Source organism: Aristolochia californica, unplaced genomic scaffold (assembly GCF_029961685.1).
Source record: "Aristolochia californica isolate CCGP_79_NKW_82.1479 unplaced genomic scaffold, dmAriCali1.0.hap1 SCAF_3, whole genome shotgun sequence".
NCBI lineage: Eukaryota > Viridiplantae > Streptophyta > Magnoliopsida > Piperales > Aristolochiaceae > Aristolochia > Aristolochia californica.
Window position 1 is genome coordinate 10,680,019 of NW_027181992.1, and position 57,127 is coordinate 10,737,145.

Below are 57,127 nucleotides of genomic sequence, written 5' to 3' on the forward strand. Positions count from 1 at the left end.
GTTGCATAATTTTGGGATTTAGGGTTAGGATTTATGGTATTTAGGGTTCAATTTCGTCTTTATATGGTATAATTTCAGGTTTAGAGTTAGGGTTTAGTGTGTTCACGGCATGGTTCATGGTATTTAATGGTTTAGGTTTAAGGGTTTGTGGTATTTTTAGGGTTTAGGGTTTTTTAAAAAAAAAACGGGTTAGGGTTTAGAGTTTGGGGTGATAGAGTTTAGGGTTTAGGGGGTTTAGTCTAGTTCAAACAAGGCTAAGTCACCTAATTGTTAGTCAACCACAATCTTATAGTGTCACAACAGAGATGTTTAATAGATCGAACTGGACCATAAGTAAGTATTTCAATAAGGTGTTGGATGTTATTCTCAAACTACACTCTTATTATATCAAACGGCCTTTGGAACGCACTCACTTGAAGATTTTAAACAGTCCAATGATTTATCCGTACTTTAAAGTACTTTAAGGTACTTGAAGGTAAACAATTTTAGATTAATATGCAAAGTTAGTCAACTTTAATTTAAATGGTATAATTAGGATTGTATTCGGGCTATTGATGAAACTCATATCAAAGAGAACATCCCACTTGAATAACAACAATGGTTATGGAATATAAAGGGCTATCTCTCACAAAATGTGATGGCAACATGTACATTTGACATGCAATTCACTTGTGTACTTGCTGGATGGGAGGGATCAACTGTTATTTCGGTGTACTGTAGGACGCATTGACTCGTCGAGAAAGACCCTTTGTACCTGAAGGTAAATAATATATTTTAATACAGTAACTTTTTATCTAATATATCTTCAATTATTTTATGTAGAATATAATTTTTTTTGTAGGTAAATATTATCTAGTCGATGCTAATAATGCAAATCTTCCAGAATTTTTGGCTCCATGTCGAGGAACTCGTTATCATATGCAAGAATTTAGAGATAATATTCCTAGAAATGATAAAAAATTATTCATCATAAGGCACTCATCTTTGGAGAATACTATTGAGCGAACTTTTAGTGCTTTAAAAGCTCGATTTCAAATGTTAAAAGGTGCACCTCCGTCTTCTTATAAGATTCAGACAAAAATTGTAATTGTATAATTATATATGTGGAGAGAATTACAATGAAACATTTGAAGCGAAAGACAATGATTCGGGTGACAAGCTCGGAGGAGGAGGTGATGAGATCCAATTAGTAAGTGCAAATGATGATGCAGACAACGATGATAGCGATGGTCATGTGGATGAGGATAGCCAATCAACAAACATCTGAAGGCAGCATGCATTAGAATCCACAAGAGCCACACAATTTCGAGATGCCATAGCGACTTGCATATGGAATGATAAATTATGGTTGTATCTTATTGCTTTTGAACTTGTGTTAGTCATATGTACTAAACTTGTAACTTGATGATTTTAATATTAAAGGCACGAACTCTTTGTTGAATAATCTTTCTTATGTTATTAATAAAGTAGTATATTTATTTATTTATTGTTTTAATTTTACTATATTAAACTAGATATTTAAGTCTAGTTATTAAAATATAGTTAAAGTATGCATTTCATCAATTAATCATTTTAATTTTGTGGAAATATATTTTTAATTAATACTACATAAAAAAACCCATCTAGTGCTATTAATAAAATAATTATTTATTTATTAATTACACTTTTTTAATTATTGTATTATATTAGTGATTTAATAGTGGTAATTAAAATATTGTTAAATCAAGCATTTGATCAATTATTTTGGTTTAATTAACCTATTTGTATAAGTAATAAAATCAATGGTTTTAAATTTAATAAAAATATATTATTAACTAATAATACGTAAAAATATATAGTGTGTTAAAGTTAGTATTTGATAAACTATTTTTGTTTAATCATTCCTTTTTTATGTTAAAGTATATCAGATGTTATTAATAAATTAATAACTTAATTTATTATATTTGTTTCAGTTATTTTTAACGTTATTTATTTATTTTTCATAATTAATCATGTGCACAGTTAATTGGTTCACGTAGTTATTGTATTAATGTACAATAAACTGCAATCATTAAATAATATAATATTTAATTTTAATTAATTAGTATATTAATATATTTTAATTATACATTAAATTTCCTATTCGTGTAGTAATCATGTTTTTACCTAATTTGGGGCTTAGGTATTATGTTTTAATTAAGTGTATTATTACACGTTGCTCATTATCTTGTTTCGATATTTTTCTCATTTTGGGGCACTAACACTGCAAACTATTTTCTGGTGCACATGAACTCGTCCACACTAACACCAAATTTGAAGTTGAAGTTCATGTTAATTATTCAAATGAATTTAAATTTGAAGTTGATGTTCAAATTTGAAGTTGGTTGACTACCCCCCCCCCCCCCTTAAGAGACTACCGGAGGCGAGAGGGAACCTTGAGACGGGAGAGAGGGCCAAGAGACATAGAGAATAACAGAGGCCGAGAGACGCAGAAAGGAAGAGAGGGAAGTGAGGAAAGCACAGGAGGGCGTAGCTTCACTCGAGCACGCACGAGTGTAATGAGATGAACCAGGATTTCAATGGGAATCCTGATTCACCCATTTCACTCAAAAGCGGGATCAAATGAATGAATTGGTTCATCCCCTTGAACTCAACTCCGGGTGCGACACCAACGGGGTTCAATTTAATGAACATTGTAATCAATTACACTTTCACTAGAACCCAAACTGCACTAAAACCCCCTTAGGGCTTGTTAATGAGCCTTTGGGGCAAGTGAAAGTGAATTAGATTACATTGTCACTTCACCCGGATGCATTAGTGAACGCACCGGGCCCCGGTTCAAGTGGAAGAACGGGTCTACTTGAACTCGCCCATGAGTAAAGTGGGTGAATCAGGATTCCCACTGAAATCCTGTTTCATCCTCTTGAAGTTGCGAAAGTGGATCTCGCTCTCCTCTCGGCATTCTCCCTCTCGCTCATTATTATTTATGTTCATTATAAAACATCAATTGCCCCAATACAATCCTAATAATACCGTTTCAATTAATATAAACACACATTTGTATATGAACCTAAAATTATTCATCATAAGGTAAGTGATATTACCTAAAGTATGGATAAAACATTAGATTGTTTAAAATCTTCGTGTGCAATAGAACCAGCGCCCAGTGTGTGCACTAATGCATCTACGTCAAGTGATAGTGTAATCTAATTCACTTTCACTTGACTGAGAGGCGCACTACCAGACCCTTAGTCCTTACAGAAAAAAAAAAAAAAAAAAAAAAGAGCACCCTCTCGCTTTTTTTAGGGGATTGTGGACTCATTTCATATTCATTTTCCTTTCTCTCTTCCATTGGCCAATGCTTTAGCCTAGGATAAATATTGTAAAAAGAAGATCAGTAAATAACTTTTTAGGTACTTTTAAACATGGGTTTCCTATCAAAATGGGATATTAATATATATGGCTAAATTTTAAGAAATCATCACAAATTCAATAAAAACTATTTGTTGAAGAGGCAAATACAGAGAAGTCTTACGTGACTCTTATGGCAGGTAGTCTTAGAATAGAAGAATTAATATGGTGAAATCTTATATGTAGTATTTTACATAAAATAGTATCAAATAAGGAGTTTTCAATTCTATCAATTTTCTGTAATAGTTTGTTTACTTTGTTTCGTATTATAAGTTTTATTTTGGGTATACCAGGGATATGAGTTGTTAGATTTGCTTTCATTTTAATATTTTTTATTATAAATATCTCATGAGCCTACTCAAATTACAATTAATCAATAAATTTGACTTCTATCCTAAAATTTCAGCATGCTATTAAAATTTCAACATGGTATTAGAGTCGTTTATGTGAATTAACTTAATCAATCCACATAAACAATGTTTTCTTCTATTCTTTAATTTATTGTCTCACTTTCTTTTTCCTTTTTTTAAATGTTAAGTCCTTTTTGTATTTGTTGAAACGTGTCTCAACTATATTTTTTTAGCTTTATCATTCATCCCTCAGACATGTTTGTCTCCCAATGTTCCTTAAAAAAATTGTATTCTCCTTAGTATCACAACAACAAGGCTCTCAACAAATTTGCTCCTTCAAAAAAGATTATCTCCAACGGAGAGAAAATTTGTTTTCAGCCAAAGTCCCCAAAATAGAGCTCAAATAGAACCTTACTCAACTCCTCTACGGAGATCTTCCCGTCATTGTCCAATCAATCAATTTAAAAACTCCTTCCTCATCGACTCAATAGAAGATCCTACAAAATTCTACAGCCTATTAGACTTTCTGCAATCTCAGACCGTACTTCTCCTATCTTCAAACCTTGCTTAGATTTATTGTTGCCTTGTTTGATTTCTAGCCATTCTGAACGCAAGAGGCATACACCACCACCAATATATCTCTTTCACCAACAAGCAATAGAGAAATCTTTTTTCAGCTCGAGATGACAAATGGCATAGAAAATCTTTTCCCTATCTGCTTCCATATCAACTTCCATTGCTTGCATCAAACTTTAGAGGATTTTTGGCATAGCTCAATGAGCAAAACCAACCTAGTTTTCACCCTCTCCTCATCAACAATGCCACTCAACCATCAAATTTAGACAGATTAACCAGTATACCCACCAGCTCATGCAACCACGGTGGGTCCCACATTGTAACAATATGTATATTCCTATGAGTAAATTCAGTCATAACTTGAAGTGCAAGATTTTCTTGAGGTGGACCCAGAAGAATCATATTATTGTCGAGTCTTGCTAGTAGCTACTCAAGTTTTCTTAGGCAATCATGTTGACAACTCTTTGAGCTCGTCGATTGGGGTTGCTCTTGCCAATGTAGATCATCTCCAGGGGGATTTTGGCTTCCTGGGCCACTTGCTTATTGACAATCGAGATACTCCACCATGGACAAAATTGAAGTCCAACTTCCTGTGGCTGGGAACTCCCATATCAAACAAGAAGTTTATGTGAATCAAATCCTAGTTTGTAGTGAGGTGAAGTCACACAAGGTATGGAAGATGGAAACATGGAGTGACTCTCCTGTCTCTAGACTCTAGACATGATGGAGCATCATCGGTAGTTGTATGCAGGCTACCTGATGTGTCAAATAGCCTATTGTGCACCAAACTCAAAATTTAGAACTCAACTTCTTTCAGAAAAAAAACAAAGTCAGATGATAAAAAAAATATGGTGACTGAGGTGCAAAGTAGCAAAAACACTTAATCTATCTTAGAAGATTTGACAATAAGAATGAAATAAGTCTTGACCCAAAATCAGACTCCCACACCAAACATCGATTCCTTTGCTACAAAGATGGGCATCAAGTTGAACAAAACAAATTATGTCTTATAGTCCCAAATCCACCCTTGTTCAACAATTAAATTCGCTTTCTAACTGCAAAAATGATATGCCCCAATGGAGATTTTCCACAACCTGAACTAAAAGACCCAAATTTTTGGAAATGGAGAACTTGAAAAGCAATTTTAAAGGGGTGACTGATTAGCTCTATGGATCCACCCTTGATCAGCAATTTCATTCGCTTTCCAACTACAAAAATGGCATGGGATTCTATCACTACGATCTATTATAATGGGACTGACACCTCCAAGTGTATGATCTAAAAAGTTGGGTGACTAGAACGAGACAAGCCAATGGAAGGAAATTTATTTTTCCATCCTAACCGGATGGAGTATGTTGTTGATACCAAAATATAATTTCATTATATAAGAAGATAGAGCCTATACTTTTCTTGGTGAATTGGATGATTGGCTAGATAAGATTCAAAGTGATGTGCTACAACATACTTACGTTCGAAGAGAAGACCTTAGGCCGGCGGAGATGATAACATGAATAGAAAATACAATTGGTGTTGGTCTAGCTTCTAAAGAGTCAAGATGGGGCAACATCGGTCATCTTCACTCCAGGTGTTCCCTTCTATAGAAATTGAAAAATCGAATACAACCTCCAAGGCTAAAGTACAATTGAAAGGAGGATGTACTCATCGTGGAAAAATGAAACATACTCATAAAACACTTTTTAAGTTACATGGGTATTCAAAATGGTGGAATAAATTCAAGATGCGAAAACAACATGAAGTTGTTGCAAATGGATGCTCAGGTAAGACTGCTCTAGTGAATGTAGAACCTCAACTATCTTTCATCTTACAAGTGGAACCTTCAAATGGTTTAAATTCTCTAATTGATCAAGGTAATTGTCGTTACGCGTTAATGAGTTCTAAAAATAGTGATTTCAATGGTTGGATAATTGACTCAAGGGCAATGATTACAAGACATTCAATTCAATTGAATTTATCAAGATCACTCAACCAATGCAAACTAGCATTGCTAATGCTAAGGAGTTATATATCCAGTTACAGGAGTTGGAGCTATTGCTTTATCACCCTCACTCTCTTTGCCAAATACTTTACTACTTCCATCTTGCACAAATAAATTGATGTAAAACAGTCATGCTACTGGGGAACCAAATTGTTTTGGATTAATTTATCCTACCTTTTGTTTTCTTCAAGATATTCTCACCAAGGAGATCATTGGGCGTGGTACTAAGGGGGGGAGAGGTGGTATTACATGATTGATTTTAGTTATGGTAGAGCTAATTATATGCAACTCGTGACTAATGTCAATGAGAGACATATCTGGCTATGGCATCGCCATTTGGGAGCATCCGTCATTGGGGATATTTGAAGTACTTATTTCCATATTTATTTTCACAATTACATGATCCAGACTTTATATGTCATACTTGCCTTTTAACCAAAAGTCATCGTTTACCTTATCCTGTAAGCTTGAATAAAAGTAAGATTCCTTTCGCCTTAGTTCACTCTAATGATTGAGGGTCTTCTTCAATTACCACTTCTTTTAGCATTCGTTGGTTTGTTACATTTGTAGATGATTGCACTCGAATGACTTAGTTGTACTTGTTGAGACATAAAGATGATGTGCTTGGTGTTTTTATCCTTCCATGCAATGATTCAGACACAATTTTGGATAAAAATCTGATTTGTTGTTCTAACAATGGTGGAGAGTATGTCAATCAGAAATTCTAAGCTCATTTCCAAATTAATGGCCTTCTCTATAACACTTCTTGTACTCAAACACCATAACAAAATGGGATTGCCAAACAGAAGAATAAGCATATCTTAGAAACAACCCATTCTCTCTTAATTGGAGCACAATTGTCGAGTAGGTACTAAGATGATGTTGCCATCATTGTAATATATTTGTTGAATATGGTGCCTAAGAAAGTATTGAATTTTAAGACTTCATTATAGGTACTCTCTAACCATGTTTCTTTACCTAGTATTTTAGTGATTCCTCCACGAATCTTTGGATGTCTAGTCTTCATTCATCTTCAAAAAAACTAGTGCACTAAGCTTGATCCATGCACAGTGCATCATACTTTTTTGGGATATGGCACACACAAAAAATGATATCAATGTTATAATCCTACCACTAAGTGCACCTATGTCGCTATGTATGTTACTTTCTTGGAATTTGAGTCATTTCCCCTTCATTGGTATCCACTTCTTCTCTTTAGGGGGGTGAGGGGGATACAAGATGAATAGCAGATTGGCATAAGTGGCTAGGATTTGAAGATAATCTAATGAGTCAAGAAAATTTGACAGTGATTGATGAGGAAGAAAGAATTGACATCGAGCAAGGAGAAGGACATGATATTGGTATTATTCAGGGATCTGAATATGAAAATGAGCCCCCCTTACTCATTAGTGCCTAAAGACCTATCTCTTCAGAAATTCCCTCAGGTAAGCTCTCCCACTACATCTCCTACTAATGGGTTGGATACTTCTGCTAGTTATAACTTACCTTTCAGACACAATCATGGCACGCCACCAAGCCAATACTCCCTAGATTTTAAGAAAAGAAGGTCAAGATACCCAATTGTGAATTATGTGTCAACTCAAAGATTGTCAAAACTTCTTAAAACATGTGTGCATACATACAAGAAGCCTTAACACATCCAAAGTAGGTCCTCATGCCATGTTCCCAACATAATACAAGAAGCCTTAACATATCCATAGTGGGTTCAAGCTATAAACAAGAAAAAGAGGTTTTGAAGAAGAATAAAATATGGACTGGTGTTTTCTTACCAAAAGGAAAAAAAATAGTTGGATGCAAATGGGTTTTTCCGTTAAAAACAAGGAAGACATATCCATTGAAAGATACAAGGTGAGGTTTTGTAGCAAAAGGATATGCACAAATGCATTACATAAATTAGCAAGAGATTTTCTCACCAGTGGTAAAACTAAATGCTATCAGAGTCTTGTTGTCTCTTGCAACATCTTAGATTGGGCGTTGCATTATTTTGACGTGAAAAATACCTTTATTCATTGTAATCTCAAGGAGGATGTCTACAAGGATATTCTACTAGGGTACACTACATCCTCAAAGATCAAGGTAGTGTGTAAATTGCAACTCACATTATAAGAGCTAAAACAATCACCCCATGTGTGGTTTGGTTGATTAGTTTGACTCTGAGAAAATATGGCTTCCAACAAAACAACTCTAATCATACTCTATTTTTTAAACATTGACTGAGAAAGGAAACAACTCTAATAATCTCTTAAACGACATAATTATCATATGGGATAACATGGAAGAGATCTCTAGAATCTAGGAACATTTGGCAACCAAATGCCAAAATGGTTGACAAACTAATCTATTTATCTCATACTCGCCCGGATATTGCTTATGTTGTAAGTATTGTGACTCAAGTTATGTATTGCCCTCGATGAGAGCAATAAATCAAATTCTTGCTATTTAAAGTCCTCTCCTAGAAAAGGACTTATGTTGTACAAGAATTATCATTTAAATTTTGACGGTTACACAAATAAAAATTGGGTGGGGGGGGGGGTGTTTCTTTCTAGAAGTCCACGTCAGGTGATTTCACCTTCATACGAAGCAATCTAGTCACATGGAGAAGAAAGAAGCAAAAGGTAATGTCATTATCCAGTGTTGAAGCAAGTTTAGATGAATGGCCAAAGGTCATTGTGAACTTCTTTTGCTTAAAAGATTGCTATCCAAGATTGGACTTGCTGCTAGTGCCAAAATGAACTTGTTTTGTGACAATTAAGCAACCATTGATATTTCTCATAATCAAGTCCAACATGATCGAACTAAACATGTTGAGGTGGATTGATATTTCATTAAACATAATATTGAAGCCATGATCATTTAATTCCATTTGTTAAGTCTAAAGACCAACTGCCACATATACTAACAAAAGCTATTCCCAACAAAATTTTCTACAACTCACTTGATAAGGTATGAAAGATATCTATGCACCAACTTGAGGTAGAGTGTTGGCGTGAACTGTCAATAAAAATTGATTGGAGTAATTAAGGATCAATTTTTTTCATCATCCTTTCTTTCATTGATCATCCATAATATTAGCCTTAAAAGGAGAACAACCTAGCATCATTGAAATATTACTTTGTTTTGCTATATATAGTTTTGTATCCTGCTCTCTCGTAAATTGAGACGAGAAAATGAATGAAAAGGATTCTATTTTTTATCAATATTTTGATGTCAACCAAGTTCAATGTTGTTCTATCTAGGGGCGGCATCAAGCCGAGCCGAGCCCTAACCTACCTATGTTCGAGTTGAGTATGATTTAAATATTTCGAACTCGAGCTCGAGCCTAAAATTGTAATCTAACTCGAGCCCAATAATTTTAACCGAGTTTGAGTTCGAGCTCTAACATACATTTAAATTTTTTCAAAAAATACATTTCAAATAAATTGTATATAAAATTATGTATATATTTTACATACAATATGGCATGACCTCTACTTAAACTTGGGAATAACCTATATACATAATACCTTCATAAAATTGGGCACAACCTCTACTTAAAATTGGGCATATCTTGTAGACATAATACTTGCATAAAATTGTCTATAGAAAAGGAATACTAGCAGACCTAATCCACTCTTAGGTAATACTTCAATGCAGGCCATTAAGGCAATGCTAAAATACATGCTACTTTTATAAAATTGTAGGCCAAGTGATTTTTCACCTTTTCTTTGACAACTTTTGATTTCTCAATGTGACAATCTATCAAACTGCATGGCAAGTATTACTTTAAAATAAAAGTGTGAGAAATGATGAGGAAATTTGTGACTTATAATTTTGTAAAAGAGCTCTCCACTAATGAGAAATTCCAGAACAATAAATATCTTTGTTTTACTCTCCATAATGAAGTCTTGCAGGTAACTAACATTGCTAATTATATTATCCTTTTTTTTTCTATCTGCCACTAACAACTGTTGGAACAAGTTCTAGCATTGGCAAGAGAGTTATCTTCAAATTGGTAGAGGAAATATATAAACATGGAATGGAAGCAAATAAAAGATATATTTAATCTTACCATGAGAAGACTCAACATCCAGAAAATAAAAGGGAGTGTTTTTTAGTGAAGTAAGGAATAAAACAAACACAAGGAATAAAAATAAAATTCGGACAGAAGGGAGAGTTTCTTATTGAAATATTGATGGATCTTAGCTTCAAACAATACGATTCAAAAATGAGCTCTCCGAACATTTTAATTTGTTGGAAAAGATTGAATAAAATACGCACAGTGCCGACTCTAAGGAGAGAGAGAGAGGTGGTAAAACATTAATACAAAACACTTAAAATGGAAAACACAACAAAACGGTAGCTAAAAACATAAAAATCAATAATAGGGGAGAGGCTGAGAGGCGAGAGCCATTACCTTTGAGAAATGAGTAGGAAGAAGCTCCTAAAACAACATCATCAGGAGGTGTTCATCTGATCGAAGATAAATAATGGAATACAGAAGATAAAAATTAAAATAAATCAAATGTTAGGTCGACGACGAAAAAAAACAAAAGATTAAGATAAAACAACTTACCTCTTCCTGTCACTTTCGTCGACGAGGAAGAACTTCATATGAAGAAATCGAAGAGGAAGACGATCAGAGAGGAAGAAATCACAGATGAAGATATTGAAGAGAAAAAAAACCACAACTGAGAAAGAGAGTGAGGAATCATAGAGGGAGAATTGTTAAGTTGTGGAGCCTAATTAATACTCTACGCTGAGTTGACCGCGGTCCACGATATGTTAATTCTTATGTCAATAAGGTCAGTTTGGAAATTATACTCTTGTATCGTGGTTGCCTAATTAATGCCCTATGCTGAGTTATTCGCGGTCCACGATAATTTAGGGGCACCACTATTAGGGTTTTATCATCATATTCTGAGGAGCATCTGGAGTTGCAGCCCAAGAGGTTAGAGAGAAACACCTGTAAATGTGCATTTTTTCTTGTAAAGTATTTAATCTTCATATTGGATTACTTCAACGGGAGAAGACAAGACCTAGTCTCACATTGACGCGAACCTATATAAATCTTTTTTTGCTTTTTCGTGCTTGTTTTTTCCTTCTTTCGCACTTATTATTATTGTTCTCGTTAGTTTGGAATTAGGCGTTTAATTCCTAACAAGAATGAGAAATAAGAAGACCAAACCCCCCCTCCCGTTTTTGCTTAATCGTTGCCTGACGAATGCCGTTTTCTGATTTTCTCATTCCCACTGAGAGAATGAAAGCGTGTCGGTGCTATAGACAAAATGGAAAAGAGAATGAAGTCAACCTCCTGCTCCCGAGTCCCAATTCCTTTGAATCCCGGGCCACTCGTTAAGTTAACAAGCCAGCTCGCGAGCTTTAGTTCTGAACCATGGTTCGGCCGAGATTCGACTCGTTAACTTAAACAAGCTTTATCCGGATCTCGAACTCGGTTTGAGAGTTCGAGATCCAGGTGAATCAAATCGAACTGTACGCAAACCGGCTCAGTTCGATGCCACCCTTAGTTCTAGCACCATGATGAACCAAATTTCTTGCTCAATAAATACATTTTACTTATTTTCATTATAATCCAACTCCAAATAGGAACTTTTGAATGACCTCGACTCCAGCTCCAACACTGCCAAGGTCTAAAATATCCAAGCTATATAAGGATTATGTCTGGGTCCCATGAATCCATATAAACTCCTTGTCAGGAAAAATTTCAAAATACTCCACCAGCGCCGAGGTGGTTTCAGGAGAGACATAGCCTTCCTATCCTTGTCTTCTCCTCGAAATTCCAATCAATGAAAAATGGCTCATTTTTAAGTAGTCTAAACAACATCTATTGCCAATTGTGAAAGAATAACATGGGAATATGGAGAAACATCAAATGCTTTGGCATTGTTATTCCACCAACAAAAAAAAAAAAGTAGTGATGCAAGAGGTGAAGTTTGAGTGAGATCTAATTGTGTTCTTAGTATAAAGACGTTTTTCCCATGTTTCGTTAACTATGGTGTCTCCCACCTCATTTCTATTATAAAGACCCTATGTTGATTCCTCTCTAGTGGATCAAATTCGTTTCTAATCTCTTGCATTTTGATTGAAAAATAGATCTACTATCAAAGTGCAATGCAACTATGACAAACACGGGAAGTGTTATGAACCTTTTTCCTTAGTTGCTAGTTTGTTGTTTACTTTGAATAGTTCCCTTCTTAATTTATGAACTTCATGTTAATAACCATTTTTTTTGTTTTAATAAGGTGTAAGAGGGTTAAGGGGCATCTTTGTAGATATCACTCAAACACAGTAAAGGGCGCATGTCCAACTTAGGAGGGGCAATTTTGCCATTATATAAAAATATAAATTAATTGTAATAAGAAGAGAAAGAATTGGAGGAGGACATGCGATACCATATCGACGCTAGAAAAGTCCTCCTCCTCGTGCCTATCTTTCCAAACATGTAGTTCAATTCCAAAAATTTAGGTCAACTCTCTCCCTTCCTCCACTTGAGCACAACATTATATAGACCAACACTCTACGGGACTCTAATAGGATGCTAAAATATAACCCATCTTTTTGCCCCAAAAAATTGAAGTGGTACCAAAGTTGAGAAGACATATTTGCATGTGCTAATTCTTTTCCATTATATAGTTGTCCATGTAAGTAATAATAAAGTTTTGAAGGGACCCTGCCATTGAAACCTCTTTTATTCCCAAGCTATGTATCAACTATCTCTGATCGTTGATAGACAATCTAACAAAGCCATAAGATTTGCACCAAATACCTTCCACACAATCAGGATAAAGTTGAATTGGTAGGGGTTAAGGGTTGTGTAATTCTATAAACCAAACTAGATCGAAGCATTGGCTCTGGTCTAGGTTGAATTCATTTGGCTTATGTTAACCGATAGTTGACTCCCATATTGATTTTGAAGATAAGAATACTTAATTGATATGACATTGGTATGTCTAGAATTTTAGTTGTAAATCCTTGAAGAGACACAAAAGTCAAGGTGTATGGACGAATTTGAGCCAAAAGGAAGAGACATTAATGCTCTAACCCAAGCCTTGAGGTTGTATTTATAATTTTAGGAAGGTGTTTGTAGTGATTACAATTAGAGGTGGCGTTGAACTGATCCGGTTGGCAAGTAACTCGACCATCATGGTTGGAAGAGGAGAGGCAACCCCCTCTAGTGTCCATGACAGGGAAGGAACCAGATGATGGTGATCAAGGCAAGGCCTCCTCTCCCATAAATGTTGATCAATGCTCCTCCCACTCCGACCCTCTCCCTCTTCTCCTCGTCTCCTCCAACGTTGTTGTACACGAAAAAATTTCCTATGCACAATTACAACCCGCTTGCCCAACAAGGTTACTCAACTTGTCGGTTTAACCAGCCGACTTGGTTTAGTTTCTTCTTTCCTTAGGTCTTACAAACCTGTAACATAGATAAAGGACTAACTTTGGTGAACTCGGTTCAACCGCCCAATTCAATCTAGGTTTTTATAACAAAGGAATAACCAAACAAGTAAATAATATACAAAACAAGGTACATACATAAAATAATTTATTCTGCTCATATATCTTTGTACCCTTTGTTAGGAATTAAATGCCCTAACTCCAAACTAACGAGAACAATAATAATAATCGCGAAAGAAAGGAAAAACAAGCACGAAAATTAGGCGTGACATCGAGCCAAGCCAAGCCCGAACCTACCTTTGTTCGAGTTGAGCTCGATTTAAATATTTCAAACTCGAGTTTGGCTCGAGCTTAATAATTTTAACCGAGTTCAAGCCGAGCTCGAGCTTCAACATTCATTTAAAACTTTTCAAAAAATACATTACTCAAGTTCGTTCTCCAACATACATTTAACACTTTTAAAAAAATACATGTCAAATAAATTGTATATAAAATTAAGCATACATTTTACATAAAATTGGGAATGACCTCTACTTAAAATTGGGCATAAGGGTGGGATCGAATCCTGCTAAGTCCGAACCTTGTTAAAACTGAGCTTGATTTAAATATTTGGAACTTGAGCTCGAGCCGACCCTATCCTCGAACCTAAAATTGTAATCGAACTTGTGCCTAATAATTTTAAACGAGTTCGAACTCGAGCTCTACCTGAGTTTGAGCTAACCTACATTTAATACTATATATAAAATATATGTCTAATAAATTATATATAAAATTATGCATACATTTTAAAGAAAGAATGATAGGGGAGGTTCAAGATTGAATTTCAATAATGGATTAAAAAACACCAATATTAATATTTTTTACTCCAAATGTTGTCTAGCTTCTTTTGTAAATTTTGAATCTGGCCATAAATTTATTATGGCCTCCTTAGTGCCCCTGGTTAAAAATTTATATTCTAGGAAAGACTAGAGTTGTTTTTCCTATGATACATATTTCTAAAAAAACCTTTAAATAAAATCATATTACTATTAGTGATTTATTAGAAAATTACAAGAAATAATTAAAATTTTCTTATGAAAGTTAAATGGACCTCTTATTGCCTCTTCTAGGGAAATAAATAATAATTAATAATCAATCTAATATATTACTATTCTTATCGATAAAATTTTAATCATATAAAGTGTTAAACTCAAAATTTCAATGAAAATTGCCTTGTGCTAAAAGTATTACAACATCAACTGACAAATACTTATTAAAAAATATTCTATACGATTATCTAGCCCATCTTAGAAGCCACCCCTAACAAAAACAAACAACAAGATTTATATAGGTTTGCCTCAAGGTGACACTACGTCCTATCTTCTGCCATTGCAGTAATCCACTATAAAGATGAAAATGTTTACAAGAGAATTCCCACACTTACAAGTGTTTTTTCTATAACCTCTTGGGCTGTAACTCGAGATGCCCCTCAGATTAAGATGATAAAACCTTAATAGCAGCGTTCCTCAATTATAAAGAGAAAATTAGGACAACCGCGATACAAGAGTAAAATTCCCAAACTACCCTTAATGAAACAACAGTCAATATATTGTGGATCGGATGGGGGCTCTACCCCCGCGCTCCCGAGAGAGAGGCTGCCCCCCCCCCCCCCCCCATGGCAACCTTACTGTGAAGGCCGATCCACGACCAACTCAGCGTAAGACATTGATTAGGCTCCACAACTTAACAATATCCCACTTGGAGACTAATCTATCAGCAATATCCCCTCTATAGCGGCAACAACTTCTCAATCCTCAAAGAGAAGTCAAACTGAAGTTGTGCAACTTTAGTTTCTAGATCGTAACAATCTTTGTCAACATATTAGTCGGATTCTGACTCCCTTGAATCTTCTCAAGTGCTAAGACTTTATCCTCCATAGTCGATCTAATAAAGTAATAACGCACCTATATGTGCTTTGTTCTGGCATGATAAACATGATTCTGTACTAAATGAATAACACTATGACTGTCACAATACAACACATTCTTCCCATGTTTTTCTTCCCATAAATACTGCAACCATACCATCTCTTTGTTGGCTTCGGCCACGATAACATATTTTGCCTCAACAGTGGAAAGGGCAACTATCTTGTGTAACTTAGAAACCCAACTAACTGTTATACCACCCAATGTGTATACATATCCAGTAGTACTCTTCCTGCCACCAATGTCTCTAACCATGTCAGCATCTATATAACCCTATAATCCCAAGTCTGACTTTCTGTAACATAAGGTTGAGTTTGCAATGCCTATCAAATACCTGAGAATCCACGTCACTGCTTCACAATGTTGTTTACCCATATTACTCATAAATATGCTCACAACTCCCACTACATTAGCTATGTCTAGTCTAGTACATACCATGGCATACATGAGACTGCCAATAGCAGAAACATAAGGCACATTGGCCATGTTGCTTCGCTCCTACTCTGTAGAAGGTGACTGCTCCTTAGATAGCCTAAAGTGACTAGCTATAGGAGTACTCACTGGTTTTGCATCATTCATGTTGAACTTGCTCAATAACTTTTTCACATATTCTTCTTGTTACAATTTCAAGACATCAATGTCCCTAGTAATCCTCATCCCAAGGATTTGGGTGGGATTTGTTTTGCAACACCCAGATCCTTCATTGTAAACTTCTTGAACAACTCCGTTTTTAACTTATCTATTTTTTGTTTGCTAGCACCTACTATCAACATGTCATCAATATATAGTAGTAGAATAATGTAGGAGTCATCAAACTTCTTCACATAACAACAATGATCCACCTAACACCTCAAGAAACCATCACTACTCATAACAGTGTCAAACTTCTTATACTATTGTCGTGGAGTTTTTTTAAGACCATACAAGCTCTTTTGAACTTTGCACACCATTTTCTCTTTTCCTTGTGCTTTGAAACCCTGTGGTTGTATCATGTAAATTTCTTCGTTCAAATCATCATGAAGAAAGACAATATTTACATCCAATTGCTCCAAGTGCAAGTCTTCATTTGCTACTAGTTCAAGCATTGTTTAAGTAGTAGTAAATTTCACTATTAGAGAGAAAATCTCAGTGTTGTCAATACCTTGTTTTGTTGAAAGCCTTTTACCGCTTATTGCCATCATGTTCATCTTTTATTTGGTAAACCCATTTATTTTGCAAGACCTTCTTCCATTTTGGTAAATTAGTCAACTGTCATGTCTGATTAGATAACAATGAATCCAGGTCATCCTTTATGGCCAACTCCCACTTGGTTGATTCATCAACTTGCACAACTTCCTCATAACTCTCTGGTTCACCTTTATCAGTCTATAAAATATAATTAAATGCAGAGGAATACCTTTGTGGTGGTCTGCTAGTTCTGGCATATCTCCTGAGTTCAATCATAGGAATGTTCTGATTTACTTCTGGGGCTATGTTCTCTTGGTCTTCCTAAGCAATTTTCTCCACCTCAATAACTGGAAGATCACTCAATTGAATCACTTTAGACTTCTTGACTTCATCACTTGTGCTCTTAGATTATGTTCTCAACTTGTTTTTATACAAGGCACCTTCATTGAAGATCATGTCCTTGTTCTTAATAACCTTACGACTTTGGTAATCCCTAAAGCGGTAACCAAAGTCGGTACCACCATTGCCAATAAAGAAACATATCTTAGATTTAGCATCAAGTTTATTTCTAGTAACATAATCAATATGAATATAAGAAACACAACAAAAAATTTCAAGAAAGAAAAGTTTTAACTCTTTGCCGCTCCAGACTACTTTTGGTATTTTGCAATCCAATGGTGTTGAAGGACCTTTGTTGATCAAATAGGCTAATAGCCTCAGACCAGAACATCTTTGGCAATCCCGCATGTAATCTCATGCTCCTAGCACATTCGTTCAAAATTTTGTTTATCCTCTCAGCCACACCTTCCTGTTGAGGTTTTTCAGGAATGGTCTTCTTTATCTTGATTCTATTATCAACACAGTATCGCTTAAAATCATCATCTATATATTCTCCCCCATTATATGACTATATGCACTTACCTTCAAATCTGTCTCATTCTCAACTATTGCTCTCTATCTCTTGAAGGTATAAAATACATAAAATTTCTTTTCAGGAAAAAAACCCATATCTTTATGCTTGCATCATCAATAAATGTCACATAATAGTTAGAACGAGCAAATGAAGTAACAACTAAAGGTCCCTACACATTAGTGTGAGCCAAATCTAATTTTATTGTTTTTTGTTATTTTTGGGCCTTAGAAAAGCTAACCCTTTTCTGCTTGTAAAAAATACAACCTTCACGCAAACTGTTGTTTACAATTTTCAATCGTGGTAACTTCCCTTTGGATATAACTACTTTTATTCCCTTCTCACTCATGTGACCGAGCCTATAATGCTACAAGTCATAATCAGTAACAACATCAACAACTGAAATTGTGTCTCTGCAATTGGAAGTGATGTAAAAAGTTATAATTTTAACTCCCCATGCGACAACCATGGATCCTTTTGTGAATTTCCAGGTAGCACTATTAAAAGTCACATTATGACCTTCATCATCACGCTGCGCTACTGAGATCAAATTATGCATTAGTTTTGGTACATGTCTCACCTTGTGAATTTTTTACACTAACCCGTTTGACATCCTCAAATTGATATTACCAATACCGTCAATATCCAAAGGTTCTCCATCAGCATGATACACTTTCCCGTGATTTCCAACATCATAATTCTCCATAATCTCACGATGTACGGTAGTGTGAAAAAAACTCCTGAATCTAACACCCAAGAGTCAATAGTCAACTGACAAGAGTAAAACATCTTGTACCTCTTCAGTCACCGCATTTGTAACATCATTTTTTTTATCTTTCTTCGGTGCTCTGCGGTTCTTCTTTACGTGACCAGACTTGCCACAATTTCAACATTCTACATTCACTCTGAATTTGGACTTACTTACCATTCATTGACTTTCCTTTATCATTGCCTTTTTTGGAATGCCTCTCGAAGTTCATACCTCTAGTATCCACACTTATGGCAAAATTAGATGTTGATGATTCTCCAGAGTCTTTTCTATGAACTTCCTCTGCGAGAATGATATCCCGAACATCATTAAGATCAACTTCCCATTGCCTACAGAGTTGTTGACTGTAGCCCTTATAGACTCCCAACAATTTGCCAGAGACGCCAAAAGAATTAAAGTATGAACCTCATCATCAAATTTATTTTGAACGGATGTCAATTGATTGACAATCGTGCTAAACTCATGCAAATGAGATGTAATTGATGTATTTTTTGTCATATTTAAATTGAAGAGTTTTTTTCATGAGATGTACCTTATGAGTTGTGTAAGATTTCTTATACATGTGGGACAAAACCTTCATCATCCCCGCTGTGATTTTCTTTGATACCACGTTGTGAGCAACGTTCTTTAACATTGTTAACTGGACTACTCCCAACACTTGTCTATCAAGGAGATTTCACTCATCATATTTATACATGTGGGACAAAATCTTCATCATCCCTACTGTGGTTTTCTTCGATACCATGTTGTGAGCAACGTTATTTGACATTGTTAACTGGACTACTCCCAACACTTGTCTATCGAGGAGATTTCACTCATCATCTTTCATACTTTCTGGTTTTATATCCAGAAGTGGTGCGTGCAATTTTTTACTATACAGATAATCTTTGATTTATATCCTCTAGAATGCAAAATCTATACCATCAAACTTGTTGATCCTTAGTGCCGATCCTTCTTTGCTAGCTATTGTTCTCAATCACGAACCAAAGCTCTGATACCACTTGTTAGGAATTAAACACCCTAATTCTAAACTAGAGAGAACAATAATAATAATCGCAGAAGAAAGAAAAACAAGTATGAAAACAAACAACAAAATTTATATAGGTTCGCCTCAAGGTGAGACCACGTCCTGTCTTCTACCGCTGCAATAATCCACTATAAATATGAAATAGTTTACAAGAGAAATCGCACATTTACTGGTATTTCTCTCTAACCTTTTGGGTTACAACTCCAGATACTCATCAGATTAAAATAATAAAACCCTAATTGTGGCACCCTTCAATTATAAAGAAAAAATTAGGGAAACCACGATACAATTAGTAAAATTTTTAAACTGCCCTTAATGAAGCAACAATCAATATATCATATCATGGATCCACGACTAACTCAGTGTAAGATATTAATTAGACTCCACAACTTAACCTACTTTCCTAAAATTGCTCACCACTTTGATCGTTTATATGTACGCTTAGTTACTCTAAAACTACTAATTCCGACCAAAAAAGCACGGCCAAGCGTGCAGCACGCAGCGTCACATGCTGCGTGTGATTTATACTTGCCTAGCCATGACGATTCCGCCCGCTGGCACCGCCGTTTTCCCGACAAAGTTATGCAGCAACCACAAAACTGTATGGGAACTACAATGGAACGTGCGAAAAGGAAAGACGGACCCGCATCCAGAAACGACTAAGCGAATGATATTAACCAAGGTAACCTGAGGCCCTGCTGCTGCGTGGCGTCAAAGAACAGTAAAAATAGTCCAAAGTGGACCTACACTCCAAAACACAACTCAGCTAATTACGATGCTGCCACTATATTCCGCTTTGCTTCGGACTACCTAATCCTTTCAGAAGAAGCTACATCTGCTTCTGTTCCTGTAAAGGGCACATTTCTCAGATCGAGGACTTTCTATTTTCCTTTCCCTCAATTTCGCCCCTATTTCTTCATTTTGAGACCCTTGTTCTTGCAGCACGCTGTTATTACTTCGTTCTGCCTCAGATCCGTCTCACCTCTCCTTAAGAATTCAGTTTTTTGCCTTCGTTTCTATGTAATCAGACGAGAAAATACTATTTCTTCAGTACGTTGATAATCGGCTCTCGTTTGTAGGTTATGGAAGCCATTGCATTGTCTTATTTGAAATGTTCGGCATTACTGAAAATTTTGATTCCATAATTTTGGCGGCATTTTGTGGAAATGTCAGCTTCGTTGGCGCAGTTCGAGCGGCCGAGGGCTGGAGTGATGAACACGGTATCTGTCTTTCTTTTTTCGTTTTATTTTTCTGGTTTTCTGGTTTTTCATTGTCGGAATTGAGAAGCAAAGTATCACTGTGACTGAGAATAGGGGTTATGTGAGGAGCAAGTAGGGTGTGGGTGTGATCTTTATTCCCAAGCAGTTGCTCGAATTTTTTCTTTTTTTTTTTCTTTCTTTTTCTTCATAAACATTGGTACTGTACCTTTTAATCTGATCCCATTATGGAAATAATCTTCCGTTCTGAAATGCGTGTTTCCTTTTAATGTTGTCTAAAATGATTGTTTGACGACATTGTCTCTACTTGTCTTTCACTTTAATGTATTATCGTTGCCGTTCAAGGGAATGTACCTTGGTGGGGTATGAAATGCTCTGGTTTATTCTGATTTTTCTACGGGATATCTTAATGTTGGTTCTTAGTGAATATCGTGCACTTATTTTGGACCATTTCTTCCTTTAACGAGATGCAGTTTTGGACCAAAACGCAATTTGTTCCTGAATTTGCATCTGTTTTCTAATATGGTTCTTGGACGATGTGTGTAGCTAACATTGGCCTTGCAACACAGGTTTTCAAGAGTGGCCCTCTTTTCATTTCCTCTAAAGGTTAGTCTACATTTTTTTTCTTTCCAGAATTTCTGCTCATTTGCACCGTCAACTAAGCTATTCATTCTATGGAAACGTGACTCTGCATTGTGATACACAAATGCTTATGCTTGTGGACGTATTTTTTTGCCTTATCCAATTCTGATGTGCCTCGGCTATAACTCCACTTTAATAGATGATACAAGTGAGTTGCTGTTTGTTCACCATTTAATATATTCTCCATTGTACTTGTTGAAGATGAGAACATAACATATGTTGGCTTAGACCACTCATCGCCGGGTAACTTTAAGTGCTAGATGCTCTCTTTTCTAATCTAAGAACTCTTAGTACTAACTCTTCTGTCAGTGTTAAGCAGTTTTCCTACACCATTCAAAAGAAGAAGAGGTATTTTTCGTTTTTCTGAACTGGAGTCGACATGGTGCTGCTCAAAATTTCATAGTTGTGCTTTTCTGTTGCACCAACAATTTTGATCAACTCTTGCCATTCACTGGATACGTTTATTTTATGAAAGATTTTTGTTTCTCTCTGAGATAGCGTAACCCTTGTTTTTGATGTGCAAGTCAAATAGAAGAACTTGTTTACAATGTTGCCTAGATCCATGACCTCATATGAGCTAATGGCAGAAAGGTCTGTTCATCAGTGGCTCAACCATTAATGACACATTGGATGTGTCAACTAATCTGCTATCATTATCAGCCTTTGTTCATCAGTGGAAGTAGAATCATTGATGCGATCCTAACTTAAATTAGCAATATTGTTTTGGGATTGTTTACTTTACTAGAACTTCTGGGGAAGTCTTTGCATTGCTTAGGGTAGTATAAGTTTCCCTTTGCATCAATGTAGTGGTATATGAGCTATGCGGTGACACTGTTTATTTATTCTTTTTTCTTTTCTAAGTGATAACTCATGAAAATCTTTTTTTCCTTTCCTTTGCGCCAATGTAGTGGTATATGAGCTATGCAGGGACACTGTTTATTTATTCTTTTTTCTTTACTAAGTGATAAGTCGTGAAAATCCTTTTTTTCCTTTCTGAACTAAATTTGCAGGAATTGGGTGGAAATCATGGAAGAAGCGTTGGTTCATCCTCACTCGTACATCCTTGGTTTTCTTCAAAAATGATCCTGTTAGTATTGACTTGCTTTCAAAATTTTTTTTGTCACTGTGTTTTGGCTTATCACCTTGTACATCATCCATTTATTCCAAAATAATTTTACTTTTCCATTTCTAAGTGGCAAAACATTCTGGTATGAGAAAAAGAAAAAATGACTTTTTTCTTTTGAAAGGTTAACTTTATTCCAAAGCCCAAGGCAAAACAGAAATTTAGAAGATATGACATATGGAACCTGAACTTGCATATTACATATGAGTAGAAAAACTTTCTCTGGAGATTGAGACTATCTAAAGGGAATCTGAGCTTGCACCTTTTTAGGGTAACTCGTGCTCATGTATCCTAGGCATGTCAGATGCATGTTTGTGTTTGGGCATATATCTGACTCTTCTTTTTATTTGTTTTGGTGGAAATATATTTCGCTCAGTTGATGCATGACCAGCTTTTTTGAATTTTTTTCTTTTGCTTTTGTCTTGTTGTTTAATTATTATTTATATGTCTAACTATTATTTCTCTTTTGTTTTATTTTTTGAGATAGATTGGAAGTTGAGTTGTATGTATTTTCTGTATCGATGTCTTCATAGTACTTTTGCTTCTTTGAGAGTTCTCTCTAAATATGTTTTCGCGTCTCGTTGTTATTAAAAAGTTATTTATATATGTGACTTAGCCATGCCATAGGCTTTGCTAAATTTGATCTTATGGTCTGTGTTTCATTCAGAAAAAAAATGTGTTTATGTTGGCATCTGTTCATGGAAATCTTGATCTGCTGTCATGGAAATTTAACAGTAAATGGAAGTAGTTCATTTTGGGTCATTTGAGCAATTTCTGATTGCTGGTTGAGTTGATTTTCAGAGCGCACTTCCCCAGAGAGGGGGTGAAGTTAATCTGACTCTAGGTGGAATTGATTTGAATAATTCGGGCAGGTATTTCCAAATTAATTTTTATTTTTTTTTGCTGCATTTGTTCTCTTGACTGTATTAAAGTGTGATTTTTATAGTGTGGTAGTAAGAGAAGATAAAAAACTGCTGACAGTGTTGTTTCCTGATGGGCGTGATGGGCGAACTTTTACTCTTAAGGTACTTCATTTATTCCCTGTCCATGAAGAAATAAGTTTCAAGTTCTTTGCTGTTCTATTAATTTTGTTGACATTTGATGTACTTGTTGTTTTTGCTTCTCAAATTCTCCAGGCTGAGTCGTCAGAGGATCTGTATGAGTGGAAAACAGCCTTGGAACAGGCTCTGGCACAGGCTCCAAGTGCTGCACTTGTGATGGGGCATAATGGAATTTTTCGTAATGACACAGCGGAAACAATTGATGGATCTTTCCAAAAATGTTGGTACCTCTCTCTACTAATAATATGTTATCCAAAATGCATTGGCATCCTTATTTTTGGCAACAACTGGGTAATGTAGTCATTTCTGAGTGTGTGAATGTTTCACAAGCAGCAGAATGTCTTGTGCTAACAAGTCCTGCTTTTGAGAATGTTGTGTATCTATTGTTTTTAACTCCAAAGATAAACATCAACAGCACCACTCGTGCAATTTTGTTGGTTGGGTATGGTTGTGAAAGAAGTTTACCTATTTGTTAACTGCTCTACTGTCTGTACTCTGCTGGAGTGTCTTAAGTATGTTGTGGTTACTTTCTATCTATGTTCCGGTTCCTTGCTTCAATTAGACACAAAATCGAACTCATCAAAAGAAGATTTCTGTGGGGAGGGCCAAATGGTGAAAAGAGGTATCACTTGGTGAAATGGGAAGAGGTATGCAAACCTAAACACGTTGGTGGACTTGGTATCCACAATACAACCACTACAAATGCTGCTCTCCTCCTAAAATAGATTTGGAAATTCAATCTCTTCCCAGATCTGATTTGGAGAGCTTTAGTTGCTGCCAAAGCCAACAAAGATTTGGGTTGGTGGACTGAGGGTGGAAGACACTATCGTCTATCCCCTGTTTGGAAAAAAATAACCATGCTACTTCCTGATTTCAAGAAGGCAGTTAAATTCTATGTTGGTAATGGGACATTCACAAAATTTTGGTCCGATTGGTGGATTGGACGATGCAGCCTCAAAAACAGTTATGAGTCTATTTCAGTCCTGGCAAGAAATGTTGATGCCTCTATCTCAGATTTGTAGTCTGAAATTGGGGACTGAATTTGAACCTCCGAAGAACTCTCTTGGATTCTGAAGCCATTCTGGCTTCTAATCTCCTCTCTAGCCTCTGTACAGCTAAACCCCGCACTTTGCCTGATTCTCTGATCTGGACCCCCTGTCCAAAAGGTACCTTCTCAACTGCCTCAACTTACAACTTCCTTAGTAACCCCAATTCAAACCATCCCAATCACCTTGCGGCCATTGCTTGGACCCTACTTTCCCCACCGTGCAAATTTTTTTATCTGGAGTGCTTGTAGAAATAAAATCCTCACCTTGGATTCTTTAATTCGGCGTGGAACCCCTGTCTAGAATCTCTCTTATCCTTTCTGTTAAGGAATAGTCCCACATGGTATTAGAGCGGGTACTCATATGTGGGCCTGCACCTAAACTATCTACTTGTAGAGCCACAAAAGAGGGCCTACGCCTAAATTATCCACTTGTAGAGCCACAAAAGAGGGCCTACACCTAAACTACCTACTCCTAAATTATCTACTTGTAGAGTCACAAAAGATGGTTTACACGTGAGGGGGAGTGTTAAGGAATAGTCCCACATGGATTAGTGAGTACAAAGATCTTGAGTTTATTAGTTGGGAAAGAAGTTTCCTAAGTTGACTAGTCATTTTTGGGATAGGCCTTGGACCCAACTTTACACTTTCTACCAAAAGGCTCCAGAAACTGCTAATCATATACTCTTATCTTGCCACTATGCCCATACTATCTGGACTATCCTCTTAAATAAAATTTTGTTTTAGTACTACGCCTCACAAAATCTGTCATCCACTATTCTCTCAATGACCAATGCTAGATTCCCAAAGCTTGGAAATATGCTTCTCTCGTGCTGCGTTGGGTATATCCAATGGGCTATATGGCAGGAAAGCAATAACAAAAAAATCAACTTTAAATCTATCCCTACTGGAATTTTGATTGATAACATTGCGGGCCACGTAACAACTTGGTTATTGACCCGAAAGGAGTTCATAAGTTTTAGCGCCTCTAATCTCAGAGGAAAATGGTAGCTGGTTGCTGGGTTGACTCGACCTTCTCCTCACCCCCCCGATTATGGCTATCTGGGCCCCTCCACCAGTATGCCACTACAAACTAAACTTTGATGGGTGCGCCTCTTGGCTGTCCGGGTCCTGCGGGATATTGAGTTATCCAAGACACAAATGGCTGTCTCCTCTTCTACTTCGTTGGGCCACTTGGAGTTTCCGACTCCACCACTGCAGAACTCTCTGGACTGCTTAAAGAGATTCAAATCTTCACAAGCCGGCTCACGGACCCCTTTTGCATCGAAGGGGACTCAAAAATTGTCATTGATTGGCATGCAAAGTCAATCCGACCTCCCTGGCGACATTGGGATATGTATTTTGATATTTGTAATTTAATTTCTTCTTTAAATTGTAATTGGAAGCACATTCCTCATTCTACCAATTATTTGACAGATATTCAGGTTAAGTTGAGTATTTTGCTTCAACACCTTGTTGTGGAGGAAGACCCTTGTAGCTAGGTTTTTTGTACTTCTTCTTTCTCTTTTTAATAGTTTATACTTCCTCTTTAAAAAAAAAAGTATGTTGTGGTTACTATGTGTGTCTGTCCTCTATTCTCAAAATCTGGGGTAGGTTTCAGAATGTTTCTCACTTTATGACTGGTATATAACTGTTCTATTGTTTTTAACTAATTTTTGGTTTTTAGTTTATACAGATTTTTCTTGATTTTTGATAAAATTTCTGAACATTAAAAAGAAAAAAGGAGGACCAGTTGTGGTTTGAGATTTGCCTTTGATGGTAATTTTTCTGCTGATGTATTTGTTATATTTTCCACAGGGAGAGATAAACGCCCTGTCAAGTCAATGGTTGTTGGGAGGCCAATTCTACTTGCCTTAGAAGACATTGATGGTGGTCCTTCATTCCTAGAAAAAGCTCTTCGTTTTCTCGAAAAATTTGGTAGGTCAAGATTTTCAGGAATGGGACTGTCGTCATGATCACTTATATGTTGCTTGTTTTACCCATTACATATTTCAATTGGTGCTGTAGAAAAACAATCAGCCAAGTAGGTATTATGAAGCTTTTTAGGCATATTTTTTACATAAGCATGGGTGTTAATATTTGGAGAATTTGAGAAAGAAGATAGTGAGAGACTATATATGTTATTTTTAGTTCAAAATTGATGCTTAGAAGGTGTGATGCATCATTTCTTGTGAGACTTAGTTACTTTGCACTTATGAACTCTAGTAAGATTTACTTAGTTACTTTGCACTTATGAAATTTAGTAAGACATTAGTTAGGTTTCTGGGTTCCATTAAACTGTTCTTTGGGCAGACAAAGTAGAGTGGAAGAGGGAAAGTGAAGAGAGTTGAGAGAGAAGAGGAATTGCATGAACCAAAGAAGGGGAAGAAGAAACTTAGTTGGACAAGCTCATTCCCTAATGTCTATTAGATACGAGTGTTTGTGTGTGAAATACAAAAGTACCTTCAGTACAATGGCTCAACATGAGGGTAAGAATAACGCCCTGTCAAGTTAATGGTTGTTGGGAGACCAATTCTACTTGCCTTGGAAGACATTGATGATGGTCCTTCATTCCTTGAAGAAGCTCTTCGTTTTCTCGGAAAATTTGGTTGGTCAATATTTTGAGAAAAGGGGATTGTCATCATAATTGCTTAAGTGTTGCTTGGTTTACCCAATACATTTCGAAATTGATGCTGTTGAAAAAATCAGCGAACAAGTCGGTATTATGAAGCTTTTTGGGCATATTTGTTACATAAGCTTGGGTGTTAGTATTTGGAGGATTTGAGAAAGAAGATTGTGAGAGACCATATATGTTATTTTTAGTTCAAAATTGATGCTTAGAAGGTGAGATGTGTTGAATTTAGGATCCCATGACAAAGTCCTCGACCATGGTAGTAAAAAAGGAGAGGAAGAAAAGGAGAGAAGAAAGGAGAAGAGAGAAAGAAGAGACAACTTGGCTAGAGAGATGGAGAGAGAGCTTGGGAGAGGAGACAATTCTAAGGACAAATTTTAGAGAGGAGAGAGGAGACTTAATAATTTACCCCATGCCTTGAGCCTTTATTTATAGTTGTAGAAGGAAGTTTACAATGACTATAATGCCCTTAGGGCTACAAGCTTTAGAAAGGAAAAGACATAAGTAGACATACATTTTCTTAGATAATTACACCCTTGTGCCATCCTTATGAGAAGACCTTTAAATTACCTTCTTTGCTACTTCCTTGATGTGGAGAAGGTAATTACATTGATGCCACTTTGAGATGTCTTCCGACACTCCCCCTCAAGGATATAGTGGTTAAAATCTTGAATGTGACTGGTTTCGTAAGAATGTCTGCCCTTGCTTTTGTAATGAAACATGTTTGAGAGATAAGATACCAACTTGAAATTTCTCCCGTATAAAGTGGCAATCTACCTCAATGTGTTTTGTCCTCTTGTGGAAGATAAGATTTGAGGTGATTTGAATAGCCACCCAGTTGTCGCAATATAATTCCATAGAAGCTTCTTTATAGAATCCCAATTCAGTAAGAAGGGATCTGATCCATAGAAGCTCACTGACTGTGTGGGCTATAGCTTTGTACTCTGCTTCTACCCTAGACTTTCTAACAATACTTTGCTTTTTGCTTCTCCATGTAACCGGGTTACCTCCAACTAAGGTACAATACCTTGAAGTGAACTTCTTGTCATCAGGTGATCCAGCCTAATATGCATATGACAGACCTTTTATGTTGAAGTGGCGATGATTCTTATAGAGAAATTTTTTCCTCATCCAAGGCTTGCCAATGGGTAAGTTGTGGTTTGTGCATATACTGACCTACCACCCTTACTGCATATAATATATCTGGTCTGGTCTGTGTGAGGTAAATGAGTTTTTTCATAAGCCTTTGATATTTACTTATATCAACATCTTCTTCAGAGCTTGCACATAGCTTTGTGTTGCCATCATCGCTGTGTCCTCTAGTAGATCTAAAATATACTTTCTTTGAGATAATACAATCCCATGCTTTGACTGGAATACCTTAATACCTAGAAAATATTTTAGAAGTCCAAAGATCCTTTGTTTTTAATTCTTTGCATATTTTCTCTTTGACTTCTTTTATGCTGTTTGCATCATTGCTAGTAATACTTTTCCCTTTAAGGTATTCTTGACAAAGACAAAATGATCTATAGAGCACCGACTGAATCCAAACTCAGTTGCATGAGCTCTTTCCCTAATGTCCGATGTATACGAATGTTTGTTTTACTGAGTACAAAAATATCCTCAATAAAATGACTTACCACGAGGGCAAGAAAGTAAATCAGCAACTGCAGCACTAAACATAGAACATAAGCTATATAGTTGAACAATATTCATTCCCTATTTAGACATTTCAAGTTTAATAAGGTATGTGAAAAAATTATAATGATGCCATCTAGAGTGAACTCTTTTTGTTTTGTCATTTGAATTGTGTAGCTCTGTGATATTTTCTGTTTTTCTGTAATTAAACAGTTGTATGTTTATTATCAATTAAATGTTTTCCTAAACAGGCGTTAAAGTGGAAGGTATTCTGCGACAATCTGCAGATGTTGAAGAGGTTGAACAGAGGGTGCAAGAATATGAGCAAGGTTTATCTCTAACATTAAGGACTAGATTTGGCCATAGGATTTCTGCACCTTTACATTTTATACAACTGATTGGTGCTATTCTCCTGTCCGCAGTCTTGATACTGACTTCTCTTCATATGGCTTGTATTAATGTCAATAACTGGTTAAATGTCCCACTGTAGGCAAGGGTGTGCATCTTGGGTGGTCAATCGATGATCCTGTGTTCTGAAAAAAATGGTCTTGATATGTTTAATTGCAAAACCTGCAAACTATGACATTGATGTTGTCCATTCCATGGTTTCATTATCTTGGGTACTCTATTCAGTTCCCTTATTACCTTTCCTATGCTAGTAAGTTTTTATAGATTCCTCCAAATTCCTACTGCTGTTATCCAGAAGAATTGGAAGCTGGTAGTTCATTCAATTAGACATGCAATTGTTTGTCCAGCTGTTTGGTAACATTGATGATAGTGCAGTAGTGGTATCCGGGATTTTCTGGTGGTGTCCGTCTGGACTACTCAGCTCCTTTTGGTCAATTTGATCTCATAAAGTGGGGCTAAGGCCCAGTCTCCTTGGCCGCTGGCAAGTTCACCTCATCTCTTGTTATTGAGTGGGACTTGGCAGTCATTATTAGTTGGATCTTTGGGGGAAAGACTACCTTAGATGCATCTTGTATGCTGATTGTTACACTCACTGCCTTATGAGTGCTAATGGGATTGCCGATTGTTAGCTAGATCTAGCACATGGCTTAATGGTGGAAGAAGAAACTCTTGCAAAACAGTTGAAAACATGTAAAAGAAGGAAGAAGAAAAGGAAAGAAGAAGACTGACATATAACTGTTTACATTTTTGGAAAGTTACTGTGTAAGGAATTTTTTTTGTTTTAGAACCTTCTATCAAGGGAAAGTAAAAAAATTTCTGCTTTTACTAGTTTCCTAGTTTATCACGCAGTCCTAATTAGGAGAATTTTCTTTAAGAAAGTGTTTGGTTAGTAAGTTTCTTTATTATTGGTCAACTTAAGAAAGTCTTAAAGTTAGTTTGTTGTTGGTAGTTTGTATCTAAGTTAGTTTTTGGAATTCTTTCCTAGCAAGTGGTTTCAATTTATTATGTCACAACTGAATTGTAATTGAGAAGTTTCGTCCTAGGAAAATTTTGTTTTAGTGATGTAGTGTATTTTGGGAGATTTTTTGTAACCATGAATTGCTTTGAACGTTAATTTGAATTTTCTTTTTGGTTACTTGAACACAATTGTCTCTTTTCTTTTGCTGAAAATAGTTTCTTAGTGACCTTTTCTCTTGTTCTAACTACTATAAGTTACAAAACAAGACCTGCAAATTCAAGTTCTTAACTTGAAATTCGAAAACCAGGAACTTTTTAGAGTTGACAAGCTGGTGTAGTGGTTACTCATTGTTAGAAGTGAGATTGAGGCAAGAATCTTGTATCGAGCATATGGTTTATAATAGTTCTTTACTGAGAGTCTTATGGGTATTATTGTAATTATGTAACCCATCTTATTTAAGTATAAGAAACAGCTTGAGAGAGGTAGAACCCTAAAGAGATTCTGGGTTTGTTTTCTTTGGAATTCGTTGGCTTCTCTTCTTCTCTTTTTCTGTTCTTTATTCTTTGTTCTTCTTTTTTTCTTTTCTTCTTTCTCTTCAGATTTCTTCCTTTTTCACTCTTCTTCTTTTCTTAGTTTCTTCTTAAGTTGATTTAATAATTATTACTCATATTTCAACCTTATTCTTCAACTTAGTTTTTGTGGCATTACTAGAGCTGGGGGCTGACCAGCAAAACCTTATTATTTGATATGACTATATCCTTTGTGCTCTGTCTACTCCAGGGAGCTTCCATTAATTGAAATATCTTTTCTCATTGACATCCAAAAAATGACCCAATTCTTGTTTGATCATTCTCATTGACGTTTTCCTTAATGGTTGCTTTTCATTCTTCTTAATGCTTTGCGCAAGCATTATATTTACCTTTGTTTAACTTGCTTTCAGGTAAGACAGAGTTTGCATCTGATGAAGATCCCCATGTTGTTGGCGACTGTGTTAAGGTAATGATTCATCAATTATTTCATTTATGTAGTTGGTAATTTTCTCCGTTTTTACTTTTTTATGTTGCACTTTCTAAACCTTTATATTATACTATCTGAATATGCAGCATGTTCTTAGGGAGCTGCCTTCATCTCCTGTTCCTGCATCCTGCTGTACTGCATTACTTGAAGCATATAGTAAGTGAAAGTGCTCTGAATATAGACATGTAAATTATAAAAAAGTGCAACACCTTGCTGAAGCTCACCAAATATTTAATGGACTATATGTTAATGTATGTGGCTAGGAATAGAGCTAAAGGATGCTCGGATTAGTGCCATCCGCTCCGCAATATCTGATACATTTCCAGAACCAAATCGAAGATTATTACAAAGGTAATTTTTTTGTTTCTTTGTCACTTGCCCCCAAGAACTAAATTTCATAATGATAGTGATACTGTTGCTTGTTACTTTTTGGGTTTTCTTGTATGAAAATTGGTTCCAGTCTCATCAGGGAAAAGTTCTGTAGCTTGCATGTGTAATTAGCATTAAAGAAAGAACTCTTTTCAATGATGTTTGTCCTAGGGTATTCGTTTTCTGTACTCGATATTATGAGAGTAATTAGATTTGTGTATGAAAAGTGCGTAGCATTTGACTAGTAAGTCACTTATTCAAATATGCTCAGCATTTTTCCGTGCGAGTTACTCTTATTGCTAACATCTTGTTGCTAGTAATGGTTGTTTCTTTTTGGGGCATCTTTATGCTTAATGAGTTTCCAAGTTTTGATACTTACAAGACTGTTACTCACCTGTGTTTCTGTTCCCTCTTTTAATGGGGTCTTTTGGCACAGGATTCTGAAGATGATGCACACTGTTGCTGCTTATTCTTCTGAGAATCGGATGACATCCTCGGCAGTTGCTGCTTGCATGGCCCCCTTGTTACTGCGTCCACTTTTAGCTGGGGAATGTGAGTTGGAGGATGATTTTGATACGAATGTGGATAATTCTGCCCAGCTTCTAGCTGCTGCAAATGCTGCAAATAATGCTCATGCCATTATAACAACACTTGTGGAGGAATATGAGAGCATCTTTGATGTATGATTTTTATCTAACTCTTTCTATCTGCAACTTCTTTCTATACCCATGTAGGAAATAATAGTTTATATTCATTTATTACTAAGTGGGTTATTTGTGCATTTAATATATTTAATTTAAGTGTTATGGCTGAAGGGTCTTACATTTGTGAATGGTTATAAGCTTAGGTGCTTAACTTATTTAGCTGGTATGATTTGTGTTTGCATTTGGTTTTGTTTCAGTTGAGTTGCTCTTTTTTGGTTGACCATGATTTACTTTTATTTGCTTGTGTTAAGAATAGTTCCACATTGTTCCCCATGTCTCCCTTTATTCCCTCGTTGTATCTGGACCCCCTCTTGTTTACTTTGTTGTTTTTATTTGGCTTTGCTTTGAATAAAATTCGCCTTTTTTTTGTAAAGGATTTAGTATAAAAAAGTTCTAGTGCTTATTACTTGGGATGAAACTTTCGAACTTCAGTTAGTCCTTTTAGGTTAGACTTGGATCCACTTTTACCATGGCATCGGTTCAAATGTTCATAAGTGGGCCTCCACCCAAAGTTTTCTGTGTGTAGAAGTTATAAAGGGGGACTCACATGTGAGTGGGAGTATTAAGAATAGTCCCTCAGGGATCCAAAATAAGAAAAGCATGGTGTTTATTACTAGGGAAGAGATCTCCTTTTGGCTGGTCATTTTGGGATGGACTAGGACCTGATTTTAACAATTTACAAATAGGCTTCAAATTCTTAATTGTTTATTTAGTATGTTTATAAACTTTACTGATTTTGCATTTAAAAAGAAAGGAGATTTTTTTTTTTTTTTTGACTCAAGGACCTTTTACTTAGTTGACTTTCATCTGGTGAGTCCAAATAAAGAAACTAGTAAATGATGAGTTTGGTGGTACTGATGATCAAATAGCTTCAATTATAACATCATTTCAAGAAAAAAAAACTTCAATTAATAATGAAAAGTTTAACCTCATTCTATGAGGTACACACGAAGAAAGCCATTTATCCAACCAAACAGGAGATTGTCGACACAAATAAAAGTTCAGGTAGCTGATATTTATGCAGGGTTTTTTATTTGTTTATTGGATGATCAGCTAGCCTTTTTCCTTTTTTATGGATCTGGACCGTTAATCAGTTGTTTAAGTTAGCAAAAATGCTAATACAGTGTTCACTCTTTTATGTCAAGAAACTCTTGCTTTACTGTGCTAAAGCTGGATTGCGTTTTGATTTCTTATTTCAGGACAAGAATTTGCATAGATGCTCCACATCACCTGATTCTCAGATGGGAAACAGTGGAAGTGTGGAATCTTCTGATGATGATAATTTGGATTTAAAAAATAACGGATACCATGATGCTGAAAATGATGATGATGCTGAGGTGGATGAAGATCCTGAACGTGTTCTTAGTGGAAAATCGAGTGAAATCAGTGGATATGCTGGAAGCGACCTTTATGACTTCAAGGTCATTGCGTCTTTTAAAAGAAAATATTGCTTCTTGTGATCTTTGTCTCTCCTATTCCTACCATGCATGCAGCTTATGGTTATCTTAGTTGAGGGCTTGCTGTTGTGATATGTTTGCTTTTAGTGGTCCTGATTGAAGGATATGTGCTTGAGTATTGTTTTAAATTAATTCTTTTTCTCTATGAAAATTGTGATTTATTTATCTAATTGGAGTCATTACTTGGTGGTGCCATTCTTTGGATATTTGTCGAAGGAGATAATTTGCAGATATCCTAAAATTATGTCTCACACTGCTGGGACGTCTCATATGCAATAAATTTATTGAGAAATTTGAGCAATCAGAGCTTTGAATACTTTCACATGTTAATGAAAAACAAAGATACTTAAACAAAAAAAAAAGAAAAGAAAAACAAGGATTTCTAACTGTCAAAGGTTCACATTTGGTACTTTCATTGTTAAGATGACTCTGATTTTTGACTTTTCTTTGCAAACATGTTCTAGATATGTTTGCAAACATTGCCTCTTATTTTTTTGTTCTTATATTATGGTTTTAAGGAAATATAAAGAGGTGTTTAGAGTCTTGCTAATTGTTAAAACAATATATATATTTTTTTGAGAAAGTGATGATTTCATTAAAACAAAAACAAAACAAGTTCGGACAGGCCTTCTCCTTACAAGAGGAGCAAGGAGGGAGACCCCTTGCTTAGCATAACCGTTTGCAACAGAATTTGTAGAATAGGGAACATGGGGTCAAATATAGGTAATAAAGGGGAGAATGTCTAAAATGAAATGGTAAACATCCCTGTGATGCCATGGTGGGGGAGAGGGAGAGGAGAACCATCCGATGATCATCACGAAGTCTCCCTCAATGTGAAGCGGCCTAGAGAAATGCTCACGAAAGATGAAGAGGCCTCTGAGGAGGACCTGAAGCTCAGCAGCAGTGGAGTCCGCTATGCCCATAGGACCGGAATAGGACAAAAGTTGGGTACCGACTGAGTCATGGAAAGCCCCACCATAGCTAGCCAAACCAGAGTTGTCGAGGGATCTGCCATCAAAATTCATCTTGATGTAGCCCGGATTAGGTGGACGCCATTCCTACAATTTTGGAGGCTTCGATGAACTTCTAACTGGGCAATGGCGCTCCAATTTTCCCTGAGCGAGAGCCCAGAGAGTGCCAAGAACTCCTTGGAGTGGAGCCAAGCAGAGATGTGGTCTGTAATCGAGAAGATAACCTGGCCATGAGGGAGATGCTTGGTGTTAAAACGCCTATTGTTGCGTTCAATCCAGATGCCCCAAGGGATGGAAACAAGCATGTAGAGATGATCAATCTCCCAAATTTAGGGAAGGGGATCCCAAGGAGCAGCCGCCCAATCGCAAGAATGTCCTCTAGCAGGCAAAGCTGGAAATAGAACCGACTGAGGATGCTCATCCAAATAGACCAAGAATATGGGCAGGTAGCAAACAGGTGCTGAGAGGTCTCCTACTCCAAGCCACAAAGGGGGCAAGAGGTGCAAATAGTGAGATTGCCATAGTGATGAAGGTTGACAGTAGTGAAAATTCTGTAGAGCCCAGCACTCCAAAGGAAGAATTTGATCTTCGGCGGAGTGGAGAGACGCCAAATAAATTCAACCTCATGCTTAGGGGTAACTGAAGTCCAACCCTTGATGAGGGTGTAGGCAGAAGAGACCGAGTAAGTACCACTTGCCTCCGACCACCAAATCATCGAATCTTCCAAAGAGTCAAGGGGCCTAGATTCAGAGATCACCTTAAGGAGCCAAGAAGCAAGCATGACATCCATGTCATCCAATCCTCTACGTAATCGGAGATCCCAACTATCCAACCTCCAGTAACCAAGAGTTCTCAAAGCGGAAGGGGCAGGACCCCAACTACCAAAAGATGTAGAAAGGAGAATTGGCTAGTGATCAGATCCCACCCGGTTGAGAACCCTGCCCGAAGCATCTTCATAGATCTGGAACCAATTGCTACTCACTAGAAATCTGTCTAGCTTGGAGAGAAAATCTGCCAATTGTTACTCACTAGAAATCTGTCAAGTTTGTGTTCGCTTTTTTGAATACTAGTCAATCTTCGCCATGTAAACAAGTTACACTTGCAAATGGCTCATCTTCGGTGGTTAGTGGAGTAGGATCTATTTAACCTACTTCTTTGTGTCTCGATTCTGTTTTATTAGTTCCTAAATCTTCTGTCAATCTTATCTAGTAAGCCAAATTACAAAATCTTTGCATTGCTCAATAACTCTTTATCCTACTCATTGTGTGTTTTAGAACCTCAGGATGAGGAAGATGATTGGTTCAGGCCATGATTGAGATGGATTGTATCACTTGGAGGGATCATTATCACATGCATGTTCTGCGATTTATGCCGATGGTACACTCTTCTAGTAGCATCTTTGCCTAGATCATCCATTTTCAACGGAGTTACCCTAATTATTTCCTACATTGTCATCTCCATCTCAGTTTAGCGAGAGTCTTGTATCCTTGAAAAACATTGGCGAGCATTGTTTCCTCCAAATCAGTATTCTAGTCGGAGTCTTTTTGAGGTGGTTCATTCTGATGTATGGTCAATACCTGTGGTTATAAGTAATGTCATTCATTGATGATTTTAGTAGATCTACGTGGGTGCAACTCTTACAGGAGAAATCTAAAGTTTTTGATGTATTTTAAAATATTTATAATAAAATAAAGACTTGGTTTGGTGTTTCACTCTGTGTTTTGTGTATATACAATGGGCTTGAATTTATGAACTATAAATTTAATTCTTTACGTCAATCTATTGACATCACTTATCAATCTTCCCATGTGTGTACTTCACAACAAAATGGTGTTGCAAAAAGGAAAAATCATCATTTGCTTGAAGTTTTGAGCACATTGTTGTTTCATATGCATCTCCCTAAATTTTTTTGGGGTGATGCAATTCTCACTGCATGTTTTCTTATTAATAGGATGCCTTCTTTAGTGCTTGGTGGAAAAATTCCATTTCATATTCTCAAGTCTAATTGCTGAGTTAATTCCATTATATCCTCGAGTCTTTGGTTGTGTCTGCTTTGTGCATGTATTTGAACTAACAACGAATAAACTTTCTCCTAAAACTGAGAAATGTGTTTTTTTGGGGTATTTTCGAACACAAAAGGGGTTATAAATTGTAATTGTCCATCTACAAGAATAACCTGAGTCCTCAGATGTTACATTTTTTGAAGACACTCCATATTTCCCATTTGTCGTGTTCTTTATTTGGTGTTGCCCTTCATCCTGGTCTTGTTGCTCCTAGTCATATGGAGGATATATCTACTCTATTGCCATAAGTTCCAGTATCCAAGCCAGGTGTATCAATGCAAAAATCATGGGTCAACACTACAAAAGACTCTCTCTACAACCTAAGTCAACACCTTCTTCATTTGAGGCACTTGAGGCAACTGATCTCCATCTTCCTGTTGCTGTTAGTAAAAGTGTCCATACAAGTACACGACATCCTTTTGCTTAGTTTGTTTCTTTTCATTCTCAGTTGGAGTCCTTTAAAATGTTTGCTCTATCATTATCTTCTTGTACTATTTCTTCTTCAGTGTTGGAAGTTTGCCTTTTCCTTTGTGGAAATAGGCTATAAACGTGAGGTGGATGCTCTATTGAATAGTGGGACTTGGACACTGTGAGTTGCCTTTTGGTGCTTCGGTTGTGGGTTGTTGTTGGATATATAAAGTGAAATACAATGCTCATGGGTCTATTGAAAGTTACAAGGTATGTTTTGTGGCTAAAGGATATAATCAAACTTACAGTGTGGATGTGCTTGAAATTTTCTCCCTTATAGCCATGTTATCATCTGTTTGGATTCTTGTTTCAGTGGCAGTGCGGCGGAATTGGCCATTACTTCAATTGGACATTGAAAATGCATTCTTATATGGTGACATGGATGTGGAAATGTATATGGAAAAACCTCCTGGGCATGTTGCTTAAGGGGAGACTGCGAAAGTATGTAAATTGAATGAGACCATTTATGGTTTTAAACAGAGTCCCAGGGCGTGGTTACAAGCTGAGCAAGGTAGTCATAGCATTGGGTTTTTCCAAAAGTCATTTTGAGCATTCCTTATTTATTCTGAGACGACGTACTGGAATTGTGGTTTATGTGGATGATATAATATTATCTAAAAGCGATAAGCAAGGAATTGTAAACACATGTTGCTAAACATTTTTATGCTAAAGACTTAAGGCCTCTAAAGTATTTTCTGGTCGATGAAGAAGTAAAGTAGGAAATTGTATTAACTTTTAAATATGTTTCAAAAGTATAGGTTACTAGGTAATATGTGGCAGATATGCTTCAAGAGTATGGGTTACTAAGGGTAAAGCATGCAAAAACTCCTAGGGAAGTTGATCATAACCTCCATGAAGATGGTAGTGCAAAACTTAGGGACTAGACTATGTATTGGAGGCTGGTAGGTGAGTTTATTTATGCTACTGTCACACGTCTTGATATATCGTTTGCTGTCAATATGGTCAGCCAATTCATGGAATGTCTCTGTAAGGTTCATATGGAGGCAACTTAAGAGGATTTTACGATATTCAAAGGGAGCATTGGGAAAAAAGGTTTGTTTTATGCAACCCTTGGTCACTTAAAGATTGAGGGATACTCACATGTGAATCATGCAGAGTCAAAATTGGATAGAAGATCTACGATTGGTTACTATGTTTTTGTTAGTGGAAACTTGGTTAGTTGGAAGAGTAAGAAACAAAATGTGGTAGCTCATTCAATTGCAGACGTTGAATACCTAACAATGGATACACGAGAACTTATGTGGGTTAGATTAGTGTTACAAGAGATGAGTTTTATTACTTCAAAGACCATGATTATCTACTATGATAACCATGCAATCTTTATAGCTAGCAACCTTGTGTTCCAATAATGTAGAAAACTTGTTGAGGTTGATTTTGATTTCATCTGTGAAGCAGTGATGAGTGGAGCATCGTCACACTGTATCTTAGGTCAACTGATCAAACTAGTGATATTTTCACTAAAGCTTTGGGCAAGAAAGAGTTTGGAATTTTTTGTAACAAGTAGGAGCTTCTTGATATATACGTTCCAGCTTGAGGGGCAGTGTTAAAATATTTTTTAAGGGTATTTTGGTAATTTTCCATTGCTGGTGTATACTTTTGGAGTTAGATGTAGGCTATATGTCATGTTAGGAACCTATGGTTCAAGTTTAGATAAATTATGAGTTGTATTCATGAAGTTATGTAAGTTGAGGTTGTAAGGGGTCCTATTGTCATCTTACATATGTAAACACTAAAGAGAAGTAAAAGAGAAAGGTGACACGATTTTTAGCCTCCAACAAGTGCAGTTTCAAATACCCTTCTCCTCTCTTCTCTCTGTTTTTTCTTTCTTCCTCTAATTCTTCTTCAATTTCTCACTTATTCCACTAATTATTTGTGATTCAACTGTTTTAATTGATTTAATGCATCTTTCCTTTTCTTAAGTGTCTTTCTAGTGTTAGCTGATCTGTCTTGTGTTAATGTTTAGGTTTTTGATGTGGATGATTCAGATGCCGATTCCCCTAGGGAGAATCAGAATTCAGCTGCAAATCCGAAACCACCGCAGAAGTTCGCCAGGCAATCCAGTGATCAGGGATTCTCAAAAAATAACAGTGAGATTCCAATAACGGAAAAAGGTGCTCCTAGTATTTTGCCTGCCAGTGTGTGTCATCAGTCAATGAGTGATATTCTATCTTCAATAGATCCTGCACTTTCTTTGCCAGTATGTGGAGCTGGTTTATGTGAAGAGAAGCCAGTGGCTAAACCAAGTGTTTCGAATGCCAGTGTGAAACGTTCTGCTTTCTGGGGACGCAACAGTGTAAGTGTTAGTTTTTGTCTTGTGGTAATTCACGGGATTGGTGTGCTTGCTTGCACTTGAAACTTGTTTGGTATTTTAGTACTGATTCAATTAGCTTTTTTCTTTAATGCTTGACTTCCTCTTCACCTATCAGTTCTGAATGGAAGAAATTCTAGGCTTTGCCTTCATATATTGTTTATTATTAACTTTTAAGCTTCTCTTGATTTTTACCCTTTGCGGAAGTGAGTGGGCTATTTGTTGGTAATAATTAAATTTTGTTCCTTTTTCTTCTGTATTTGTAATGATTTGTGTGATCTATTTTTGTTCTTTTCTAGGCAAGAAAGAATCTGTCTATGGAATCAATTGATTCTTCTGGCGAGGAAGAGTAAGTTTTCAACTCTTGCAGTGTTAGTTTTTCCACATCTGGCCTCTTTATGATCAACTTTGTCATCTTTGTTCATAGCTGCAATGGTGTGTACCGGTTATGTTACATGTAGCATCCGATATGTTTCAGATTTTGGGAGAGATTATCAGTGTCACAAAATGCTTAACATATAGGGTTATGGATGTTACAGTAAGGCCTTAGGGGTGTTACATAATGTGTAAAGTTGATACGTATAGGGTTCTTGTATGGCTCCACCTCTGCATTGCTATGAGGTGTTTTGAAGACGCTTTATCATAGTGAGTTTCTTTTTGGCCTGTCATAATCAAATTCTCTTTTTGGGCTGTCACGTAAATTGTTTAAACCCACCATTGTCAGAATAAAAAAGTATGCAGTTGAACTCTGTTGTTCTTTCGTTCTTCTCTTAATTTACTGCAAATGATCAGCATTTGTCCATCGTTTTATTTTACACCAAAACTTGACCTACTAATATGTTTTCCTTGTTACTTTTCTGCGCGTTTGTATTTACTAAATTGATCAACGACTCTGTGTAGGTTTGCCATTCAAAGGCTTGAGATTACAAAGAATGATTTACGCAATAGGATTGCAAAGGAGGTCAGATTGTCTTTCTTTTGATTGGTTCCTTTTAAATGAGATTTTTGCTGCTAATGGGTTTTAAGTCTTGCCTAACAGGCCAAGGGGAATGCCATTTTGCAAGCCAGTCTCGAAAGAAGAAAGCAAGCTTTACATGAGCGTCGTTTGGCCCTTGAGCAAGATGTACTGCATGATTTACCCTTTGCTTTATATAAGAATTTCTTAATTTGTTGGGATTTGTTTATTCTTTCTAAGTGTTGTATAGTCTTGTGATGATTTAAGATCTTTAGAGTCCATCATCTTAAGTATGTTCATTATGGTTGACGTCAACTGATAAAGGTTTCAAGGCTACAAGAACAATTACTAGCAGAAAGAGAACTCAGAGCTGCATTGGAAGTTGGTCTGAGCATGTCTTCTGGGCAGATTTCGAGTTCGCGTGGTATGGATTCAAAAGTATGTACATGGCCATGTGGAGTTATTTATTGGCTGATTAGGATGTGCCCATTCTTATCCTGCTCTTTTTCTTGGTCTTGCTTTCATTGAAGACACGAGCTGAGCTCGAGGAGATAGCCCTTGCTGAAGCTGATGTAGCTAGGTTGAAACAGAAGGTAGCTGAGCTTCACCATCAACTTAATCAGCAACGTCAGCATCACTATGGACCTCCATCTGATGCTTGTGACCGGTTTCAGCATGTTCAGGGTCTTCATACACAACAGTAAGACCTTTAGCATCTGGTTGTCTTCACTTCAATTTTGCAATGTTTGATTAAAAGATAGATGGTGAAAGATCTAGTCTATCCTCTTATAACAAAAATTATGGGTGGTGCAGGAAGATACTTCAACAGGATTTTGATACGACTCTTGCGTTTTGCAATCATGAGAGGAAACAAAGAAGCGAGGTATCTTTTGGTTTTTGGTGCATTTCACTCGTTGAGAAAAGAAGTATACACTGAGAGCAAGCATAGAGATGCTGCGTCTCTTGTTATCACTTTGGTTTTGCTACTCTCAGCTACTTTTTGACACTAATGTTACTCTTAAATCATACAGGAAAGTTCGTCCGGAACAGATTGGAGGAATGTGAAGACACAAGTATTATCTTCTACAAGCAGCAGGCAACAACCTTCGAGAAAGCAAGGGAGTGAGTTGACTACTTTGAGTGATTCAAAAAGCTCTGAAGTTTCCACGAGCATTTCTATTGATGAGCTTTCACCTGTTAACTCAGCACCTTCCAATATATCCCGGATAACAGAGGTAAGCAGACGTTCCGGCACTTGTCATCTTTTCCTATATCGTTTGAAATGGACCCGGCTTTGTTAAACACAACTGAAATGTACACTTAAACGTCTGAAATTGGTGGCTGCCGTGTTAACAGAGACACCCACCTGTTGCATCTTCTGCCTTGGTGGAATTAACGACACGGTTAGACTTCTTCAAGGACCGACGGTCCCAGCTCATCGAGCAGCTCCACAGTCTGGATCCTAGTTATGGAACTTCATCATCACAGAGCTTCTTGTACAAAGCTTCTCCACCATGGGCAGCGGGCCCAAGATGAGACGTATTTATTTTGGGTTTTAATCCAAGTGTATATCCTTCGAGGGACTGCATGTATCATCTGTAGTTCTGTTCATGTGTTTTTGATACTTTCAAGTCTGCTAGGAGTTGTCTTGCTTTTTCCAAGAGTTAATTGTCAAGCTAGTAATAAAATTCTTTTCATTTTTTTCCCCTGCAACATAGAATAGTTTTACGACATTGTCACGGGCTGTACGTGGCAACTTGGTGTTGATGAGCATGTTCAAGATTAATGACTTGCGTATGAAAAAAATGTTCTTTTTCAAAAGTGATTCATAAGTCATATAGGATTCAAGGCTAGATTAATCCTTGCCCTTTTCCCCTTGAGGACTTTGAGCATGTAAAATCTTCTAAGCTTGATTGTACATATGAAGTTTCTATAGTTGAACATAGTATATCCTTGCCACCTCTTTTCGTATAAAGAAATGAACTCTTCTGCCAAGTAGTCAAAATCGATGCAAAGTTTACCAGTTCAATAAAAAGCATGTTTTCCACTAGTCAAAAACCTTTTGCTGAGGAATTGAGTTAAGCCTCCAAGTTTGACTAGTTTCAAATCTTGGAAAAATGGCAAAGATAACTATGTCACTCTGGATATATCTGAGGCCCGTCAAAGGAAACACCTATACACTTCTACGTTGGAGCGATCGGAGTACCTCTCACACTTCATAGAAGAAAAGGTCTTCAAATAAAATTCCGCATACTTCTCTTTTAACTTCAATGTGTCTCTCGATGATCTCACAACACTCAAAGTTGACTTAAAGTTCGTTGGAGCACCCTAGATCACCAACACGTAGGCTACAATAGTCCATTACCACTGATCTATGTACTCCAAAACCGTGTCTTTGATTTGAGCCCTAAAAAAAAATTGTAGTAAAGTGAAGCACTGTTCCAAGACTAAGCATATCTTCCAGCAAGCTGACAAAAAGGAGCAATTAAGTCCATCGCATATCACGGGGTAGACCAATCTCTTCAACTTGTCTAGCACATATAGCCAATACTCATGATAAGACGATAAGGCTCTATTGTAATTGTAAAAGTAATTGGCCAAACTGTCACCCATCTTTCCCATAGACATCAACGTGAACAATCTTCCTGTGATCCTTATCACTCATATAAAAAAAACACCTTCCTGCAACTTCCTTGTAATGTTGATGATACACTTATCGGCAACATACCTTAATCGGCTATTGTTGGATAGATTTTGTCTCAAGATCCTCAATGATGGTATAACAAACAAATGAATCTCACCTTGGCACTTGAGTTGAAATTTTGTAGATTTTTCTAAAAACTTTTATGGCTCAAAGCAGCAAATACCTTGGCAGCTTTAGAATGTCGAAGTTCAGAAAATTACTCCTAGAATGAACTGTCAGATGATAATGGCAGAATGCCCAATCAACGACATTTGAACGTCGAAGAAAAAATAAGTCTAAAAAATATCCGATGCATTCAAATTTCCGAACAAAAGAATCAGGGTCAACATTCGAATCCCTATCAAATGGCATTAGAATGCTAGGGAAATAGAGAGAAAATTTGAAGGATGGAATATGGCATCAACCCCCAAATACCAAAATGAAGAAAACAATTTGACATCTAAATGCTCATCAACCTGCTTCCATATGGAGTCATTTCGATAGTCAAATTTTGGTCTAGTAGTTGATTGCTCACATTGTAGAAAAGTCATCAACAACTGAATACCCACTCGACATCCGTAAACCCAAGACAAACAAAAGACAGAAGCAAGCAGCAAACTCTGAATACAAGTTCGACATTTCGTTAGATAGAAATTCGAATCTTCAACTTGTGGACCTTCATTTGGCTTCTATAAGGGCGGGGTTAGTCAACTTGACTCAGGACATGAACTTCAGTCGCATTACTTAGTCATTAGTGGAGAGCCGGACTTTAAGTCATGTACATGATTAACATGACTCAAGAGATAATGTCCAAAATGTAAACGACGGAAAGTGCTTTTCGCCCAATTTTGGCATTCATGTACATGAAATGAGCACGCCCCTCTCATTTCGTTCTTGCACCTCCTCTCTCGGCTTCAGCATCCATCTCTCTCCTCCCTCTCTAGACTTCGGCATCTCACTCCGGTCCCCTTCTCTCTGGTCTCCTTCTCTCAGGTCTCCCTCTCTACGACCTCTCCCTCTTGACCTCCGTCGCAGAGTACGGGAGGTCGAGAGGGACAGGACAGGGAGGCCTTCCTCCCTCAGCAACGGCAACTCTTCCCCCCCCGTCGGCTTCTCGACTTCTCTTCTCTCTCAGCCTTCCTCTCTTCTCCGTCTCGGCGTACCGTCGGAGCGCCGCCTCTATCGCTGTTGCCCGCTGGCTCGCCGCTAAGGAAGACGACGCGCAAGACGATGGTTTAATGTTTCCTAAGTTAGGAAAAATTAAACTATCGTCATAAAAATCACTAATTTATAATTTTTATTTATAAAATAATTATTTTTATTTATTTAATATATTTATTATATAATTACTATATTAAAATAGTGATTTAATAGTCATAATTAAAATATTATTAAATAAATATTGATAAATTATTTTGGTTTAATTATCCCATCGCTATAATTATTAAACCAATGGTTTTAAATTTTGTGACAATATATTATTAATTAGTAATACATAAAATATATTATATTATTGATAAATATATAAATTTATTTATTATATTAATTTTTTATTATTGTATCAATTAGTGGTCTTTAATATTAAAACATATCTTATTTTATTAAAAAATAATTTATAACGTTATTTATTTATTACTTGTAATTAATCATGTGCGTATTTCATTGGCTCACGTAATTACCATATTAATGCACAATAAATTATCTAATTCAATTAATAAATATATTAATATATTTAATTATACAATAAATAACTTATTCATATAGTAATAATGTTTGTTTTACCTAATTTGGAGTCTTAAGGATTATGTTGTAATTAAGTGTACTGTAAGGGTTTAAGCATTCTCTTGTTTTTTATGTTTTACTCATGTTGGGGCACTAACATTGGAAACTGTTTTCCAGTGCACATGAAGTCGTCAACACTAACACCAAGTGCGAATATGAAGATCATGTAGATGACTGACATGATCTTCATGTTGGAGATGAACATGAACTTCAAAAATCCGTTTTGTTGACTAACCCCCCCCAAGTCTCCAAAACTTGTAAGTAATTTACGTGATCAATACCTCAAAACGAACATTTTAAGTATTTTTTTAATAATTTTTGAGCTATGTAATAACAAGATTTTTCTAGAGGAAAAATTTGTTTCCTGGGTTCAATGACTAGAGAACTCCCTCCATTTAAGGCATTTTCCCCCAAACTATTTAACAAAAATTTTTAGTTTGTTTTTTTGATTCCTCAACCTCTCTCTTTGTAAGGGGGGTTAGTCAACAAACTGGAAATTTGATCTTGATCTTCATCTTTATCTTCATCTCATGTATCTACATGATCTTCATCTTCGAAATGGGTGTTAGTGTGGACAAGTTCATGTTCGAAATCTTCGAAATAGGGTGTTAGTGTGGACAAGTTCATCTTCATCTTCATCTTCGAAATCAAAATGGGGAAATCGAATGAAATCATAAGGTATTTTAGGGGAAAGGAGAATAGCCAGAGAGAGAAGGGAGTGGGAGGCTGAAAGGGAGAAGAGAAGGAGAAGAGAGAGAAGAAAGGGAGGTCGAGAGGGATAAGAGAGAGAGAGAAGAGAGAGAAAAACGAAGAGCGAGTCCGAGAGAAGAGAGGGAGGCACGGAGACGAGAGAAGGGATGCAAGAGAGAGGGCGAGTTCGAGAGAAGACCGAGAGATGGAGGCCGGAGACGAGTGGGATCAGAGACGGAGGTTGGAGAAGAGAGTCTGAGAGAAGAGAGGGACCAGCGACGTCGGGGACGCATGGAGACGAGAGAGGGGGTGCAGGAGAGAAGGAGGAAAAAAGGGAAATGTGGATGTGCAAGAGAGGGAAAAAAAAAAACCAAACTGCGCGCGTCCTTCATCTCGAAGAAGATAAAAAATGGTCTTCAACGAGATGAAGGATTTTAAAATGTGGAGATGAAGGACCGCTTCATCCCCAACATCCAGATGAAAAGTCATCTGCACTCCACTAACGTCTTCAACTGATGAAGGGCGACATGGTTCAATCACATTCAATTATCTATGTCTAAATGTGTTATCACAACCTGCACCATTAAAGAAGTTTCAACATCTACGTATTGAACACAACTATTTAATCATATCAATAAATAATTTTCTACCATTTTGTCATACAAAAACACATTCAATTTCTACCCACATTCATGTCAACGGTTAACCATTCCACATATTAACCACATACACATTCACTGTTTACCACAAATACTCATTAATCAATGTTATTCATACAAAATAAAATGTGTCTTGTAAATATAGGTTAAAACTGTCAACTTCTATGTGTAAGTCTATTACATTGCATCGAAGTTACACATCAGCTAGTCATACTGATTTTCTTGTGTCATCTTGACAAACATATCCTTCTTATCTTTGGTGTCGAATAATTGTGGGACACGAAATTTGACTTCTCCGGGCAAGTTAGGTATTGCCTCGACAGCTTCGAACCATGGAAGTTGTGCATCGACATGTATGAGACTAAAGATCCTCGAAAGGGTTGCTGACATATTTTTAATGGCATCAACGACCATTTTAGCATTGTCAACAAATGGTTCGGATCTCTTCCTACGCTGAGTAGCAGAAATTCTATCCCCAACATTTCTTGGTGCTTTGCAGCCTCACTTGGAGACTTTATACCATTAGGTATTGGGATCTCCCTAATTGCATCATCGTCATTTGTCCTCAATCACTACAGTAGTTGGAAGGTTTTCTTCTGACTCAATGCTTGTTTGACTTGTTATCCCCATGGCAATAGAATTTCCAACAACTAACCAATTTTTCATATAGTGGACAACCTTCCCACCTATACTTATTGGCTTCTTTGTGCTCCTACATGAAAAGTTATCGCTTAAAAAACTTAAAATCCTGATTAATAATGCAAGAAACATAATATTCTATGTTACATTTACAAACCTTTATGTAATCTTGCCACATTGTCTTACTTCCGGTGACTTTCTTCGTTGTTGGATCCCACCCAAAGCCGCTAGTGTTGAGACACATTGTCATGATCTGATAGTTTTTTTTCCAAGTATGCATGCGGTTTTTCAATTATTCATTCGTCTTTTGGTTCATTTTGTCCAAATTAAACATACTCACACAGTTGTTGAAAACTTCATCTTTCCAGACTCCATTGGATAATTTGTTACCCAATTTGACTTGCTAAATGAACAAATCAAACATTTTATTGTCTTCCTCACACATCCATGAGTCACACGTTCTCTTTGAAGTTTCATCCATAATGCCTTTACCTTTTCTCCTTCCAGCAATCTAAAACTCATAAAAAGTAGACAATGAATCAAGAATAATTTGTTTTTGAGGAAAAAATGGAAAGGAGAGGGGAGGGGGAGAAGAAAAAAGAGGAGGTTGAACAGTAGGAGCAAAAAACCTAATTCACAATTAAACATTTCAGCCATGAACTTTTATAAGAAACTTTTTCTACATAAAAAAGTAAAACTTTAATTCACAATTTGATTGAAATTACACAGCTGATGGAAGGAGTTCTATAGGAGTCTAGAATGAAATATATGTAATAAAAAGATAGTAATGAAAAAAATTGCCTCTTTATGCTACTGTTGTAGAATGTATGTCGAAATAAAAACTAGCATATCCAGTATTCAAGAAAGTAAGGAAACAAAAACACCCAAAAAACACAAGATATTGCCAATAAAAAAAATTGAAGAAAATTTTAAAAGAAAGTTTTTCTTTATAAAAATTGGCATATCCAATATCCACTTTGATGCCTTCTTTGTAGAGACAAAAAACACCTTCAAATTTTGAGGATGACAAAGGAATACACAACAATGATAATATGTGTCAAATGGCAAGAAACATCTAAGAGATGGGACTAAAACCAACAATACATGGATAACATGAAGGATGGTGGATAGCATGAAGGATGGTAGTATAGCCATTTCAATTATTTATGGTACATTTTGTAAGTAGTCACACTTCTTTCCTCAATCTTTAGTTTTTCTCATATGAAGGAAAAACCTATACCTCTGTTAGCATGTCCAAAATTGATGTTTAAACCAAAACCTATAGCACTACATCTCAAAACTTCAAATAATGAATCTCAAAACCAGAAACTATAGCACTAGATCAATTTGGATAACCAAGAAAAAAATGAATCTCAAAAAAGGTCTGGCAATAAACCTACCTCTTGCCAAAATTTAAGTGACTCAATTCGTGGAAAAAGGAAACTTAAAAATAAAATAAAATTGAATATGCTCCCTATTGTCTGAAAGGGTTCCAAGTCCAAATCTCACCAATTAAAAATAATTTTGAAAAAGATCTAGACACTGGTGGGTTTCCCAAATTTGACTTGATTTTAGACATATGTGACTATACAAATTCATTTAAGCAGCAGTGGTAATTGATCACTGGTGGTAAGTTGGAATACAAGCAGAAAATCAAAGCACTATGTTGGGTTGACTAGAGCAACAAGACAATGATGGTCAACCCAACTTTGATCGCTTATCTGGCAAGGCCATAAATAGACCTGCTGAAATGTTGCCAACTATGACAGAGAGGATCAATGAGAGAAAGAGACGGGGAGAGGTTCCAACGGAGGGTGTAGTGCAGAGGGGGAGGCGTAGGTTGCAGTGGGTGGAAATTTTTTCTCCCGAGCTTTCGATGCCCTGACGATGTAATTCAAGGAGAGAAAGTGAATTCACTGTCACTCGGGTTATGCGTAAAACAAGGGAAAGTGAATTATGTAATTCACTTTCCCTCCTAACTTACAGAGCGCACTAACGGTTTTTTGTGCACTTTCACTAGGTAAAGTGAAATCCTTCTCACTTACAAAGTGCACTAATAAGACTACAATTTACATTCCTTTCGAATTTAAGAAAGGAAGTTCTTTTCGATTTCTCAAAACAAGCTAAGTACTTATGCTCCTCTTTTTATATCTTGATATTGTACTTAGCTAGTTATTTTTTAATATGTGGCAGACTAGTTTCAAATAATTGTATCTTATGTTGATTTCTAGGCCCAACACATAAACACACATCTCAAGGGAAAGAAAGATGAGAGGAACTCTAGCTCTTGGAGGAGAGGAGAGAGGAAACTAAGGAAGAGAAAAAAGAGGAAAAGAGAGAGGTGTAAGGACAAATTTGAGCCAAGAGAAACATGCTCGAATGTTCTACCCCATTCATTGAGGCTATATTTATAGTCGTGAGAAAGTGTTTACAATGATTACAATGCCTTTAGGGTTACATGCTTCAAAAGGAAAACATAAAAGGTCATACGCCAGCTTGTACAATTACAACTCTATGTCAACTCTATGGAAGTTTTCCTTTTTTACTAGCCATGCTACCCCTATACACATGGGTGTCTTTTAACACTCCCCCTCAAGGTGGTGTTTGCAACTTCACTTTTCAAATAATCTTTGTCAAGAAACTTGTGTGCTTGAAAAAGAAATTTTGATTTCCTTGCTTTGATTCATTTTGTTCTTGTTCACATCCTGCAAGTTATCTTCATCTTTTTTTCATCTTGTTCTCCCACTTACTTGGATAACCTAGTCACATAAAATTTGATTACCATAAAACATAAAATTCTTCATTGTAGATTGTACTTCGTATTCTTCATAAACGTAGATTCAGAAGGAGGGGCTACCACTGTAACACTATACTTCCAATTTGAACTCTTACAAGTAAAGAAAATACGAAGAGGACATACCTCAAATTATTAGAGTAATGAATGTGACCTGACTTGATTCAACTTGTGGAATCCTTCATAGTAGATTTTGTCACCAATCCCATCCTTCATCCTTCTCCTTTTACTATTCCCCTCAATTTGGGAGGTAATGGCAATGATCCCAACTTGAAAAATAAAAAAGGAGTTGTAGTAATTATCTCCTCCATCAAGGCGTCCCAATGATAAGTACTCAATCAAACACAGACTCTCAAAAAGTAAAAAATATGGGTGATAAAGCAAGAGTCAAAACCTACCTAAAAGGATTTAGAACAAAATAGTGATAATAATCACTAAAAAGGGTAATGCCTGTCAGTCAAAAGATGACAATAACAATCCAAATGGTGAGAATAAAAAAATTAAAATGTTTATAATACCCACATATAAAAAAAGGACCAACCAAAGCATCACACCAAGGGGTTGGCCTAAGAGGGTAAATAAGAGTAAAAAACAGATGGTAGGAGAAAGGTAACCAACTAAAAGGGGTAATGGGGGGATTGAAGGAAGAAAATAGCAACCACCATAATAAGAAGGAGACTGTAATGATGGTACTAAAAAACTTAAAAAAAATAGACCAATTATGACCTAAGAGGGAGTTAAAAAGATTCCTCTATGAACATAATGATTGAGGAAACTTTAAAAAAATCTCCAATATAAAAGTTTTGCGATGGAACATAATAATGGAAACTTTCTAAATATAGACTTCTCATATAAGATAACTACTTATTAACACAACTAGATCAATTTGGAAAGAAAATACTGAAGAGATAAATTATGGAATAAGGGAGGTTTAGGACACTAATATTTGTAATTTAGAATGAGGAAACAAGACTTTCTAAATAAAAAAAAATCATGACTTCACTTAAAAAGAAAACTAAACTCATAATGGAAAAAAATTCTCTTAAGGAAAATAATGTAATGTGAGATAAAAAATGGGAAATTTTAATGTAAGAAAGATACTCAAGTTGGTAAAATCTTGACTAGATTTTGAAAACAAATAGGAAACTTAACCAACATTAGAAACTCAAAAATTGAAGCAAAAAATTCGGCTTAAATTTGAATTTTCACATCCAACATGATACCATCATGACCTTTTATTATTCCAATGTGGATATCTCTCTCTAGAAAGATCAGATTGAGAAAAATGTTTATTGGGATAAGAAGTAGAGTCATATAGATTTCTTTTGAGATATAATTCTCAATATAAATTCCCAGTCATGTTGGTTTAAACCATTCAGAAAGTTAAGATTTTTTGCTCCTACTCGAAACTTTTCTGCTTCTGATGTTGATTCTCTTTCTAGAAAAATCTGATTTCAACATTTATTTTAGAGTTGGAAACCATACTCAAGGATATTTCCAATGGTATATAATTTTTTATACGAAAAATACGGTAAGAGAGTGAAACATCCTATGAAAAAAAGGAATTGGGAAAAAGAATAAACGAAACATGAAAAATTCCTCTTTTTTTTATTTTTCTTTCCTTTTTCTTCTTTCCCCTTTTATGTTGTGCAAGTTGTGTTAAAAAGTAATTGCCTTATTTGAAAAGTCTATTTTTAGAAAGTTTCCATTATTATGTTCCATTTTAAAACTTATATATATAATTTTTTTTTTTAAGTTTCCTTAATCATCATGTTTGTAGAGGAATTATTTTTTTTTATCTCCCTCTTGAGTCAAACTTGGTCACTATGTATCATCTATTGGTCTAAAAACGCCTCATTCATAATTGAAAGTATGAAGAGATGCATTGTGTGCCTCTTTCCGTTTGAAGTTTGCGTCAACTCTTTTAATTCTTCACCCAAGAGGTAATTTGTGTTTGAGCTACCCTTAAAAGTGAATAGTGTCTTAGTTGTGCCCTAGTCTTAGGTTGTTTTTCCATCATTAAAATTGAGTGGAGTGTGTTTCAGAATATGACTATTTGACTAGTGAATGGAGCTTTGTCGTACAACTAGGAGTGATTTTTCTTCTCTCACCATTATGTTGTGCAAGTTAGGTCTCTTGGTAAATAACAAAGAGATCCACAACTTGAGGGAGATAAAAAATTATGTGACTAGAATATCCATGGGGGAGAACTAGATAAAGATTACCAGGAAGATATGAATAAGAACAATATGAGTTAAAACATGACAATCAAAATTTCTTTTTCATGCACACAAGTTTCTTGACCAGGATTATTTACAAATGAAGTTACAAACACTAGCTTGAGGGGGAGTGTTGAGAGACTCCCAGGTGTGTAGAGGTGACATGACTAGTAAATAAAGAAAAGTTTCATAGAGATGGCATAGACTTGTAATTATGCGTAATTATGCAAGTTAGTGTATGTCCTTTTATGTCTTTTTCCTTTTACAACATGTAGCCCTAAAGGCATTGTAGTCATTTTAAATACTTTCACACATCTATAAATACAACCTCAAGGCATGGGGTAAAACATTTACCTCTTGGCTCAAATTCGTCCTTATACCTTCCTCTCTTTTCCTCTTCTTTCTTTCCTTTGGTTTCTTCTCTCCTCTCTCCCAAGAGCTAAAGTTCATCTCTTCTCTCATTCCTTTGAGATCTTTTGTGCTTATATGTTATCCCTAGAAATCAATAAATATCTATCCAGCCCATGTAAAAAGTCAGAAGGACTGTTAAGAGAGTAACAAAGACTATTCAACCGCCTACAAGCCAATCAATCGATTGGGAGAGAGAAATGGTGTTGTTGAGGACTATTTGCCCAGCTATCCAAGTGGCTAGGAGTACGAAGACAAGAAGAGAAAAATTACTACTAAGGGTTGATTTGTTGGCCATCGTCCATTCGATTAAATAGGAAAAAGAAACGACACCACTTCAATCTCTTCACACGAGCATCCAACCAGCTTGCCCAAATAAATGGGACAAGTAAAATAAAGGAATTAAAGTCTACCAAAAAAAGTCGTCCCACTGGAGACATACCATTTGACTGAACAAGAAAGAGAAAAGTGTTTGTAGATAATTGTTCATCCCACCAACCTACCATTCTAAATAGAAGTGAACAAGCACTTTATAAAGACCGTCCAAGAGGGTCATTCAAAAAATCCTATAAAAGAAATTTTAGAGATATGATTTGGCTACCATTAGTCACCAAAATTTGTAAGTAACCTACCGGTATTATTAGCAATTTAAATCATGGTTTTTGAGTATTTTTTGAAGTTTATTATATTCAATTTATCCGACTGTTGCCAAATGATAGTGGCATTTTCTAGGAGAAATGACACTCATATACCTAGTTTTTGGACTATTTAATCTAGTGTGTTGAAAAGCTTTGCACACCCCAACACTGTTACCATTGATTGCTATAGTAGAAGGAAGTTTTCTCACACTCTCCCAATATTTTAATACAATATGAGGTTTTCGAAAGAGCCAAAATCCAGGTACTCATAAAAAGAGCTAAGTTTTTGTACCTATAAATTTAAAATTCCTTTTGTATAGTTGACATTGTTCATGTTGAACTTTGTCTAAACATATTTTGAAATCATTTTACATTGTTGAGAAGTTCAGTCTATCATACTAGACTTTGATTAGAGGCAAGTCAACTTTTCAAACTCTAATTTAGAAGTTTTTGTATCTCACTATGCTGAGTTGCTAATCGTTGTGGTGGAATCACCTACAGTTGGGTGTATTCTTTTAAGCTTTTGTTATTGTAATATTTGCTTAAATTAATAAGCTTTGTGATTAATTAAAAAATAAGTTTTCTTTGTTGTGTTATAAACTTATTAAGACTTGATTAAGCTGATTGCTAGCTACTATTCAAAACCGCATTCAATGGTCTAGGTGTTTGTACATAGTAGCTCTAACCGTAAGTCGTTTGGGCTATAAACATGGGGAATTAACTCTAAGGTGAAAATAACTTGGGGAGTGGATTAGAAATCTGAGATAGTGTTGGATTGTGAACCACTATAAAAATTCTGGTTTAATTTTTGCGGATTGCTTCAATTGCTGTTTGTGTTGATTTAAGTGTAAAAGTAGGCATAAAATTTGGAAAACCTACTTGGCATGTGGAGGAAATATGGTCAAGACAGAAGAAACAAACCTCAGTCTGATATTGATCAAGTCACATTAAAGAAGAATTTCATACAAGGGTAAATTTAGTAAATTTAGTTTCTATACCCAATGACCATTGTTGTCCATTATGCAATGTATTTGACAACATATGAGAATAGGGTATTTAACAAGGCCATATGTGGAAATTACAGAGGCTTTTTCCTGGAAAATATTCGTTAGATCCAAGAGTCAAAGTTGACACTGAGAAAGTTTGAAGATATTTAGAGAAAAAGTCAAAAAATCATGGTTGGATTGGATTAGGGAAAGGCTGTAGAGTGAGGCATCAGTTGGGATTGTTTTGAACCATTACTTTCTCTCCAGCCAAATGCGATGGACTTGGTAGGATTAGATGACATGAAAGTGACGAGAAAAAACACAAAGAGAGACAAAGATAGATCTCATCATATTAATTAGAGGTGAACGTTTTGTAGTCGCGATTTTTTGTGATTGATTGCAGTACGCTGTGTTTGAGACCGGAGCTGCTTTTTCTTTTCCAGGTTAAAGATTTTGTCTAGAATCAATGCAGCAATTCTAACTTTCTTGACAAAACCGTCTCAAAAATATCACCCATAGTTGACTCTACTGTTTTCCGAGATAATTAATCAATTTTCGAGAAAATTACGCCGTGCATGAAAATCAGAAAAAAAAAAATGAGCCAATTTCTTCAAGCATTCCACTCCGATGCGCCTTCGGGTCTGTTTGGAACCCTTAAAAAGGAAAAAAAAAAACTATTTTTTTATCAATATTAAACATGGGTAATTCTTATTTTGATAATTTACCATCTTGTTTTGGTACCCCACCCCTACGAGAAAAGCTTAGTGCGAGCCATAATGAAATGAAGAAGGAAGACCAGACCCTCCCCTAGTCAATGCAGCGACAGATGTGCAAAACCTATTTGGAACAATTGCTTAGGTTTAAGTAGAACCCTAGGGTTCATAGCCCATAGTCCAGATGAACCGAACCGGTCCATTATAATGATTTCAGAACGGTGACCGGGGCCTTTAGCACTCTCCGGCCTCCGCCCCTCGCCGTCTTCCACTTGAGCACGGAAAGCGTCTGGGGCCGGTTAGGATTCTGATCACCAAAACTCAAGAAAAGGAGACGAAATGGTGTGGGGCCTCCAAATGCGTGTCTCATTGATTGCTTCCACGTTTGAATTTGTGGCCGATCGTCGCGAAATGATTTGCAATCAGCTAACTCAACAACACATGGGCCCACCCGTCTCTCCACAACATTGTCTTTTCTTTCTACTACATTTGGTGGGTCCCACTTACATTAACTAATAATAACACTCAAAGCTGACGACGCTCCATATTACTACGTGCGTTCTCTCCGAGTTTTTTTTTTTTTTTCAATTAAATTAAATTAAATTAAATTCTCATAAATAATTCCTCTATGACCGTTTCATCGATGATGCACGAAGGGGGAGGAATTGGGCGGAGGCGGGAATAAAAGCCACGTGGCGCGGGTAGACTCCAGGAAAATGGGGGCGATGAGGATGGCGATGGCGACGCCAAAATATTAATAAAGGTCGGGTGCGGGAAGCGAAAGGTGACCGGAGGCGAACAGAAGCAGTCCCCCTGGGTACGTACGTGTGACCTTGTGGGGACCACAGTGGTTATTCTGTGAGAGGATTCATTGTATCTGACTTGTGATTTTTGAAAGAACCGAAAACTGTGGATGCATGACACGTCACCCGATTTTGACGTGGATGCTTCCCGCCGCTTGTTTCCGAACTAATCTGGTTTTTGGTTCACTCCTGGTTTAGATATATTCTCCCACAAGACGCTGCTTCTCTCCCGGAGCTGTCACCGGAGAGAACGCCTTCCGAGGAAAGTTTCTGGGATTCGTATCGGACATTCTAATTTGTGAGGTAAATTTAAAAAGGGAAAAAAAAAACATCTTTTTCTGATTTCCCATCTAAGTTCTAACTACCGTTTTCGATTCTTGATTTCTTAATGGCAAAACAGGTGCATGAGTCACGTGAATTAGATATAAACGCTGACGAAGAAAGCAAAACGGAGATGAACTCTGAATTCCGAACCCACCCACCGGTTGTTGGATAATTATGGACTTAATGGAATTCGAAACGGAAAAAAAAAAAAAAATGCTTTGGAATCTCCGGTGGGGTGGACCATCGGCAATTCGGCATGGGTGGTGACGAAAATCGAAATGAATAAGTTGACCGAGGTCAAGTGTCGAATCCATTTTGGTCCGTGAGAGGTTCACATTAGCCAAAATGGTAGGCTCTCCTGTTTATCGGAATGCCACAAAAGTCATTTATGCACAGTTAAAAGTATTGCGACGACGTCAAGGCGGTCACGGTCGCGGTCGGTGGTGAGAGACGAGGAGTGGAAGCAACGGATGAGGGATTAGAACAAGTACAAGTGAAGGAAGTCTAAACAGTGTTGTGGATCATAAGCATCGTAATGAAATGAAATAACAGGAAGAAAGGCTCCCGCTCCCAAGATTTATCCGAAAAAATGACCGATGGATGTACGCGAATAGAGTTTCAGAGAGGGAAAGGTGGCGGAAAGAAAGTCATGATTAGATGAAGACGGCTAACGGCAAAATAGTGTCCACACAAGCTGTCTTCTCGACATTCCCCACGACGAAGTTTCCGCTCTAACCCCCGGTTAACTCAACCTCTCCGTCTCCGTCTCATTGCTTTTAATTCTCTCCGACTCCGTATATATAGCTCCCTCTTCGCAAAAACCAAATTTGGGCGACAGTGAAGTCATTCATGGGAGCATCCGAGGAAGATAGAAGAGAGGGATCTCGAGAGTTTTAAATGGTGAAGGTAATTTAGACGGTAGGGAGGAAGATGCTTATGATTTCTTCTGGTACAGAACTGCGGCCACGGAAAGGATTTGGGAGTGTTGCCCACTCGACGGACACGGCCACGACGACTAAAACGTTGATGGTTAAGTACTTCAGTGCGGTTTCAGTCTTCATTCTGGTGGCCTTAACGGCGTCTCTGGTAATCTTGCCTCTGGTGCTCCCACCGCTCCCTCCACCACCCTTGATACTTCTCCTTGTTCCTATCTTCATCATGATACTT

At 36.6% G+C, this 57,127-nt stretch overlaps 1 protein-coding gene across 2 annotated transcripts; it reads left to right on the forward strand.

Annotated features, from left to right (window-relative positions):
• The first annotated feature begins 20,425 nt into the window (after positions 1–20,425).
• Positions 20,426–42,335, forward strand: LOC137958373 (rho GTPase-activating protein 7-like). 2 transcript variants are annotated; one of them, XM_068805348.1, is made up of 23 exons: positions 20,426–20,785; positions 21,352–21,388; positions 22,435–22,511; positions 23,349–23,419; positions 23,494–23,572; positions 23,684–23,828; positions 26,472–26,591; positions 29,175–29,252; positions 31,230–31,285; positions 31,393–31,462; positions 31,570–31,657; positions 32,112–32,355; positions 33,579–33,800; positions 39,323–39,470; positions 39,558–39,652; positions 39,967–40,016; positions 40,568–40,628; positions 40,707–40,790; positions 40,947–41,060; positions 41,153–41,322; positions 41,436–41,505; positions 41,654–41,857; positions 41,979–42,335. In XM_068805348.1, exons 1-23 carry the CDS (start codon positions 20,732–20,734, stop codon positions 42,156–42,158), a joined length of 2,517 nt encoding a protein of 838 aa, XP_068661449.1. In that variant the 5' UTR covers positions 20,426–20,731; the 3' UTR covers positions 42,159–42,335. The 2 variants fall into 2 exon arrangements, with proteins under 2 accessions (XP_068661449.1, XP_068661447.1); XM_068805346.1 differs by having other exon boundaries at positions 39,323–39,652.
• Positions 42,336–57,127: the final 14,792 nt, after the last annotated feature.

Coding starts and splice junctions, on each gene's coding strand:
- LOC137958373 (XM_068805346.1), top strand. CDS start 20,732: ATGTCAGCTTCGTTGGCGCAGTTCGAGCGGCCGAGGGCTGGAGTGATG. Junction 31,286..31,392: donor TTGTTGGCGACTGTGTTAAG/GTAATGATTCAT, acceptor CTGAATATGCAG/CATGTTCTTAGGGAGCTGCC. Junction 40,791..40,946: donor GTTTGGCCCTTGAGCAAGAT/GTACTGCATGAT, acceptor CAACTGATAAAG/GTTTCAAGGCTACAAGAACA.